General features: G+C 40.8%; 4 protein-coding genes and 1 long non-coding RNA gene across 10 annotated transcripts; 4 read left to right on the forward strand and 1 right to left on the reverse strand.

The window, feature by feature from the left end:
• The first annotated feature begins 21,850 nt into the window (after nt 1-21,850).
• LOC109210789 (17.8 kDa class I heat shock protein-like) lies at nt 21,851-22,765 on the forward strand. Its single transcript, XM_019374256.1, has 2 exons — nt 21,851-22,054; nt 22,254-22,765. Exons 1-2 carry the CDS (start codon nt 21,958-21,960, stop codon nt 22,655-22,657), a joined length of 501 nt encoding a protein of 166 aa, XP_019229801.1. The 5' UTR covers nt 21,851-21,957; the 3' UTR covers nt 22,658-22,765.
• Nucleotides 22,766-24,949: 2,184 nt separating this feature from the next.
• Nucleotides 24,950-29,860, forward strand: LOC109210788 (binding partner of ACD11 1). Its single transcript, XM_019374255.1, has 8 exons — nt 24,950-25,068; nt 25,167-25,273; nt 25,378-25,453; nt 26,681-26,752; nt 26,878-26,940; nt 27,228-27,580; nt 28,617-28,740; nt 29,476-29,860. The coding sequence occupies exons 1-8, from the start codon at nt 25,063-25,065 to the stop codon at nt 29,494-29,496; spliced, it is 822 nt and encodes a 273-aa protein (XP_019229800.1). The 5' UTR covers nt 24,950-25,062; the 3' UTR covers nt 29,497-29,860.
• Nucleotides 29,861-30,386: 526 nt separating this feature from the next.
• On the forward strand, nt 30,387-36,916 carry LOC109210792 (calcium-dependent protein kinase 20-like). 2 transcript variants are annotated; one of them, XM_019374258.1, is made up of 8 exons: nt 30,387-31,508; nt 32,964-33,107; nt 33,194-33,346; nt 34,309-34,424; nt 34,806-34,973; nt 35,814-36,038; nt 36,201-36,311; nt 36,530-36,916. In XM_019374258.1, exons 1-7 carry the CDS (start codon nt 30,695-30,697, stop codon nt 36,279-36,281), a joined length of 1,701 nt encoding a protein of 566 aa, XP_019229803.1. In that variant the 5' UTR covers nt 30,387-30,694; the 3' UTR covers nt 36,282-36,311; nt 36,530-36,916. The 2 variants fall into 2 exon arrangements, with proteins under 2 accessions (XP_019229803.1, XP_019229804.1); XM_019374259.1 differs by having other exon boundaries at nt 36,571-36,916.
• Nucleotides 36,917-37,329: 413 nt separating this feature from the next.
• On the forward strand, nt 37,330-41,483 carry LOC109210791. Of its 5 annotated transcripts, none has more exons than XR_002065609.1 (7): nt 37,330-37,446; nt 37,910-37,984; nt 38,061-38,391; nt 38,500-38,621; nt 38,710-38,892; nt 39,437-39,518; nt 41,396-41,483. It is a non-coding gene; the product is annotated as an uncharacterized LOC109210791 (long non-coding RNA). The 5 variants fall into 5 exon arrangements; XR_002065607.1 differs by having other exon boundaries at nt 38,061-38,151; nt 38,303-38,621; XR_002065605.1 differs by having other exon boundaries at nt 38,061-38,621.
• LOC109210790 (myosin-binding protein 7-like) lies at nt 40,251-43,783 on the reverse strand. Its single transcript, XM_019374257.1, has 6 exons — nt 43,562-43,783; nt 43,145-43,258; nt 41,328-42,723; nt 40,880-40,926; nt 40,687-40,783; nt 40,251-40,446 (listed from the first exon to the last, which is right to left on the reverse strand). Exons 2-6 carry the CDS (start codon nt 43,234-43,236, stop codon nt 40,387-40,389), a joined length of 1,692 nt encoding a protein of 563 aa, XP_019229802.1. The 5' UTR covers nt 43,237-43,258; nt 43,562-43,783; the 3' UTR covers nt 40,251-40,386.
• Nucleotides 43,784-71,585: the final 27,802 nt, after the last annotated feature.

The following is a 71,585-nucleotide window of genomic DNA, read 5'->3' on the forward strand; positions in this document are numbered from 1 at the left end:
CCAGAATCCATCATCACCGACAACGCCGCCAACCTCAACAGTGACTTAATAAAATCTATGTGTGAAACCTTCAATATTAAGCATAAAAACTCCACAGCATATAGGCCTCAAATGAATGGAGCTGTGGAAGCCGCCAACAAAAACATCAAGAAAATACTAAGAAAGATGGTAGACAATCACAAGCAGTGGCACGAGAAATTACCATTCTCCCTATTGGGATATCGTACCACAGTCCGCACATCAACCGGGGCAACCCCCTACTTGCTGGTCTATGGTACTGAAGCTGTAGTTCCCACCGAAGTCAAAATTCCTTCTTTAAGAATTATACAAGAAGCTGAACTCACATAATGGATACGAAGCCGCTATGAAAAATTGTCTCTCATTGACGGGAAAAGAATTAATGCGGTATTCCATGGTCAACTTTACCAGTACAGAATGTCCAGAGCTTTCAACAAAAGGGTCAACCTAGACAGTTCACATCGGGGTAGCTGGTGCTGAAGCGAATCTTCCCACATCAGGATGAAGCCAAAGTGAAGTTTTCACTTAATTGGCAAGGTCCTTACATGGTTAATCGAGTACTAACAGGAGGACCACTCATACTTGCAGAAATGGACGGAGAAATTTGGCCAAAACCTATCAACTCAGACGCAGTTAAGAGATTATGTTTAGGATTGTTTTCATTTCTTCACATGATGTAACTGAACTAGGCTTGACCTGATTCCCGTGTAAGAGGGGATACGTAGGCAGCCCTGTGGGTTCGGTCACATCTTAATAAAATCTTCATTTTGCCATGGTCAGAAACTGGGGCAGAATTTTGAGGAGGACCCTCAAAATTCTAAAGCAAGTTCAGTCGACTTCGTCACACACGGAACAGCAAAAGTATTGCATTTAAATTGGGGCAGAATTTCGAGAGGACGCTCAAAATTCTAAAGCAATGAGGTCGCAATGTCCCCAAAATATGTCACAGTCATCGGTTCATCTAAATTACTTGATATCACATACTACTACATTTTAAACAACTATATTTATCAAATGCATGCATATTTTTTCGAAAACTTTATTTCTATGGCAGCCAGATGTTACTCGGGGTAACTCAAATAGGATCTCAAGACAGGAGCACAGGCAAAGCAAAAGACAAATGCGCGAACCAACCTTCCCCCACAGATTTCACAATTTGTTTTTTAATGCAGGCACAATAAGACAACGATACTCACAAATACGTCAAGACACTGCCTTCAAGACAACAAATTATCTAGCACGAATATCTTCAGCTAAAAAATACTTTACTTTCCCATTTGTCTCATATTCTTTGCATGAGGCTAAGCATTGCCTCCCTAATGGCATAGGGCTTAGCACCGCCTTTCCTTGCATTCAGACTAACCATTGTCTCCCCTTTGCATGAGGCTAAGCATTTCCTCCCCAATTAAGGCTAAGCACTGCGTTTCTCTACATGAGACTAAGCATTGTCTCCTCTTTACATGAGGCTAAACATTGCCTCCCCAGTTGCATAAGGCTAAGCATTGCCTTTCTCTGCATGAGACTAAGCATTGTCTCTTCTTTGCATGAGGCTGAGCATTGCCTCCTCAATTGCATAAGGCTAAGCACTGCCTTTCCTTACATGAGACTAAGCATTGTCTCCTCCTTGCATGAGGCTAAGCATGGCCTCCCTAATTTCATAAGGCTAAGCATTGCCTTTCCTTGCATCGAGACTAAGTATTGTATCTTCCTTGCATGAGGCTAAGCATCGCATCCCTAATTGTATAAGCTAAACACTACCTTTCCTTGCATGAGACTAAGCATTGTCTCCTCCTTGCATGAGGCTAAGCATTGCCTCCCTAAATTGCATAAGGCTAAGCACTGCCTTTCCCTACATGAGACTAAGCATTGTCTCCTCTTTGCATGAGGCTAAGCATGGCCTCCCTAATTGTATAAGGCTAAGCACTGCCTTTCCTTGCATCGATACTAAGCATTGTCTCTTCCTTGCATGAGGCTAAGCATTGCCTCCCTAATTGCATAAGGCTAAGCACTGCCTTTCCCTGCATGAGACTAAGCATTGTTTCCTCTTGCATGAGGTTAAGCATTGCCTCCTTAATTGCATAAGGCTAAGCACTTCCTTTCTTTGCATCGAGACTGAGCATTGACTCTTATTCCCGCATGAGGCTAAGCATTGCCTCCCTAATTGCATAAGGCTAAGCACTACCTTTTCCCGCATAGGATTAAATACTATCTTCATTACATTATCTAAGACTTAGCACTATCCTCTATTCAACTGGGGCTAAGCACTGCCCTCATTTTACACAGGACTAAGCCTTGTCTTGTTTCATTTCGCATATGACCAAGTATCATATCTTTGCATTTCATGGGCTGAAACATTGCCATTTTGTCCAAAGGCGTCATAGTCCGAAGGCATTATCCTCATAGCCGGAAGACACCATCCCATGGCCTGAGGATCTCTTAAAAGTGCACATCATTATTCAAAGGCGTCATAGTCCAGAGCACATGGCCCGAGGACATTATTTCATGGCCTGTGAATCCCTTATCACATGATTCATGGCCTAGGAAGTCATGGTCTAAGGACATCATCCTCGCCGTCCAAAGACAACCTTCATGGTCCAAAGGGAATTTGCATCATGTTTAAATTCTCGCAATAACCCATATATATTTGCATGCATCGTGTTTTAAGTTTTACAGGTAATCCGAGAAGTAACCGTTCTTCAAACGGGAGCAATCTTCGCTCCGGTTTCCGTTCACAACATCCATCAATTGTTTCAAACGTAATCGACCACCATCAATTACCCGCCTTTTACTCTATGACCGTTCAGATATTTGCTCTATGATACAGCCGTAATGCTTCAGATTCACATTGATGATTCCGCATAAGTTCATCCGATACTGTTCTACCCAAAAGAACCCTTTCCGAAATATACGACCATTCTTACAACAACTACGTCAGTTTCGTTCACCGTTGGATCCAGAACTACACACGGCCTGATTCCCATAACACCAGGGATATGTAGGCAACTCAGGAACCAAGGTTCGGCCCCCATTTTTTTTAAATCACATCGTTCCTCACTCAATTCGGCCAAAATTGGTCATCATTTTCTTTACCCGATAACTCTTTCATCATGGGCAGTTGTTGGTACCCAATTTAGCCCTCATATTTTATCAAATAATATATATACTTTCAAAACATCATTTTCGCATAATTATTTAGTTTACAAATCCATACAAGCATTTTCTATAATTTTTAGAGCTTTAAAATTGATTTTTCTGTATTTAAATTACTTGAATAATTATTAATTGCTCCTTTAAATTATTTTGTGATGACTTAATTACCTAAATTATCATTTGCATCCATAATACATGTTTCATATATTTTTTACTTTATTTTATATAATTACATTAGTATTTTTAGGCTATTTGCACAATCTTGCAGTAATAGCCTATATATTTTACAATAGTATTGCATTTGTCATTTTATTCAAGGTCAAATAATATCGTACATTTCTAAAATCTTCTACTGTTGTTTTAAAGTATTAATTTGCATAAATAGCATTTTTATATCTTATTTAACTATTTTTATTTTCCCTTAATTTCCTATTTTAAAATTTGGCCCGAAATTGGGATTAATTTTGGACCATTAAGGTCCAAATAGATCCCTGGCCCAATAACCTCATTAGCCCAAACGACCTAATTTCCCAACCTAGTCAAAAACTAACCCAGCCTGTTTAAATCCCAGTCGTTGATCAATTTTGATCAACGGCTCACAACACTTCCCCTCACTCTCCTTATATCCCCTCACCCAAACCCTAATTCCCATTTTTCTCTTCAGCAACGGCCCTCAAACACTCCTCCCTCCCTCAAGAAAACCCTAGCCGCCCTCTAAATCTTCTCCATTTCCGTCTCAATCATGGATTCCTTCCATGATTTTCTTGCCTTTTATGTGTTACCTCGTTATTATCTACGAGATTATGATGTTATGCGGTACTTGCCCCAATTTTGGCAAGTACCAGTACCCAAACGGGATTCCACCGCCTTCAACCCTTGAAATTTAGATGATATTTTGTCTATATGCACTCTATATGGTCTGATCCAATGAGATCTTCGAGTATTCACGCTTCCTTTTCGAACTAGGGTTTGAAATTTTCCCTTATTTCTTACTGATTCTTGATTGATACTTTTCCTTGTTTGTGTTTAAATAGTCTTTTCCTTATTTCTGTTTTAACTTCTATGTTTCCCTATTTTCTACTTTATTTTGCCCTAAAATCGGACTCTAAATGATTTTTGGTATGATATTTTTCGATTCTCTATTTAATCTTCTGTATTTCTTTATTTTCCGTATTATTTACGTGATAATTGTTATTCCCTTTTGATTTACTGAACCTCTTCGTTTTATGTCCTAAAAAACCGATTCTAATTGATTTTAGTATATCTTTCTTTATTTGTGTTTGAATAGTTTGTTTTCCATTTTTACCTATTCGATTTCTATACTATATAAACCCCTCCCCCATTCCCTTTGGGATAGACTTTAATCGTTAAGTTTCACTAAAAACAAAAGGCTTTCACTCTGTTATTCTCTTATTCTCTTGTTCTACCTTGGCTCTTGGCCGGCTGAAAGCCAAGGCCACTGGAATTCTATTTTCGACCTTCCTTGGTGCGAGCACTGTCCTGGGTTCCTCTGAAGCCTTTGGGAACTTTGACGCATTAAGGTCCTGGGATATACCGCTCTTCGTTGACATCCAGAGTGTTGTGGATTCTGTTCTTTCTTGTTTATCTATTTTTCAATCAGTAACTGGTGAGTTCTTTAGCCTTTGCAATATTCATTCTCCTGTGTTCATGATTTGCATACTCACACCTCTAAGATTTCATAACCTAATGTGTATCTAGACTATCTCTATATGCAACCTTGTTGGCATCAAATGTGTTTTTGTGATCTAGACCTCTTTAGCACTTGGTTATGCCTAAATAGCCCGTTCTGAGATGTCTTTATGCTTAATTCAAACAGTTTAGATTATTTGAACTTCGTTTAGCCTAATATGATTGATACTTTGAATGCTTACATGGGTCACATGGCATCAGTTTATTTACCTGCTTTGTCTTGAGTCTCTATAGTGATTGACTTGTATCTATAATGTGTCCTAATCTATGTAAAGACCTTCTCCCTATATATGATTTGCTCCTCTGATTATTTTCGTCACTCTGTATGTCTTTAGCTGGCCCAATTCTTACTCCCTAGCAGTTAATTTGGACCTTTTAGAATAGCTTTTTAGCTTGTGTTTCCCTATAATGTTTGGCACTGTTTTGCCTTATTGATATGAGTTGTTATGTTTAACTTATGGTGTTCAGCATAATTTGACCCTTAGGATTTGAATCTGTTAAGTTAGTACTCTTTTTGTCTCATTTAGCATAGTGCACCTTTGTATATTAGTCTTGTAATCCCAGAAGTCATAATCCCCCTGTTTCCTACAAAATGTTCTCTGCCCCAATATGCTAAGTGTGAATTTGTGATATCCACCTGTCTTTTGAGTTTTGTTTTGCTGGTATGTTCATTGTGTAATCACCTCTGCAGTGTTTGTTTCTGAAATGCAAATGTACCTTTTCAAACCCTACTATTTGACCATTGTTCTCTCACTCTCAATGATTACCTATATTACTCTGAACCTATAACTCTTGGTCGGCTGAAAGCCAAGGCCACTAAGGCTCTCTCTATTGACCTCCCTGGTATGTGAGTACTGCTCGGGGTCCATTTGAGACCCTTGTAAACTCTGACACACTAGGGCTTACGGTTCTTTGGCATTTTCTTTACTACTGAGATCTAAGTTATCTCTAACACTCAGTTCTGTCCTTCTTTCTATTTGCTGAATGTGCAAATTAACTTGTTTTCAATATTTGGGTCATGTGATCAATCCATGGTTGTTTGGTTTTGTTTGAGTTCTTCTATGGTTTTTGGTCTAATTGGTGGAGAAAAGAGTTTAGTTGAAGGCCTGGTAGTGCTGGGTATCTCTTTGGGCCTACTGTTATTGCTTGTACCACTCTTGTAATTACATTCATTATTGGGCCTGTAATAATTCTATAATAAGCAATTGGGGGTGTTAGTGAAATTGGGAAATGTGTATATCTTAATACTTGCATGAAAGGGGGTAGAAAGCATGTCTATAGGATTTATATGATCTATTTACTATCTGACCTGCTATGTGTATCACTTAAGGCTCTTTGTGCACTATTAGAGATCGTGTCATTAGGGGAATCACACACTCACGTAACTAGTATCCTATCAAAGCATCAGTGCTTTATCTATTCTTGTGTCTACTGCTATGTGTCGCTATATACTATAGGGAATAAATGCTAATAACAACCCTTCAATCTGTACCATGCCCAATAGATATCATGCCTATAGGATTTTAACTACTTAATTCGCTATTGCATCATACTGTCCATCTAGAAAGCCTACCTATAGGAACTAAATATATATGAAATCAGTTCCAATCGCCAATTTTTAGAAATCATGCCTATAGGATATCACTACTCAATCTGAGGTACTAATACTGGACTCTTTAAACGTTGTTTCATTGTTTATCCACGTGATCATTAGGAAGCATAAGTAATTTTGAGCATTTCCAATAAGTTTTATCGTCCCTTACTATGTAACCACTTAGAGATCATGCCTATAGATTTAGTAACTTAAAATCCGTAATAAGCAATATCAGGTAATGACCAATCGGTAACTTAGAAATCATAGGTCTAAAAATGGCCTACACATCTGAACCAGATCATATAGAAGCCATTTCTATAGGTCTTAACGACTTCAATTTCCCTCAATTCTAAAACTGCCTAATGCTTAACGTAGGAATCTATTTGCGTGCATTGTTATCTAATTGTGGAGGCTAACATGAGTCTTTAACTGCCTATATGTGAAGTCCAACATGTTTTGTATGTCGCCTAGTTTTGACATTTTCTGAGCAGCCTAAGTTAAGTCTAGAACCACCAAAAGTAGAGGTCCAATGCCTCCTGGACCATAGGTGTGGGACGGGAAATGCACGCCTAAGGCACGATTTATAATCAACCAGTGCGCTTTAGGTAATAACTTAAAGATAGTAATTGGGTAGCAGGAGATGATAGTCTATGCCCGCTGAATAATACAAGTAACACTCCATCTTGAGGGAGTTGTGAAGTATTATTTATGTTAAACGGGATGATCCTTTAGGCTAAAAAACTTAGGACCCCCCCCCATCTTATTCCTATTTATCTATGAGTCAAGTGTTTGTATTTATTTAAAGTCTTCTCCCAAACTTCTTGCTTTCTCTGTCTTTGTTTATCTGACTAATTCATGTAATTCAAGTTCAGCCGGGACCTAGAGTTGTGGACCTCGAAGATTGCCTAACACATTCTCTTCGCGGTAATTTCAAGCCCTTGCCCGATCTTTGGTGATGCAAACTAGTCAAACCTGAGTCACTTGCAAATAGGTGCCCTAATGCACCTTAAAAATCATTAGGTGGCGACTCTTCTCCTTTACTACCACCTTTAAAAGAGTTGTCACACCTGTCGAAACCCGCTTTTGCGAGAAAAAAGGGGCACGACAGTGGGTGTATGTTGGGAGTGTGCATTCAGTGAATTGAGGACTTCGAGGCGAATCTTGGCACGTTCGAGGATGAACGTTTGTTTAAAAGGGGGAGGATGTAACGACCTGGCCGATCGTTTTGAGATTTTAAGTTCCATTCAGCGGCATAAGGTCTTGAACAGCTTCATATTATGTGTATCGACTTGCGTGCATGGTTGAATTCAATTACCGGATGATTCAGAGTAGAATTGGAAGAAGGAATCTAGTTTTGGAAGCTTAAGCGATGAGAATTTGACCGGAATTTGACTTTTGTGTAAACGGCTCCGAAATGAGTTTTAGATGATGTCAACAGCTTCGTATGGTGATTTTGGACAGCACGCATCCGGATTCGGATTTGGGGATCCGTAGGGTAATTTGGAGCATTTTGGCAAAAGTTGGAATAGTTGAAGTTTGGAAAATGGAGAAGTTTGACCCATAGTTGACTTTTGTGATATCGGGGCTGAAATACAACTCCGAGAGTTGGAACAGCTCCGTCTTGTCATTTGGGACTTGTCTGCAAAATTTGGCGTCGTTCCGGGTTGATTTGATAGGTTTCGATGCGAGTTTTAGAAGTTGGAAGATTTGAAAGTCCAAAAGTTCGATTCATGGCGGGATTTGCATTTTCAGCGTTGTTTGATGTGATTTGAGACCTCGAGCGGTCTGTGTTAAGTTATAGAACTTATTTGTGTGTTTAGACGGGGTCCCGGGAGCCTCGGGTTTGTTTTGGACGAGTTTCGGATGTTTTGCATGGTTTTGAACAGGTATGGTTCTGGTGTCTCGCACCTGTGACTTTGGAGCGCAGGTGCGGCTCCGCTTCTGCGTGAGCCTGATTTCATCTGCGATCTTTGAGGCCTGGAAGCTAGCTCGCTTCTGTGAATGCTAGAATGCAGGTGCAAAACCGCTTCTGCGGTTGATTTATCGCATCTGTGGAGGAGTCCGCTTCTACGCTCCTGTTATCGCTTCTGCGGCGCCGCTGATGTGGCTATATTTTCCGCAGATGCGGACCTAGGCCTGTAATTCAAGTTCGAAAATGCGAACGTCTGCCCGCAAATGCGATATCACAGATGCGCTTATGTGTCCGCAGATGCGGAAGTGCTGGGCAGAACCATTTAAATCGAGGATTTGGCCATTTTCTTCATATTTTGAGTTTTAGACTTCGATTTTGGGAGCTTCTTTTTGGGTTTTTCAAGAAAATCGTATGGGTGAGTGTTCTCACCTAGTATCTAATATATTCCATGATCTTATTTTCATTTTTATCATTTGATTTGTGTTTTGAGTTGAGGAAAATATTGGTTTTTGAAGAAAATTTTCAAAATGAAAAATCATGATTTGAGGGACGAAATGGTATCGGAATTTGATAATTTTTGTATAGTTGAACTCGTATTGGAATGGATGTTCAGGTTTTGTAAAATTTGTCGGGTTCCGAGGTGCGGGCCCGGGGGTCGACTTTTGGACCAATTTTTTTTGATTTTATTAAAGATTGAGACTTTATGATCCGGAGTAGTTTCTTATGAGTTTTATTTGTGCTTTGAAGTTATTTTGGTTAGATTTGAACCGTTTGGAGGTCTTTTCACCCGAGAAGTTCATTTTAGAGTATCGATTTGTCTTATTTGAGGTAAGTATCTTGCTAACCTTGTGTGGGGGATTTTCCCTTAGGATTTGAGTCTTCTATGTTGATTGTAGTTCGTGTACGCGAGGTGGCGAGTGCGTGCTCGGACTTATTTGTGGAAAGCTGGCCTTTAGGCTTCTTAGGTCCTTACATTCACTGAGTATGAAGCTGTTCTTGATACCACTTAGTTTCCTATTTACTAGTTTCACCTTCACGTGCTTAATTGGAATTAATTGCTTTATGTTTCACTCTTATTGCCTATTTGACTCTTATTTGACTTAACTGAAAATTTGTACCTCTCCTATTGTCAAGCTATCTTTTCATAGCTGCCTACCTTTATCTGAAATTATTATTATCTCATCCTATAATTGTTTCGTCTTAATTAAGATTGCTCAACCTTAAAAGAAATTAGATATCCTATATTTCAGCTGACGTAGCATTATTTGGAATTATTTGACTCGTGTTAGTTTCCTTGTTGTTGAATTGTATATTGTGGGATATATCTACATTTTTATTTTCCCTTGTTAAGTTGTTCTCTTTACGCCTAACACTCTTTACTGTGGTTATTCCTTGTGAATAAGTTCTACCATTCTTTGTGATTTAAAGTTCTTGAGTTGATTTACTTGGCGTACTTTGTTTTATTGGCATGGTTGTTGTTGTACTTGTTGTGGTGATGCACGAGGTTTCTGCCGTGCTGTAACTGTTATCTCTGTTGCTTGCGCTGCATATTTACTTTGGGACTACAGAACGGTATTCCGGGAGATCCCCCTGTTCTGCATATTTACTTGGGGACTACAGAATGGTATTCTAGGAGATCCCCCCAATTCTGTATATTTACTTTGGGATTACGGAACGGTATTCCGGGAGATCTCCCTGTTATGCATATTTACTATCGGACTACGGAACGGTATTCCGGGAGATCCCCCTGTTCTGCATATTTACTTTGAGACTACGGAACGGTATTCCGTGAGATCCCCCTGTTCTGCATATTTACTTTGGGACTACGGAACGGTATTCTGGGAGATCCCCCTGTTTTGCAAACATTCTACGTATTGTCCGTCCTTTTCCTTATGCTTACTAGCTGGTATGGACTATGTTAGGACACTTGCTCAAGCATACACGTAGCTAAGCACCCTTATCGAATAAGAGGTTTTTCACCCTTGTTTACTTGCCTTCCATGCGAGAATGACTCTTTTGGGCACGTGAGTCGTCAGTTCGGTTATGAGGTGTGATGAGAGCACAGGATGCCAAGTGTTAGGATTCAGGTATTGAGACCCGTGAGTTGTAATTTATCCGAGGTTTGGTACTTCGTGAAGGTTGTTGACTAAAAAAATCAAATTTGAAAGTTGTCGTAGTTGCTGAGTTATTATTTGTCCTTGCGGTATCTGTGGTTCCAGATTTAGGTGGTGTTTTCGCTCACTCTTCTGCGTCATTATCATGGTATTCCGCTAATACTTGTCGCTTTCCCTTTCTTATTGTAATTACTGTATTGTTAGTCATATTGCGTAGTTTCCCTGTAGAAATGATGCACTGTTAGACTAGTAGGTGTCTTGACTGTTCCTCGTCACTACTCCACCGAGGTTATTCTTGATACTTGCTGGGCACCGCTGTGGAGTGCTCATACTATACTTCTATACATTTTTGTACAGATCCAGGTATTTTGCTTATTAGTAGCTGTGCGGATTGTTGTTGTGGAGACTCAAGGTAAACATGTTGCTGCGTTCGCACGCTTCAGAGTCACCTTCCTATTTTTGTATTCACATTGTTTTACTTTTTTCTAGACAATTGTATTTAGAAGTTGTAGTAAAACTCTGTAGAGCTTATGACTTGTACTACCGGTTTTGGGAAATTGTAAATTCCGTAAAGATTTCTATATCGAGACTGTTAGACTTTCTTTAATATTATTGATATTCAGTAAATGTTAGGCTTACCTAGTCCCTAAGACTAGGTACCATCACGATACCCAACGGAGGGGAAATTGGATCGTGAAAATTTTACATGTTTCAGGACGAGGTATAATACGTGAAATGCGATCAGGGCTAGGATGACTCTCTTTTTGAGGTATATGGTGAGACACCACTCTTATTTCGTGGTAACTATCATGTTGTTTTCTTAATTTATACTAGTCGGGTATTAGCCCAAGTTTTTAATCTATTCTTTTGTATACAAGCTCCATAGATAGTTGTGAAAAGTTATTGTAATGGGGTTGTACACGACATACATGAAAAGATACTTATTTTACTTAGTCTCATTGTTATGATTATGAGAGGCTTCATGTACTATTGAATTGGAAAAATATTCCATTATTTAGCTGAATATATATAATATATATTTTTTCCGAAGAGCTTCCGTAGTTAAATTGATTTTAATGCATATGGTTTGGGTGCATCATATGGGTTGGTTCGCTCGGGTCAGATGGTGTGCCGGGTGCCAGTCATGTAAATTTGGGTCATGACAGAAGGTTTGAAGAAGGCGTAAGAAGATTTGAAGGTTAGAAGTGAAGATATGAATTTTTGGTTTGAAAATCCAAGAAAATATATGAAAGTTCGGTGGTTGAAGATGAAGATAAGAAGGCTCAAGAAGCGAGATATGAAGATTTGAAAAAGTTGAAAGCCTTTGTAAAGTTCGAAGGTAAGAGCTAGGATCAGAAGTGAAAGAAGTGAAGAGGGGCAGAGCTTTTATAGGGGGAGATGTAACTAACACGCGACGTTTCACTTTCGAAGGTAACTAGCCGATGACCGACACGTGTTCGAAGTCAGAACGACGCGATTGATGGGACATTTCGGCTTGTCCTTCATCTCGGTTGTAACGTGCGAAGGAAGGAACCGAGGTTTATCTATCGTTTTCCATCGTTTTGGCAGACCTGCACTCTGGGAAACGAGGGGACTATCTGTATACGGGTAAAACCGGGGGTAATATATACCCCGATTTCTTGGTGGGTCAAAAGAAGCAAAGATATGGTTACACGGGGTCGGAGCCGAAGTTGAAAACTTCTTATACCAAGGCCCTAACAAAATGCCCGCCATCAGACTTGATAAAACGGCGCGCCCTAGACCTAGGATGGGTTCTGAGACTTCGAGAAGCGCATGAACGGTTGCACATGTCTAACAGAGTGCAGATCTCGCCCGATATCGGTAACGGATCAGTAATTAACGAGAAAGAAAGATTTTTACCTTTTTTAGCCTTGTGCTAGGGGTGAAACTCTCCTAGTATATAAAGGGGAAGCTTTTATTTCAATAGGGCATATTGTAACACGCATATCAAGGCAACACAAAATTGTTTCTTTGCTTTCTAGCTACTACAAAGTCTTTAGTTTACTTTTGTTCTTTGTTCTTGAGTGACTTCGAATCCAAAACCCAACCGAGGGCAGAAACTATTGTCCAATCCAAGTTCAAGTTAGGCCATAACGTTACGACTGGTTCGATTATTCATTGAGTCTTTAACTCATTTATCTAACATTCTTGATTATTTGTGCTGAATCAATCCACATATCCTTAAAACCGCATATAAATTCAATTGTTATCCATTTCAAGGGTAAACAACTCTCTTGTTTCAGTTCAAAATAATTAATCTTTTATTTCATGAATTTGCTATAAAATTCAAATATAACTATGAATGATAAATTTGCTGAAAGTATAACTACGAATAGTAAATACAATATAAATGTTTAATACGCCGTGTAATTTTTCCTACACTATACTGGTGGTAATGGGCTTTGAAATTTTTATTTGTGAAACCTCAAGTGCTGAAATTCTTTCCTTTGTTAATTTGAAAACTTGCAAGAAATACTTTAATTGCTTTCCTTAAATTTTTATCTCACATCATGAGATAAGTATTTCTCTGTCGTAACATAAATATACAGTTATTATTGTATTGTCCTAAAATCTCGCTAATTGACTCTTACGGTGCTTTCTCTATCTCTATCAATTAGGCATTTTATTTTTTTCCTATTTTGTTGTCAAAATAAACAAAATGAAAAATTAGTTAAAATATGTTTAAAAGCACTTAAGCTTTAGTTACATCGGTGTTATTTTTGAATTTGGATTAGATGAAATGATTTGTATCCATGAGCAAAAAGGTACATACAATTTCACTCACATAGTTAGATTTATGAGCAGTAGTAATTGATCACTCCTCGAGCTCCACTATATTTGATCTTGGCTTGAATTTATCTGTTCACTGATCAATGTGCTAGTTAAAGTTTTCTAGCAATTAATAGCTATGTCAAGCTTACTTGAGAGAAACACTGAAATAATGAAGATTTTTCATCTAAGATTGGTAGAATCATGTAGACTTCAATATATGAAGAAAGATTTTCAGTAATCAGAAGAGTAATTCTAGTCAGTTCAATATTTGCCTTCTATCAGCTTACAATTGCTTCACTCTTGCTAGTTTGGTACGATAATGAATAATTAATCACGCGATTAAATTTGAGATGAGTTTTATCTCACGTTTGATTGAGATAAAATCATGGTATAACTGGTCCGGGAATTAGATATCCCGGGATTGTAGTGTTATATATTTTTATCTCTATGGGAGGGTGGATAACAATCCGGGATAACTAATCCTGGAATAATTATAAATCATGAGATAACTTGTTTCCCAACCAAACGACCCCCGAAGATGCTAATAAAATGATTTAATACAAATGAAAAACTAGAAACGTTAACCCATGCACACAATTTAGATGCATCAAAGTAATGTCATTGTTTGGCTCAAAAGTTAACAATACTTTGTAAGCTAGAAAACAATCAAAAGTAAGAAAAGGGTAAATCGTAATCAAATATAATAAACCTAGAGATGCAAAGATGATATTATTGTTGTAGATCTAGTATTGCAAAGTGATAATATGAACTCGGTAAGATATGTTCGTTTGAGGTAGAGATAGAGAGAGAAAGCCAGAAAATGAGAGAGTTGTATTAGATCAGAATCCCCCCTTTACAATGTGAAGGTCTCCTTTATATAATAAGAGACCTTCCTCGAAAGAATCAAAAAGTTACAAAGACAGGTAACGTCTCCCTAGTGCAGACACTAAGTCCTAAACGATGTCGCTTTTGTCCCCACGTCCGAGTCGCACCCGCTATGTTAGTCGGCGTACACTCACTGGGCGTACCCACTGGCGTAGAGATGCTGAGGGTCAAATTTGACCCTATACAGTTAGTCCCTCCGCTCGTTGGAGACGCATTCGGTGGGCGTCTTCGATGGGCGGAAATGCGAACCTCGGCTTAGGAGAATTTGACCTCGACCAGGGGCACAATATGAATGGGGTAAAATATATGACGTTGTTGAGCCACTGACGCGCGGCTTCCTTTTTGGAATGACGTCATCGCCTGTATGCATCATTATTATATTTGCCCCCGAGGCGGTTCAGAGGATGATGTGACATTTTGGTTTCCCGCGCACGTTTTGAATCATGACTCTTCGATTTCTGCGCAACTTATCCCTATAAGTAGGAGAGAGGTTCGATTCGATTCAACTTTCAAGCCTTCGAAAAGCATTTTCTGATCTACTCCTTTGTCTTTCTTTCCTGTAACCGTTATTTCGTGAGGGACCCTCCCACTTCTGTCGAAACCACACTTCCTATCGTCAGTGCTTCGTTTCATACGTAGTATAATCATGACAAAACGTGGACATAGTAGTAAAAAGGCCAAAGATAATGCCCCGTCTAGGGTTCCGCCATCTTCCGGTGGTGGAGGGGAAAAGGCGGAGAAGGCCCTTGTTCCTCTCAGTGTAGACAACGTCCTTCCGAAGGAGATGCATGTTCGCAGGAATTTTCCGACTAAAAGCCCAGACCTTCCCTGGGAGCACAGCATTTTATTACAATCCCATTTAGATGATCTTCGAGAGACGCACCATATTCCGGACCACGTGGAAATGGTTCCGGCCAGGAGGACTATGCCAATGTGCACCAGCCTGGATATTGCACATTCTATGAGTACCCGTTCTTGATCGGTTACAATATTCCAATCTGCCCTCTGATGGAGGAGCTTTGCCGTTTTTACAATGTGTGTCCGGCTCAGCTCACTCCTTACACCTTGAAGGTGTGCCGCATCATGACCACTTATGTGGCCAGGGCTAAGTGCAACGTCTCGGTTCACCACCTCTTACAGTTATTCAGCCCTGGTTACCTGAGGGGTACCATGCTGCAGTTAAAAGGTCGTGGCACAAGGGGCTTGGTTGTTAAAGCCGATGATAAGCCCAACCGCCGCTTTTGGCGTAAATATTTCTACATCAGGACGGAGCACCTGGTGTCAAATCCCGAAGGGTTCCCGGAAAGATGGAATCCAGAACGTAAGTATTTCTACTCGTAGAATTCAGGACTGCTTGCGCTTTTGACCATACGACCATTGTGATTTCTTTGCTTTTCTCCCTTTTTTATTCGCAGCAAGGGCTTCTCCACCCCAATTCACTGATGACATTAAATCATGGGTGGAAAAAATAATACCTTATGCGGAGGAATGCCGTACCTGGGCTGCATTTCTTCAACAGTACGGCCCGTCAGGTAATTCTTTGGCTATGGTGTGGGAGTTCCCTACGTTCTTGTTACCTGACTTATTCGCGTTGGCAGGTCGGAGCGCCCCTAAGAAGAAGAAAAAGAGTGTCGTCACCTCACCTGGGGCGGGGACTGATTCTGAAGACGGATACATACCCTGTGGTTCGCCCAGTGATGGCGGTGCGGAGGTTCCTCAACCGCTGCTCGTAGCGGCGTCCACGAGGGGAGCGACTCCTTCAATGCCATCCCCACGGGCTGTGGAGGAGACTTCTAAGAGCGAGGAGCCGCCGGAAAGGAAAAGACGTCGGTTGATAACCGGCAAGGGGATAGCCACAGAAGACGAGGGGGCGAGCGAGCCCCATCGGGAGTCAAGGCCAGTTTTTATGGCAGATGCCATCCGTTCCGGGAGGTCGGCTCCCCAAGGGGGGCGGTTCTTGACGCCAGCCCAACACGCATTCCGGAGAGCGGCTCGTCGGCTGCCGTTGGAGAAGCGGGTGATGATACCGAGAGGGTGGGCCCTAAGGCCACCCAGGCGGATGCAGATGCGTTAACGCGGGGTCCGGCCCGTGTGGGGATGACGGCAGGTAGATTCAACCGCCGAATTCTGATCTTAGGAGGGTACAACCTGTTGCAACACAGCAAGCAGGCCGCAACGGATATGACCCTGCTGTGTGCGGCCGCTGAGCGTGAAATATTAAAAGGGGTTAGCGACGGGGAACTATCCCGGAGGGTTGCCGGCGCGGCCTTGCAGGTATTTTTCGATTTTCTTCATGTACCGTAAAGTAAATTTTGATGCATACTGACTTGACTTTCCTCCTTTTCCTCTTTTTTAGACTCTTATCTTGGAGGTAAAGAGGGGGCGGCGAGCGCAAAGGAAGGTAGCCACCTTTAACAAGGTGGTAAAGAAATATCGGCGGTGCCGCGTCAAGCATCAGGTGCTGGCGGACCTACTCAAGCAGGACCCGGAATTTCGGGTTTTCCGTGAGGGTTTGGAGCAGTCGGAGGCCCAGTTGAAACGGAGGGTGGCCGAGTTGGAGCAGATCGACGAGCAGCTGATGACCGCCCTGGCTCGGAACATTGAGCTGGAGACTCTTCTCCAGTCTAAGGAAGAAGAGTTGGAGGTTGGTCGTGGGGTGCGGCGGAAGCTGCTGATTTGCGGTATCAAGGTTGCCGCTATGACCACCGAACTCGATGCCAAGGCGGCTGAGATTGAAGTCCTCAANATTTTTGTAACCTCTGCGTCCTTGATTTGGTAAGTCCCGGTGACCTGGTTCACCACGAGTTGAGAGTCGCAATGGAGAACGAGTCGTCGAGCTCCATACTTGATGGCTAGTTTCAAACCTGCAATAACAGCCTCGTACTCGGCTTCGTTGTTAGTCATCTCGGGGCATCGTATGGACTGGCGAATTGTTTCGCCCGTGGGGACCTCGAGAACGAGTCCCAGTCCCGATCCCGAGGCGTTAGCGGCGCCATCAGTGTAAAGAGTCCATAGGTCGGCGTTGGAGGGGGCATGGCGTGCCTCTAATTCCGCCTCTGGTAGTATCTCTGCGCTGAAGTCGGCTATGAAGTCGGCAAGTACTTGCGACTTGATGGCGTTTCTTGGATGATACGAGATATCGTGCTCACTGAGCTCTATGGCCCATCTGGCGAGTCTGCCTGATAACTCAGGCTTGTGTAGGATACTTCTTAAGGGGAAGGTCGTCACTACTTTTATGGGGTGGCATTGGAAATAGGGTCGGAGCTTCCGTGAAACTACGACCAATGCGAAAGCTAATTTTTCAAGGTGTGGATACCGTGTTTCGGCGTCCACTAAGGTTTTGCTAATATAGTAAATAGGAGATTGTGTACCTTCGTTTTCACGAACTAGGACTGCGCTGACGGCGACCTCGGATACGACCAAATATACCAGCAGGGGCTCGCCTGGATTTGCTTTGGCCAGCAGTGTTTGTGAGGATAGGCACGCTTTCAATTTTCTTAAGGCCTCAACGCATCCCTCATTCCACTGTAACCCGTTGTCCTTTCTCAGCACATTGAAAAACTTATGGCATCTGTCGGAGGACCGTGAGATGAACCTAGACAAGGCGGCTATTCGCCCCGTCAGCTTTTGCACCTGCTTTTTGCTGTTCAGTATCTCGGGTATTGCGTCTATCGCCTTGATCTGATCTGGATTGACTTCGATACCTCGTTGTGATACGAGAAACCCTAAGAATTTTCCTGATGCCACGCCAAAGGCGCATTTCTCGGGGTTCAGTTTCATCCCGTACCTTCTCAATATCTCGAAGGTTTCTTTCAGATGGTCGATGTGGTCCTCTTTTCTTGTCGACTTTACCAGCATGTCGTCGATATAGACTTCCATAGTCTTACCGAGCTGCTCTTTGAACATTTTGGTGACCAGCCTCTGGTACGTAGCCCCTGCATTTTTGAGCCCGAAGGGCATTACCTTGTAGCAGTAAGTCCCTTGGTGGGTGATGAAAGTTGTCTTCTCTTGGTCCTCCTCGGCCATCATGATCTGATTGTAGCCGGAGTAGGCGTCTAGGAAGCTCAGTAGTTCATGTCCTGCAGTGGCGTCGATCAGTTGGTCGATGTGGGGTAGTGGGAATGAATCCTTTGGGCATGCTTTGTTCAGACCAGTGAAATCCACACACATTCTCCACTTCCTGTTTTTCTTTTTGACCATGACGACATTGGCGACCCACTGGGGGTACTTTGATTCTCTAATGGAGCCGTTGGCCAGTAACTCGTCTACTTCCTTACTGACCGCTTCATTGATAGCGGCGTTGAATTTTCTCCTCATCTGTCGCACGGGCGGATGTAGTGGATCGACATTCAGCTTGTGGGTGGCGATGTCTCGCGGGATTCCCGGCATATCTGAATGGGAAAAGGCGAACAAATCCGCATGGTTAGTTAAGAATTCACAATACTTACTTGGGTTGGCGAGACCGTACCCGATATAGGCTTTCTTCGCAAGATTGGTTTCGTCCAATTGGACTGGGTTGAGTTCTTCGACCGTTGCTTTACAGGCCTCCACGACGTCGGGGTCTTTGATGGCGTCTGTTGTCGGGTTGACCTTAGTCCCCGACACGGCTAATTGCTATGCCTCCGCGCTCGCCCCCTTTAGCTGTTGGGTGTGGGCGCAGTCTTGGGCTATTTTGTAGCATTCTTGTGTGGTGCGTGGCTCGTCTCGAATACTGAATACTCCCCATGGGGTAGAGAATTTGATCACTTGGTAGAGGCTTGAAGGGATCGCTCGCATGGCGTGTATCCACGGGCGTCCTATGATGACGTTGTACGCCGTTTCTTGGTTCATCACGTGGAAAGTTGTTTCCAGCGTGACTCCTCCCGCTAAGACGGGCAGAGCTATTTCTCCAGATGTCCGTTCCACTGCATTGTTAAAACCGGTTAGTGTTATGCAGCGCGGTATTACCCTATCCTCGAGTCCCATTTGTACGAGGACCCTTGGGTGGATAATACAGGCTCCGCTTCCGTCATCGATGATGACTCTTTTAACATCCGTATCAGCGATACGTAAAGTGATAACTAAAGCATCATAATGAGGGAAAGACAAACCGTCGGCATCAGACTTATCGAAGGTGATACTATCTTCGAAGTCGTCATACCGTTCATGGGCGATGGTCCGCTTTAGCCTGTGTGTGGTGGCGAACTTGACGTGATTGATCACTGACTCGTTGCCGCCTCCGACGATCATGTTTATCGTGCGCGCTGGGGAAGGTGGCTTCGGCGGCCCGTGGGGTTGTTCTCGTGTCACTGAGTAACTCCCTCAGGTATCCCTGGTTCAGCATCCTGACCACCTCTTGCCGTAGGCCTATGCAGTCTTCGGTTTTGTGTCCCTGTTCCTGATGGAACTCATATAGGGCGTTTGATTTCCTTGTGGCAGGGTCTGATTTCATCTTCTGCGGCCACTGCACCTTGGTGCCCAGCTTCTCCAGTGCGTACACTATTTCTGAGGGAGATACACAAAAGTTATGGGCGGTTAATAAAGGGGGCGTACCTCTTTCGTTTCGGAGTGGGGCGACGTGTCGCTGTAGCGCGTCTGTGTGCCTTGGTGGCGGATGGGAGAATCTGGTGTATGGCTGATGTCGATCTCTGTTGGAGCGGGGAAGTTGTTCTCGTCGTCCTTCGTTCCGTCGATCTCTCCTCGTTTCTGAGTGTATCGCTGTTAGCCGTTGGGTCGGCCCATTAAGATCGTCCTCGTCCGCTCGTATAGGCGTTGTGGATTTCCTCCCATGTGGTAGGGGGATATTTCATGAGGCGGCTCAGCAGCTTCTTGGTTGCCCTCGAACCATCCCTGCTTAGCCCGTTCTGGAAAGCGGCGACTGCCATACCTTCCGATACGTTTGGTAGACTCATCCTTACCCTGTTAAACCTTGCCAGGAAGTCCCTGAGTCCCTCTCCTGTGGTTTGCCTGACGGCGAAGATGTCGTTGACCCTGGCCTCCGCTTTCTTCGCGCCTGCATGGGCTGTGACGAACTTATCCGCCATTTCCTCGAACGTTGATATTGCCTTAGCCGGTAGCTGAGAGTACCATGTTAAGGCCCCTCCTGTCAACGTCTCGCCAAACTTTTTCAGCAGTACCGACGGTACCTGTTCTTTCGGTAGGTCGTTGCCCTTCACAGCGGTGACGTGGTGGATCAGATGATCCTCGGGATCTGTGGTTCCGTCATATACCCTCAAGTAGGGTGGCATCTTGAAGGTTTTTGGGGTGGAGTGAGGGGAAGCTTCTTCAGTGTATGGTTGTCCAACGAACCTTCCCACGTCGCGTTTTGGTAGCAACTTGGGAGCACCGGGGATCTTGTCGACCCTCTCCTGATGTTCCTTCATCTGACCGCGGAGCGCCTTGTTTTCATTTTCCATTTCTTCCATCTTCTTTAGGATGGCTGTTAGCGTGCTAACGTTGTTCTGTGTCTCGATGGGTTTGTTATTCGCTAGTGCAACTTCCGGTTCACCCACGGCAGCAGTGGTACCTACCGTTGGTGTACACCCGATGTTACTTTGTGGTGACCTCTCAACCAAGCCACTTAGAGTGCTTGTTAGCCATCTTTCCAGTAGCTCCTTGACCGCTGAGGGTGCTTCCGTAGCCGCATATGTGGAAGCTCCTTTTTCGTGCAAGATCGTCAGACCTTCGGATGGGGAAGGTGAGATCTCTGCACCCGGTGTGATGCTAGGGGTTGCATTCAGGATGCCATTGTCACTGGCCTCGTTGAGAGGGCCAAGGAGATTGGTAGTGACACCCAATATAGCTTTCGATCTGGTGTTATTTTCGGCCATTTTCTATTTTTGGGTGGTGTAGAGAGTGGTAGTTGGTTGATCTCTAGGTGGATACTATGGTTTTGATTCTCGAAATCCCCACAGACGGCGCCAAATTGTTTGGCTCAAAAGTTAACAATACTTTGTAAGCTAGAAAATAATCAAAAGTAAGAAAAGGGTAAATCGTAATCAAATATAATAAACCTAGAGATGCAAAGATGATATTATTGTTGTAGATCTAGTATTGCAAAGTGATAATATGAACTCAGTAAGATATGTTCGTTTGAGGTAGAGATAGAGAGAGAAAGCCAGAAAATGAGAGAGTTGTATTAGATCAGAATCCCCCCTTTACAATGTGAAGGTCTCCTTTATATAATAAGAGACCTTCCTCGAAAGAATCAAAAAGTTACAAAGACAGGTAACGTCTCCCTAGTGCAGACACTGAGTCCTAAACGATGTCGCTTTTGTCCCCACGTCCGAGTCGCACCCGCTACGTTAGTCGGCGTACACTCATTGGGCGTACCCACTGGCGTAGAGATGCTGAGGGTCAAATTTGACCCTATACAGTCATATATGTAGGTTTATCACTTAACTATTGTTGTAAAATATATATGACATTTACCTCTATTTATCATTTAATTATGTACAGTATAAGTCAATATAAATAGAAGTCAGTAACTAAATTTCTATACATTGTGAGAAATAAATAATTTTTTAAGATTAAAGCAAGTAACATAGGAAGTAAATATGGAACTTTTCATTGCTTTGGAACTCATCATGTGTTATGAGCAAGAATCTAGGGAAACGGCAAAGTAACTCAAAACGAAAACCATCAGAAACAAAAATGGAATACATTCCCTTCCCATTTTGCTTCATATCTTGTACCATCTTTGCCCTATATATATATGTATAAGAGAATGGGAGAGTAGCATCTTAAAGCCATTGATTGGAAGCATTAATTTAAGATATAAAATCAGAAGAAATATTGCCTTAATGGAAACAGAAGATGGAGCATTAGAAGGTCATTTTGAGCCATCATGTGAGTGGCAACATGAAGAAGGATTTGATGTTCTCTTGGTCCATCTCCCAAGTAAGGAATAATGTTTTAATATCTAGAACTACTGAAAAATAGAAATAAAATACTTGAGAAACTTGGGGTATAAAATTAAATCATGATATGCAATGCTGTATAAATCTTTTAATGTCATTGGCATTCCCCTCTTTTGATAAACTTTTATTTAGTATGACGATGTGACTGCACACTTATTTATTTTTACTTTGCATTCAAGAATTCAAGGATAAAGAAGGTTTGAAGGTACAAATTAGCAATTTTGGAGTTTTAAAAATCTCAGGAGATCGCCGAGTACAGAACCGAACCAGGATAAAGTTTTTCAAAGAAATTCCAGTATCGAAGGACCATAACACAGATGAGATAAAAGCAAACTTTGAAAAAAGTGTTCTCAAAATTACATTGCCAAAGAAAGTTACAGCTGCTTCAACTAATGGAAGTTTTAAGGAAGAATATAAAGCAACAAAATCCATGGAAATGGAAGTAGGGAAGCAAATATCAAAGAATTCAAGATTCAGGAAATTCAAAAAGGTGGCCATTAGTATTGCAGCTATCGTGGTTGTAGTTTCTGCTCTCTCTGGATTTGCTTACTATATTTATAGGTCTACAATTGTTGAAGACTAATTAACTTTAATTTGTTGTATTATAACCTAAACAAGAATGTAAGAGTATACAATTAAGGACAAACACAAAGAGGTCCACAGCGAATTAATTAAGTTTATAACTTTTCCATTTGATTTTCTTATTATTACGTAAGGCCTTTTGTTCCAATAAGATAACTCAATTATTTTTACATACAAGAGCAGAATTAACTTATTTCTTATCTTATATGCGAACATAATTTTAACTTGTCTTTGAAAACATAATTTATATATTTTCTAGACTACATAAAAGAAAACACCACTTGGTAAAAAAATGTAAAACACAAAATTTATTTCAGAAAATTACGCCAAAAATAATTATTTACAAAGAGTAATTATGTTATTTAGGATGGAGAGAGTAGAGTTGAAACCTGAAAACAAGATGCTATCTACTACTCTCTCCGTGCCACTTAATTTAGCATTATTTCCTATTAGTTCGTTCTAAAAAATTTGATACTTTCACATATTTTTTTTATTGAGAAGCTTTTATAGTTATATAAATATTATGACTTGTTCAAATCATAAATTTTAGAGATTGTATAACCATATATAAATATTATGATATATTTAATATTATAAAATTTTAATATATAAGGGGAAGACGAAATTTTGGCCAGTCTGAAAGAGAAATTAGTGCCCACTCATGGCGGATAAGGGAAGGGGGACAAAAAGAGGCCCCATAGTCCAACTCAAGTCCTGTCATGTCGGCGCACCCAAAGTTATTTTTGAGGGCAATAGACGTTTGACAAAATTCAAAAACAAGAAAAGAATAAAGAATCAGCACTCCTACTTTGGAAAATTGAGAGAAGATTTAGGCCTGCTAATGCCAGCTTTATCATCTCATTAAAGTGTAAAACAAATACTCTCCTTTGTCTTATCTTATAGACATGTTTTGGCAATGATTGTTTTTGTCCAAATAGCCCCGTAAAGTTTTCAACACTTGCTATTTTGAGACATCAACTAAGATTGTTACCCATTAGACACATAAGGTATATCTAAAATGTTCCACTTGAATACGAGAAGATAAGTGTGTGAGGTTCAAAGCTCGACTAATGTAGCTATGTAACTAACGGAAAAAGCCATATCAGTTAAAACAAAGCAACTTGAATTTAATAATAATCATCACCTCCGATCTGTCTTTTCTTACCTCCGGCCTCCTCACCTTCGTAACCATATTGATGGAGCCACCTCCGCTTCTTCTGCCTCATTGGCTCTTCAACAAACATGACACCCATCATATCATCACTGTTAGAGCATATGTAATAACAATGAATACTGGTCAACAGAGGAAAATGGCAATTTTCTCCTTTTTTTTTTAAAGTTGTTATAAGGTTTCAGCGGTCATAGAAAATAAAGGGATATCGTATCAAGTGAAAAGAAAATGGTGGGTCATATAGAGCTTGAATTGCTGCAACAATGCGATTTGAGTTCTTTCTTTCTATGATATTTGCTTTGTTATATCTAATGGATACTCTTCTGCTACCCGTAACCTTAAAGTTGCCATCTTTTTAAAGCTATTCTTCATGTTAGTCTCGAGGCTTAGATTGTATCTTCTGATCATATTTTCGGTCATACCTACGGTTTTTTCTAATAATAATAATTCGCGCTAGTTAGAAGTTGGAAGTTGTTTGTGTGGATGATTCTTCTGGCGAATGAATTTGAGGGAAGAAGTGAGGCTATATATTGATTTCAGGGCAGTTTGTATTGTCCAACAAATGGTGGAGAGGTAGTGACGACGCAGATGAGATAAAGAAGAAGATTAAGAAAAAAAGGAAAAAAAATACTATATTTAAATATTTACACGTTCAACTTCCGGTGAAAGTAACTTTTTGTGTCACATCTTGGATACATGATGCTTAATAGACACATATTGGATGTACCAAAGGTGTTTAGTGGTTAGCAGTCCTAATTGAGATGTCAAATAAAAAGTAATCACAACTTTAAAGGTTATTTCGATAATCTTGTCTTTATCCCCTCAAAAAGCAAATACCTTGAGTGGATTAAGAGAGGGAGAAAGTGTACAACTCGTGAACCAAACAGGTAAATGTGGATTGAAAGCAAAAGAGGGGAACTCAATTGTAATTTGTTCCTAAATCCTACGTAAACAAGACTTTCGGAATACGTATTCTAATACACTCAACTTTGACCATCAAAACAACATTAGACGGAATCTTCAATAATTAGCAAAGTAAATGTCAAAACCGATATTTTAGGCAAAAATCAGGGCAGTTTAATTAATCATCTTGGAACTCCAACTATAACAGTTACATTCTCCGCTGTCACATTCCTGTTCAGCTCATCACATTTATTATATCTTCTCTTCCCACTTGCACATTAAGCAAACACAACGAAAAGCTGAGAGAGAGAGAGAGAGAGATTTTAAAGACAATGCAGGTAAGTTTTCCATTTTCATGGCGGGACTTGAATTTTCTTCTTTTTTCACTGTAAACTGAATTATTTAACTTTTTCCTGGTTAATTTATGTACTTTTAGGAGGTAAGAACAGTACGGGTAGGTAATGTATCAGATCTGGCGACCGAAAGAGAAGTTCGCGAGTTCTTCTCGTTTTCCGGCGAGATTGAGCGCATTGAGATTCAGCGGTGAGTAGCTTCACCTTTTCTGCAATATTTCGTGAGGTTTAAACACTTTAAACAGTATATTGTTCAAGTGTTCCTTTTTTGACTAATTTTGGTGTGGAGTGCAGAGAACAAGGACAATCGAAGACTGCGTTTGTTACGTTTAAAGATCCGAAAGCGCTTGAAATTGCCTTGTTGTTGTCGGTAATTTTCATTTTCTTAACTTATAGTCTATATTTGCTGAACCGTGTATGTTTTTATCTTTCAAGCTATTCGTACATGAGTTTTTTATAACCACTGCGGTGTACAATTACTCTACCATGTACATGTAACTCTTTATAATAAGCATTTTATTGGTAAAAAGAGGGCAACCAGGTGCACTAAGCTCCCTCTATGTGCTGCGTCCGGAGAAGGGCCGGACCGTATTGGCTCTTACCTTGCGGTTTCTGCAAGAGGCTATTTCCGCGGCTTGAACTGGTGACCTCCTTGTCACACGGCTGACAGTTTTTACCATGGTGCCAAGGCGCCCCTTCAATAAGCATTTATTGGTAGCTTGAATAAAATGGTAACAAACTTGCTATAACCTGTTAAACTAAATCGAGAGTGTAATTTTCTTTTAAACTGTTAAATCCTTTCTATGTTGGTGCAATAAATGATTTAGCAGCACTACAGGGACAGTTGATTAGAGTCGAATAATGTGTGCAGATTATGACAGATAGATCTTTATGCGAAGTATGACCTTGTGTAGCATCATTAACCCATGGAAATTTAAGGAGGTGTAGATAATAAATCTGATTCTGTTTTCTTTTGCTAATCTTTTGTCTGATGGAGAAAGTACAGGTAGGTTTCGCCACTAAACATGGAATGTAGGCTCAACTATACATCAGTGTGTTTTTCAGCATTTCTTTGGAAATTCAACAGTTTACAAATTTTCCAACTGTTACCTATATTTGTATTTGGGTTTTAAATAACTTGACAATGTAATTAATTCTTGTATATAAAATCTTTATGAAATATATCAACTTGGCCTATGTAAATGATGTTGACTCTTTGTTAGATAGGATTGGGGAGTTGCACAATATGTAAATTTAGACGCACTTTCTTAGTGCTGTCCTTTCCATTTATAAAATTTACCTTACTTATCAAGAGGAAACAATCTTTGTGAAATATGATGAGTATATGACAACCTCCCCTAATCTGCTTGTTACTTTTGTCCAGTGATTAATGATGCCTACTCTACAATGTTCTGAAGTTGCTTGATTTCAATATAGAGAACAAATGCTATAGTACATCAAAAATTTGATATGCCATTATTCTTCGGAAGCTAATACAGCACATGGAAATTCGTTTTATGTATATTCACTGCTACTGATTTGTTAGAATTGCTTGTTTGCAGGATTGAGTACCCTTACAGTTCTACTCATTTTGCAGGGAGCAACCATAGTGGATCAGATTGTAAATATTACTCGGGCAGAAAACTATGTTCCACCATCCGAGACTCGGGTAACTACATAGACAAGTGTGGAAGTGTTATCTCTCAACATATAATTGCAAAAATCAGTTACGGACATATAATAATTTAGAAATACCTATATTGGAAATTTATGTAGTCTACTCATTGCTCACAGGAAGTCAGGATAGTTGATAATGCAGTGAATGTGGCCGGAGAAAGTTCCTCTCCACTTGCTGAGGTAACAAAGTAAATAAAGCTGGGTAATTCTTCTTTTGAGTTATTAAAATGTTGGGCATATTTTGCCCACAAGATCATAAAAGTTGCTGTCTCTAAGAGAGCTTTTAGATATGGAAGAACCATATGCAAGTATTTTGTGGTGTAGGATTCATGTATTATGATTTGTCCTTCGATGCACTTTGCAGGCATATATTTGTTTTTGCCTCTGTATTTATTGTTGGCTCTTTTCGGCTTTATAATATTCTGCGTTACTTGTATCATCTCTTGATCACTTGTCTCTGTTAGCAGGCCAAACCTACTTCTCCTAGCAATGCAAGGGTGAATGGGAAAGTATATATCAGCAAAGCACAAGATGTTGTCTCAAATATGTTGGCAAAAGGTTTAGCTATCAGACAAGATGCGGTGAATAAAGCCAAGGCATTTGATGAGAGACACCAATTAAGAGCCACTGCATCTGCCAGAGTCGTTTCCTTTGACCGAAGAGTTGGTCTAACAGAAAAGCTTACGGTTGGAATTTCAGTTGTAAATGAGAAAGTTAAATCTGTTGATCAAAGGCTTCAAGTGTCAGATAAAACGATGGCTGCAGTTATGGCAGCAGAACGGAAATTGAATGACACAGGATCAGCGGTCAAATCAAGCAGGTCTGGATTCTTTAAAGTGTTTATGTGATTCAAATCAGTTATTTTAACAATGCCAATTTTTTCTGTAGTTGTTGCCACAGTTAGTTCTTAGTGTTTCTACATTATTACTTGCTGTCTTTTGTTTCTTTGTTTGCTTCTATTTACTGAGATATTCTCCTGAGAGAATCGTGCATGCTGTTAGTGGCTATATCAGCTGAATTACCCTACATTTTGAACTAGAGAAAGGAATAGGAAAGTTTACAATTCTCTACTCTTGTTTATTTGTTAAAAGAGGAGGAATAGCGCAAGAGGGCTACCAGTTTTCCCCCTTGGGGCCACTTACTTAAATTGAGTGAAGGGAACAGCATATATTTTCCTTTCCTCGCAACATTCTGATAAAAGCAAAGAAAAAAAAAATAGTTTTCTTATACATTCCATGATTTGCCAATTATCATTTCCCTTCTGTAGTCAGGTTTACATCTTATCTCATTGAACAGCAGAGTTTGGATTGCTTTGTCAGCAGATTTCTTGATTTGACATCTGAGAGAGCATTGGGCATTGAACCATTGCTTTGAATATTACTGCTACATTTTATGCATTATCTAGTAGGGGGCCTCGTAACATCTCCTTAAAGAATTTCAAACTCTTGTTAAATTGCGAGTCCTGCTACCATTATTAGTAGCTTTCCCTATTAAAATGAATTCTTCAACTTTTAGGTTTTGCATAGCTTACTGATCATACACCGTTGAAGTTGAAAATTAGGCATGTTACTCTTACTTGCTGAAGAAGGATCAGAGTTCAAAAACTTCAGTTGGTTGAGGAGGCAAAGATCATCTTGATTTGATCTTCTGTGATAAACATCTTATAAAAATGTGTATGGCCAGTCACTTTGCCTATCGTCGTGCATTTCCTAAAAAAAAGGGATAGACTAAATATAATGCATCTCCCAAATAGAAGATCGGTTTAACCATTTGTACTCTAGTGGAAAGCATAAAAGCGTTGTTATTATTATAATATTACTAAAGCTCCACATTTCCATTATTTTGTTGCTGATCAGGTATGTTAATGCTGGAGCTGCCTGGTTGAATGGTGCTTTTACTAAAGTAGCTAAAGTTGGGCAAGTTGCTAGTACAAAAACAAGAGAAAAATGGAGTTTTGCATTGTCAAATTTGACAGCAAAGGTATGGTTTTCCTCGTTTCTCTCCTCTCCTGTAAATTTTTAAGTCTACCTTTTGTCTATCAATTCATTTTCATTATCCTGATCGTTTAGATCACAAACAACAATAGTAAAACATATGAAATGAAATATTCTGATAGGTGGGATAATATTGAGTACCTTCATCAAGAGTCATGTTATAACGAGGACATATGCTTTTTGCTCTTTTAGTTTACTCTTATTTTGTCTTATTCTTGGATGTCTATCACTATCTGATGTTGCTTCTGCTTCGGTTTGGTTACTATCTCGCTGTTTTTACTGCTGTTTCCATGACTTTTTCATTACCATATTTCTTTTGCTTTATTGCTGCGTCTATGCTGGCCTGAGCTGAGGGTCTATAACAGCCTTTGTAAGGTCTGCGTACTCCCCAGACCCCACTTTTGGGATTCCACTAGGTTTTTTGTTGCTGTTGTAGTTATTGCCAAAATATCACGTCTAAGATACACAATATTTTCTTCTGGAGACTCATTACTGTTTGGCAAAGGGGAATTGGAAATTAGATGCCTTGAGGTTACCTCAAAGCTCCATCATCACTGAGGTCATTGCCATCTTCCCACTTGTTCTATGGGAATTGGAAATTAGATGCCTCCCCCCTCCATTTGCCATTTCGTTCTTTTTCTGCATTCTTGCTTGTTTGTATTCAGGATCCAAATTGAGTGTACTATTACTGGTATACTGAAACTGAAGTTCCGTCTTGCAGGATCCTTCTATTGTTGCCTAGATCATATATATGAATTTGTGTTGGAGTTGCTAAGTCGTCTCTGTCAAATAGCTTGGTATTCCAATAACTATTTCCTTACATCGCGAAATAGGGATCCGGTATGCAGATTGCTGATCGTCAATGCCAAATTCAAGCTAGTTTTCATTTGTGATGTAATTCTTTTCATTGGTTTATTTCTTCCCATCTTATTGTGGAGTGGTGTGGTGAATACGAGGTTGTGTAATTCTTTTTAGTTTGTAAGCCTTTCAAGTCACGATAGGTTAGGAGCTTGTATTGGCATCATATCTTTCTTGGTGAGGTGAGGCCGAATTTTAGTATAAGAAAACAAAAACCAAGTATCATATTATTATTATTATTATTATTATTATTATTATTTTTTTTTTAATTTCCTTACCAGAATTCCGGACTCGGCCATTGCTTCCAAGTCCCCTATTTAATTGGCAAGAAAAAACCCTTAAATATTATTAACAATAAAAAAGAGGTAGCAATAATAGATCATTGATGGTTAATTACAAGCAATAACAAAAAGCGAAAAGTAATAATGTAGAGGATATACTTACAATGTACGTAACAGAGCACCCCTCCATAATTTTTCAACTCTCTTCTAACTAAAATTAAAAGATATCCTTGTGTCAATGTTATGCGACCTACATTTCGTCACTTAGTAATACAATTTAACTTTATTGTTCATATCAGTTTCGTTATAAATTAAAGAGAAAATACCCTCCGAGCGGTAGAATATTTTGAACCGTAATGCACTATTACACATAACACATGCATGCATGCACAAAGGCACACTGCAAATCATCAACGAAATTAACGAATTTCATCAAAACCACTCAAATTGATCCACCCCCCCCTCCACCCCCCCAACCCCCCAAAAGGAAAGAGAACAATATTTCCCTCATTTCTCTACAGATTTCTATAATCATTTTCTGGTTTGATTTTTCTTGGAGCTTCTTGTGACAGCTCCAAGATAAGGTCAATCTCTTTGCTTTCTTCTCGCATGTTAAACCGACTTTTGGTCGAATTCTTGAGTTTCAAGGAAAATTGAAGATTGATAAATTATAATATTTTTCTTTGAGTGCATTTATTTATGTTGATCATGGTATCAATAAAAGCAAGTTTGGATAATATTGGGATTCGACAAAGGTTGAGATTTTAATTCTGAGCAATATCTTACGTTTATTAATTTTTGATGGGGAATACATGCTCGGGACCCACTTTGAACAAAGATTCAGCAGATTCATCAAAGACAGAAGCAAAAGGTTCTGATTCTGTTAGCTCTAATGTCCAGAGCACCCCTCCTCCCCATCTTCAGATACCTGGGGATCAGCCTCAGGATGACAAATCAAGAAATTCCCAAAAGGGTGTCAAAGTGGAAGACACTAATAAAAACAGCAGTGCAAATGGCAATGATACCGTTACCAATAAGCCAGTGGAGGATGTGAAAAGAAACAAGTCTAGTAATCTTAAGCGAGTATTGAGTGCAGGGCTTCAAGTTGAATCTGTTTTGGGACGAAAAACAGGCAATTTGAAAGAAATTTATACTTTAGGAAGGAAACTAGGACAAGGGCAATTTGGAACAACGTTTTTTTGCGTGGACAAAGCTCAAGGAAAGGAATTTGCATGCAAGTCAATTGCTAAAAGGAAGTTGACAACTGATGAGGATATAGAGGATGTAAGGAGAGAGATTCAGATAATGCACCACTTGGCAGGGCACCCTAGTGTTGTACAGATTGTTGGGGCTTATGAGGATGCTGTTGCTGTTCATGTCGTAATGGAGCTTTGTGCTGGTGGGGAGCTTTTCGATAGGATTATTAAAAGGGGGCATTATTCAGAGAAGAAGGCTGCTGAACTTGCAAGAGTAATAGTAGGTGTTGTAGAAGCATGCCATTCATTGGGAGTTATGCATAGGGACCTCAAACCTGAGAACTTCCTTTTTGTCAACGAGCAAGAGGAGTCGCCGTTAAAGACCATTGACTTTGGGTTATCTATGTTCTTTAGACCAGGTATCTATTCTGCTTAAACAAAGTTCCCTAAGTACTTGTGCTAATCTTGTCCCTTGATCAGTCATCTATCAGGAACTTACTGGAAATTGTTGAACTCAAATTCATCCGTGCAATAATAGATTAACTTGCATATCATTTGTTAGTTGTGTTATATGGACTAAACACACACTTAAAGCTTTAGTTAAGGATGTTTTTCAATCATCTTTTTCCACCGTTTATGAATGTGATAGTTTGTTGAGGACCTTCCTTTGTTATTTTTCTTTCCACAAGTTTCTGTTGACCTTTCGGCAATGTATGTTAAGACTTTATCAGAAACCCTTTCTTAGGCATCCTTTGGATGACAATACATAAGTTTTGGAACTGGTTTCTCAAGATAGCAAAGACGCCTTTTGTACTTTTAAACCTCTATTATGCAAAATATAACATAATTTTTAAATCCTTTTAATGAGGTTGCAATTTGAAAGTTACTCCTGTGAGCTTTTAGTAGTCTTATACTGATTTTACAAGGTCTCAAATCTCAATGCCAAATCAGGGCAAAGGAAGAAGTAGATGCAACTACATTTGATCAACACCCCAAAAATCCTCATTTCCTCACTCATGCTTCTAACATCATAAATTCAGTTTTTACCTGTAATAGCGTAGTTACTCATCATGGACTTGCAGACTGGATCTCCTGAATTACTCCAGATAGATGGGATCCTGTACATTGACAAATCTGTTGCTATTTAATGGCACTAAAGCCTGTAATTTCCTGTTACTATGATGTTAAAATAACTGAGAAATCATCTTCATATGTTCCCTACATTTCTGCTGCCTATTCTAGAAAGTGAACTTCTCAATTCTGGGGCATACGGTTTGGAATCTTATTAAAATATCACAAGCTATATGCAATATAAAATTGATTTATACAGACAAGTATATCATATTCTTAAGTTGGACTAGTTACTTGGAGCATTTTTCTTATAATTACAACACCTGCATAAATTTCAGATTGGGAATATTTTTCTTCACTCATAGGAGCACAAAACTTGGTATTGTGCCCTGTAGCTATCAATTTTGTGAAGCTATGGATGTGAGAAATTTGCTGCTTGAAGAATTTTTGCACGTGCAGCTTCTGTTTACTGTAAAACCAGCAGAGCCCATTTCCTTCCAAACTAGTAGAAAACTCTGAGTATCGAAAAAAATCAACCCATGAAATCTTACTTCCCACTCCCTGTGGGATCCTAGTTATCTAATGCTGATATAGTAGTCATTAAATCCCTGTATGTATCTACTTTGTTTAGTAGGGTCAATAGTTGCAGAAAAGTATCCAATTTTCCTTGGAGTAGTATAGTTATCATTCATTTATGATTAAATGTAATTGCAGGATCTTATTGTTGCTGTCATCTGTTTCTTCTAGCTGTTGTAACTTGCTTTCTGACGACTGACCAAGAATTAAAATCTTTTTGCATCCAGGTGAAACCTTCACCGATGTCGTTGGAAGCCCTTACTATGTGGCCCCAGAAGTCTTGCGGAAGCGTTATGGTCCAGAATGTGATATTTGGAGTGCTGGAGTCATTATTTATATACTTCTTAGTGGTGTGCCTCCATTTTGGGATGGTGAGATTTTCTTTCTTCACAATTTGTTTCTATAATTTTAAGCTAACGTGATATATTGATCATGTTGCCTAATGCATCTCTATCAGAAACGGAGCAAGGAATATTTGAACAGATTGTGAAAGGGGAACTTGACTTAGTATCAGAACCTTGGCCAGCTATATCAGAAAGTGCAAAAGATCTGGTCAGAAGAATGCTTGCGAGAGACCCCAAAAAGCGGTTGACAGCTCATGAAGTTCTCTGTAAGATGCAGTATTAACTAGTTCAATCCTTTAATCTCTTGCATCCTTTTGTATTTTTGTATTTGGTGGTGAAATTTCTCATCCTTTATTCTCGGCGTTACATGGTCGTGCAGTCTGTATACTTGTCTGCTGAAACAGATTTTGACCTACTTCCTAGGTCATTCTTAGGGTAGAAGTTAGAACATGGTTAAAATGGTTATTCTATTTGTTGCAGAAATATTGGTTGTTCCTGTTATCCTCTTTTGTTTTTCTTTTTTCCAATGTGTTTTGAAGAAATACGGGCAAAGTTTAAGTGAGAGAAACTGGAAATGCCAAAAGAAAAATATATTAAACACTGGATCTTGGTAGCAGTCGCGCGCTCGCGGCTTATTAGCTTTTTCTCATTGCAGCATCCGCTGTACTGTAAACCAGATGTAGAAAATTCAACGGTTTGGACATTCTTTCTGGCTATACATCAGGTGACTTTCATGAGATAGAAAACAATGTTAATTTTGAACATCAATATTTACTTCTACACTTCAAAGCATAAGATCATTTAAAGGAAGGAAATGATGGACAGAAGCTGCAATTCGTCTAAAGCTAATGTTTGAGCAACTTTGTTTTCGGTGTAGCGTTTTGCTAAAGTGTGGTCAGGTTGGACACATGATTAGAAGGCCTACGCGCCTAGCAACCATATTGGTTTAACAAAATTGTGAAAGATGAGGAAGATAGGCCTTGTACTTTGAGCTTCTGTGATGGATAGGATAATAGAGATTCTGACCTTTTACTTGACCTTCTTTGATGGATCGATTAATAGAGACTATGGCATAGTAATTGAAAAAGCATTCATAAATTGATAGAAACTCAACAGTTTCTTAACTTATCAGTGGCCTGAAGAAGTCCATTTATCTGTCTGTATATTTGGTTAAGTTCATTTGGATGCTCTTTGAATTGAATGAAAGACTGTTTATTATCTATTTCAGGTCACCCGTGGGTCCGTGTAGGTGGGGTTGCTCCAGATAAGCCTCTTGATTCTGCTGTTCTTACTCGTCTCAATCAATTTTCTGCAATGAATAAATTAAAGAAGATAGCAATCAGAGTAAGTTCCAATTCCTGGCACCTTTGATCACTGGTCTTATATTTGTTATTTCTCATTTTGACGATAAATAATCTTTAGTAGAAACAAACGTTAGAACTATATCTGTTCTAAAAAGAAAATGGTTTATGTTTAATTGTTTCCAATATATGTCTCACAATATTTTACTTCTAGCACTTCACATTTTTATTTGTATAATTTTGCCTTGAGATGAATTTAAACGGGGAACATGATTAGTGGTGATTCATGTAGCCGACCGTAACTTGTTTGAGATTGAGGCGCAGTTGTTGTTTGACCAGAAACAGAATATCCTTTCATATTACTGTTACCAACTAATAATAGGCTTTTATTATTGTGATTGACCAGTTCAGCTGTTTTGTTTAGGTTATTGCTGAAAATCTGTCTGGAGAGGAAATTGCAGGACTGAAGCAAATGTTCAAAATGATAGACGCAGATAACAGTGGACATATTACGCTAGAGGAACTGAAAAAGGGTCTGGAAAAAGTGGGTGCCAATCTTAAGGATTCAGAAATTAATAGTTTAATGCAAGCGGTACGCAAAAGTTCCTTTTTCATTTTTGGTTTTGTTTTTATTTTTTGTGTTCAATAACCTTACTCTTGTTCAAAGGACAACACCTTATACCTATTATTTGTTGTGCCCTTGTATTATCCAAGGGCAGTGTAGTATCAGAAATATTGATCTCTTAGTTGCATTCCCTAATGAAATTATGAAAGATATAATACATCAGCATTGAGTCTGCCAAACTTTTGATTAGAGGTCCAACCGCATAAATATTCCTATCTGTTGGGTGTGCGAACAAAGTCCCACATTGGTAGCTGAAAAGATTGGGAGTCTACATATAAGGTGTAGGGATCTCTTAATGGTGTGAGGCCTTTTGGGGAAAACCGTGTGGGCTTGGCCCAAAGCGGACAATATCACACCATATTAAGAGTGTATTTGGGCTAGTTTAGCCCAACACTATCCTTATGCAAAACCAGAGGAGCAGTACAAAGGCCAAAATAGAGAAAGGCTCAATTTTGTTTCTTAAGATAAGTAACTGTTCAGTAAACTTCCCCCAGTGAGCAATAAAATTTTTTGCCTGCTTCAACCACACATATCACAACAATCAAGAATGTAATTGTTAGAGAAATTTATAAGTTATTTGAAGTGACCAACCACTGATATTGTCTACCTGAAGTTTGAAGTAACGAATTGAATTTCAGAGGTAATCTTTTTTTGCTGATATATAGATTTTATCTTGAATAGAATAAAATGGTTAGCAAAATGTTGAACATCATTGCATCTGCAGGCATTTATATCTTTCGAACAATAAACCATTAAGTCTGATCCTTGTTTAGCAATTTTATCTCATTTCTCCGTGGAAAAATGCAGGCAGATATGGATAATAGTGGTACCATTGACTATGGCGAGTTTATCGCTGCTATGCTCCATCTAAACAAAGTTCAGAAGGAGGATCACATGTATGCCGCCTTTTCATATTTTGATCAAGATGGTAGTGGATATATTACACAGGAAGAGCTCCAACAGGCTTGTGAGAAGTTTGGTTTGAGCAATATTCCCATGGAAGAACTTATGTGTGAAGTCGATCAAGATAATGTATACTCGTGATCTTATCATTCTGATCAGAGTTTTATTTCTAATACCATTCAGATACACAATATGCATGATTAACATAGAAAAGAACGTGATTATAGTACTGAGAATGAAGAATGCTCAAACTTCAAACTAATTAGTTTCCTACGCTTATTTTCTCTTCAGGATGGGCGCATTGATTACAATGAATTTGTAGCAATGATGCAAGACACAGGTTTTGGTAAGAATGGTAACAAAAGAGTGTGAGCATTGGCATTGTGGAGGCCTTAGAATCCGGTAAAACTTGATATTGACCTTAACTCATTGGTTATTTTTGTATTATCATTACATGGCGACAGAAGCTTTGATTGCATTATATATACTTGCTTTAAAGATTAGCCAGGCATTGGAGACTGAAGGCTAAATCTTTTATTCCATCTTAGCATTCCCATTTTATATCTTTGTTAATTTATCTATTTTCTTCAATTTATTCTGCATGCCCATTCTAATTTCAGGCTTGCTAGGCCCTTTATTTGATCACAAAGTACTACTGCAGATACCGTGGAAGCAGATATGAACTTTGAGTTTCTGGTGTTTCGCTGAGTCTCCAGTTTTATTGCTTTGGATCAAATTTGCATTTTCAGCACAAGTAATGCATGATAGTCCTACGTCCAAACCCAATGCTTTTCTGTCCTTACCTTTAGGCGTAGACATAATATCAGCCTTGTTTCACTCACTTAGATGAATTTTCATGTGTATTACATTCTTTCTTTGTATAGTACTAATGAATTACATTTTGGAGAGTCTTTAACTTCTTCTCTTGTTAAAACTGCTTGTTATAGTAACGAGTAGTGGCTTCTCTCTTTTGAGACACAATATTATTTCTTCCCCTTTCTCCTCAACTCCTTACTATTTCTCTTTTGAGCTACCTTTATTGAACATTTATTATTGAATTTTGCATATTGCGTGAAACATACTTCTTCTGTTTCAATATATGTGACACAGTTTGACTGAAGTTTAAGAAAAAATAAAAATTTTTGAAATTTGTGACATTTAAACAACTCAAAAGCGCTAAAAATAGACAAAAAAAAAATAGCAGAAACTACAAATATCATACTTGAGTTCCCGTCAATCAGACAGAGTTTGTTAAATATTTGACAAAGACCAAAAGTGTTAACTTTTGACAAACTTAAAGGACCAAAGCTGCTTAGTGAGTACTTAAGGAATTACTTTAAATCTACCCTCAAACATAAGGGACCATTTTATCATTTTCTTATATGTACCTCGCATTTATTTATGCGTTCAAGTCGATACGAAACAAAAGGCCTCTGAAACTCCCTCCCCCTATCTCTCTCTATCTCTCTCTCTCTCTGATCGCCGACCGGAGCTCTCTCCCCGTCTTCAATTTATCCTAACGCACTCCTCTGGGCAAGTATAACGTTCACTCGATTCAGCAAATTTTAGTATTTGTGATTTTCGAGATTGATAGATTAAACTTCACGTAAAACTAGAGATAATAATTTCAATAAGTTTATAGGTTAATGTCGTTGCACTACAATCCCACGAACTAAAAGCTTTATAAACTAACAATATAAAGATTTTTCATGCTAATTTAGCCAATTACCAATTTTTTTCTCTACTCATGCTTTGCTATAAACAACTACATGCAGTTGACTTAGGTACATATGACCTGATAGTGTAAAAAATCTCCACATTTGTCCGGATTTTGTAGATGTGGGAATTTTTACTATATTTTCAAATAGGATGTCGTTTGCATCTGATACATTAAACTGAGTGGAACCAGTGATACAGGAATAGGAAATTAACCAAATAATTGATGAGAGCAAGCTGATGTAGAGGATATCTTATTAGCGGTGTACTGCGTAAATTTGCAGGTAGAACAACTGAAGAGGAAAAAACAATTGTGGAACTTGTGGATGAATCGCCAGCCCCAGCAGTAGTTCTATGAGGTAAATTTGTCCCCAGTTAATGTATATTTTGATGGTAGTGCAACTTAGTGAGGCTTGTCACATGTTGGAATTACAGCGGGGTCTTCCCGGAGACTAAGAATTCTGACCTATTAAAGAACCCAAAGTACATTAGGTTAAAGTTACTTCCCGGAAAAGACAATGTCAAGGTGTGGCGTACTTCCTCTTAAATATACAAGTCTTTGTCATTTGGGATCTAATTTCATTAAGCAAATACTTTGGTCAATAGTTTCTCTTTCTCCCAAGAATTTCATGTAACCGTCTATCCAATTCAAAATTGTTGTTTTGTATTGCTCGCAGCAAAATTTTCTGGCAGAGAATAGTGCTAGTATTACAAAGTCCTCTGTTCCTTCAGCATTTCCTACTGAGAGTCAACATCATAAGTAATGGTAAATATGTAGAATTGTAGTTTCTTTGAAGGTATGTGCTGTCTGATGCATCTTTCTGCTTTTCTTCTTATTGCCATTAAAAGCCCAGAGACTCTCTTATGTCAACAGTTAAGGGAAAAAATCACAAAGCTCAAACTTGTGGCCCAAGTGAAAACTGCAACGCAAATACCTTCCGTAGTGTCACAGATAGTGATAAGTCACATGGCTTGTCATTGTCAACTGTTGATATGGTACTTATTCTTGCCAGTGTTTATCCTCTTGAACTGCTCTTTTTACTCTGTCAAAACCAAAGGACTTAACTTTTACAATTTTTGTTAGGATAAAGCTTTAAGAGGTCTGGCTTCCCATGCATCTAGTTGTTTCAGCTAAAATTGCTGAATCATCTGAAAGAATTGGTAGTTCAAAATCCAAAGGTTTCTGCTCAAAGTTCCATGTCCCATGCAAGATGACACCAGTGGATTTGACTAACATATGAGTCGTGTCCTCATCTTCAGTCAATTGGTAAAAAATCAATCTTTTAATGTTGTTCTTGTAATGCGTGATTATGGTATTGGTGCCATGTGCATTTATTTGTCAAAAGACTGAATACTCTTTAACCCATAAGGGTGTGATGACATATAAGGAATGCGTTTTCTCTTAGTTTAAAACAGAATAACATGTTGATCTCTTGCAATCAGGAACTTTATTAACCATTAAAAAGGCCAGATATTTTGAAATCCTGTCATTATCTCGATGTGGTGCTGATACACAATGTATCCTAGCTAGAAGTGTTTGTCGGAGCGTAATGTAGTAACTGGCGTCTATACTTACTTTTCATCGGAGTTCATAGTTATTTGTAACCGCAGAACTTGAAGGAATATTTGGCTGTTACTTTAACCTTAAAGATGCCATGTGGAATAGCAGTATAACAAATGAGAGATGTACATCTCTTTTTTCTCATCAGTTTCAGAAATGTGTCCCAAGAAAGTATAGGTGTATCAGCTTTGTAATTGTGTTTTTGTTCATTCTGTTTTTAATGTTAATTTTGACTTGTGTGATTCTTTAGGTTTCATAGGCTGATGAGTTGTGGCACCAGGAATGGCTTGGCAAGGTTCACATTCTCAGTTAGTTACTCCATGAGTCAAGACGTGAGTCACTCATTTGAAATGTCTTCTTCTGATCAAACTATCAATGATGTAAAGTTTGACTCTGTGCAAATTAGTTTCTTGGAATTTTATTAACTATATCATCATATGTGGGAGCTCTCTCTCTCTCTCTCTCTCTCTCTCTCTCTCTCTCTCTCTCTCTCTCTCTCTCTCTCTCTCTCTCTCTCTCTCCACGCTTCTTTTGCTCACGTGCTACTCCATCGTCACCACATACTTTTTCTAGCACGTATAAAGCATTGACAATAGTTGGAATGTGCTCTTGTAACTCTGTTGTGCATTTTTTGAGGTGGTGTCTATTGCTACTAAACATGACAGCTTAGTGGTGCCGGTTACAATGATTCTTTGTTTATACTTCGTATAACCACCATATGTTTGCTTTGCGTCCATGGTTAACTGAGTTTGGTAAGGATGTCCACCTTTTAGTTGTAGATGGAGTTGCACAATTGATATTTTTCCTCCTAGAAGTTCAAAATGAATTCATGATAGTTTCCTCTAAGAGTATGTCTTTGTGCATGCTATGCTTCATAATTCAGTAAGATCATTCTTAATTTGAGGTTATCAGTAATTGTCTGAGTTAAATTGAGTTTGATGAGATCAATAGGGGTAATGAGAACATAGTAAGTTCTACGCATTGACAATGTAAAAAGTATATACAACTTAAATCCATAAAAGTTAGGGGTAATGAAACTTTAGAATAAAAAGAATACGGGTAAATAACACAAAGGAGTTTCTGATTTCTAAGAGGCCGAAACAAAATTACATTCCTTGGTAGGGAACAAATATTGCAAGGCCCAGAAAGCCCCTAAGCAATTGTAAAAGTTCAATGTCATCCATTAGATGTGACTTCATACTACAAGTCCTTCAAGTTCTCTATCCCAAGCCATCGGTCCTTGTACATGGGAGATGGCACCTGCCACAATTAAAATTTAGAAGTATCATGAAAGATGTATCTGAATACTTATACTTATCTAAAATAGACAACTAGAATGACCTCCCTAGTATCACAACAGGCCCTCTTGATCATCTAAGATGCAATAATATCCATCATATAGATTTGGGTTTTGGACTTGTCAAAATGCAAGAGTAAACAGATAGTAACTCTTCTATAGAGTAAGAACACATTGCTGTTTTGAAAACTGGTTTTTTTCACCTGTGTACTGGAGATACATCTCCAACGCCCCACACGCGGTCCCTTGTCTAAGAGCATTCTCAACCCTGTATTCTTGGCTGACATTCCAAACATGTACCTATACAAGTTTCATCATAAGTTAGGAGTATTTGAGTGCTGCCAATTTGATCAACTAGCTAATACTAGAAACTAGCTTGGGCGAAAATCAACTCACTTGCATCGCCGTGCTTTTCTTCTCCATAGAACAAGGGATATAATCCACTGAATAGAAATAAATAGACAAATATGTCATCTGTAGTAAACCAGAAAACATGACAGGGACCAAAAAAGAAACCAGCAGGGGGGAATCAGATGGGGTGGAGCAAGGGTGGCAAGTTTTCATATCAGAAGACAAGAAGTAGCTTTTGCTAATTCTTAACAAAAAAAAAGGTAATTCAAATGTCCTGTACAAGAACATTATTTTAGACTAATCTAGTCATCGATTAAGGAAAAAATCAAGTGAAATTGACAAAATTGAGTCACAAAGCCAAGATTGAGTAACCTTGTTTCTGTTATCTTTGCAATATCTTGGACAAAGATCTTATGCACCATATATTGTGAACTGAAATGACAATTTACTGGGAAACAGGATATATTGATCATAGTTATTCTAGTTATCGTACCTTGAAAGCTGACAGGAGTGAAAAGCCCCCAATTACCAATGGCTTCCTAACTCGTGTCTTCGCTGCAGGTGACATCTCTTTGCACAACTGCTGAGCAATTTCCTTGAGCAATAGCATCTGTGCATTATCAGTCCGCATAGAAATAATAGCCTGCCTCATTGACTCGCGATCAGCCTCAAGTGCCTGAAGCCTAAGGTACAGTTTAGTGACCTCAGGATCTCCAAAATCTGTATGATTTAATGAACCCCTTGGGGTAACTGTATAATCATCACCTACTCCAACCGTTGCCTTGGGCTCGACGTTATATCTAGCCTCCTGGTGTATAGAATCAATTGTGTACACTCTGTCACTCATGTCATCTCCAACTTGTGATGAATTATCCACCTTTGGATACTCCTCTGTTTGTGACTGTTCTTTCCTAGTGAAATCTGAGCTTATTTCTTTAATTTTTGCAAAAGGAGAAGCTAAACTATCAGTTGAGTATTTCCTTAAATGTCTCAGCCTCCTAGGGGAGTGACCAACTATAACCTTTTCAAGGACATTGTTCTTAAATATCTCTCCATCGGCAGTGCTTCTTGGTGTCTTCTCCAGCTGATTGATCCTATCCTCCAAATCACGCAATTGATCATGCGAACGTGGGGTCTCTCCAAATGCATATTTCTCGATATCCACCACCTCATTATCAACCTCTGAGTATATTTGATTCTCATTTATATAGCATTTCAATGGAGGGTAATCATATGTAGGAATTTGATCAAATTGCTCATCAATTATAGTGTCATCAGCCACAGTACTATTGTTTCGGCTAAAATGGCCGCCCCCATTCTCTTTCTCACTCTCATGACCCTCCACCTCAGCTTCAGTGAGCCCATAACTCATCATTCTGTGCTTATACATTTGTACCTCACAAGTCAAGGACTGAATTGTTTGCTCCCTCTTGTACAACAAATCCTCCATTGCCATTATCTCCTGCTGGTCATGTGCCTTTTCCTCTTCAGCCAACCTCTTGTATTGTTTTAATTCCATTTGAGCTTCTGCCTTTTCTCTTTGCACTCTCAATATCATTGACATTGTCTCCTTGGCTGCTGAGGAGGATGCATTTCTTTCTTCCTCTAAATCACTGCTTAAATCCTTAATCGTCTGTTGTTGGCTGCTCACCATTTCCCGAAGTGCTGCACATTCGTTTTCGAATTCAACACGAGCTGTTTGAGGTAAGATGAACCCTGGAATGAAAAGCTTTTTCTCATCATCACTTTCAGCATATTCATCATACTTTCGCTTCACTGACCGAAACCAAGTCCCTGAAAAGGATCTTTTCATCATACAACAACTGCACTCGCGGTCACAACATTTGGCCGGGCTGGTTGACAAGGGCAAATTTTCAGAATCCATTATCCTACCAAAAACCAGTAAATCCTTCAGCCCCAAATTGGAAATCAGTTCTAGTAAAACAAATGAGAAAAAAAGAAGAGACCAAGCTTATAGTCTATGTGGTATCATAGGGGGGTCTCCCACACAATAGGTGTGATTCGGTTCCCAGTCTCTCTTTCCCCTTCCCTGACCCGGATTCCCTTACTTAACAAACCTTTTTAAAAAAGAAAACACCAAAGGAGGGATCAAATCCTCTTCAAAAACCTCCCAAACCAGAGGCAAATCTAACCCTTTGCAGTGGATTCAATTGAACCTTTGCTTTCTGTTCAGACAATGTGTACATAGGTAAAAACAAGGAGTTTTAAAAATGTATACACATATATAATAGATCACATCCACTGACTCTAATCCTGGAATATTTACTTGGACTCTAATCTTGGATTCACCTCTGTCCCGAATTCCTCCCTCTTCCAATGGATGTGGCCATATATTCACGTGTCCCTCGACTTACACATGATTGGATTTGCCCTTTCCTCATTCACAGTAGGCTAAACATACTTCTGCAAAACACCAAAATTCATCTATAAATTCAGAGCCCCGAATAAATATATTGAAAATATCCAGCACAAACACAAAACCACAAAATACACATAAAATTATACATTTGAACCATGGACAGAGGCGAATCCAGTATTGAAAGCATGTCACCAATTCATATTTATAAATAAATAACTCTAATGTTATTTTTTAATAATTGTTATATATACATAACATGCATGCATGAACAGACAGTAGCTAATAGATACACGTGCATCCTCATGCATGCATATAAAGAGAAGGAAAGAAGATGATCATTCGGGTACCTGGAAATAGGACACCGGAAACTGAGTTGATGCTCAGAAATGGAGGGGAAACTTTCCAGGGAAAATGGAATGTTGCACTTAATTATCTTTGGGCAGAAAAAGATGTTCTACACCTCTACGATATTTAATCCAGGAAAAAGATGAATACAGAAGGAGAGAGATTCCTAATTGAGAAGGAAAATCAAACGAGGTAGAGGGAGAGAAAGAGGGTGGGAGAGGGGTATTTGGATACCTCCTGTTTGGAAAATAAAACATGGGAAAATAATGACCGTTAGTGTTGGTTATCATAGTTGGATGATAATCCTGTATTCAGGACAAGAAGTACGTTTGTACTACGTGTTGACACACCTAAGCAACTAGTAAGTCAATACAGGGTTCAAGGGAACCTGTAATTAAGTTGCCTTCTAAATCCGCTCTCAAAGTACCATTTCGGATAAAAACTTAGCTTCTTTGGTGAAGCGCACACCCAAAAATAGGACTCGACGTGCATGTGGGTGACATTATATATACATATCGAGCTTTGAACATACGTTAGTTTTGAAGAGTCCGGAACCAAAATATTGCTTTTTTGCACACAAAGCACAAAAATAGGTGAAAAAAACAACGGATGACCAAAGTATATATACCGTATTTGTTACATGCGCTATATGTAAACTTTACTGACCCCATATGAACTTTACTGAGCCACCAATAATTGAGGGTATAGCGCATGCATAATTGACGCTACATATATAGCGCATCTTATATATGCGCTATACCCTAATGATTCTTTAGGGTACAAGTGGGTGCAGCTTTTCAGATCGACAGCTTTTTCAGGTCGACATGCAGAGGTGAATCTAGGATTTTAATTTTATGGGTTCAACATTTGAAGTTTTTAGCATTGAACCCATTATATTTTAAAGTTATGCGTTCATATCTACTGTTCATTATAAATTATATATATACTGGGTTCAGTTGAACCCGGTAGATGTATGTTGCATCCATCCCTGTCGACATGATATACACATAACGGATATTGGTGATGCGCTACGTTTAATATACAAGTTCGTGTAGTTTAGTTCTTCTTAAGTTGAACCAAGAGATCAGTATTCAAAGACCATTTCAAGAACCATTACAATATCCATTTCAGAAATGCCACTATACTGGTTTAAGAAGAGGCAAAAAGGTGAAGGTAGTTCAATAGATCCACATGGAACATATCATAACACAATCGATACCTACCTTGAAAATAAGATGCTAGGTTGCTATACTGATTTGGTTGATGACAAGTGGTATGGTGTTCTACGTCCCTTGAAAAATAAGCCTATCAATATACACACTGATCTCAAAGTTGCAGAGCACATTATTGAGGACGAAGCGCATTCTACAAAGCCTGATGGTATGCGAATTTGGGGCGAAAAACTACAATAGGTTCCTCTTTACTCAAAATGGTGTGATTATGATACTATGCCACTGGCATGGGCTAGTTGTACCGCAAGCATTGTCTGCAACCTTCCAAACAAACACACACAAAGATGAACCTAAAGTGATTCGACATTTGATGAAGGAGATTTTAGAGATGAAAAAGGCACTAGCCGTTCATTATGCAGTGGATGATCTTAACTACCTCAAGAAACGGATGATCAGTATTGGGATTTATTAGAAAATGAAAAATTGCATAGAGACATTGATTATCATGTTTTCCCAACAGTTGTCGAGTGGGAGAGACTACTTAAGTCTCTACCACACACGTTGGACATAGGAGTCCCATATTGTTGTAGAAATCAAGCAAGTGGTCTTATTGATGATAGCGATGAAATACGAGAAATATGGGCAACTGGGGCCTAGATTACGATGCCCTCGGTTCGGAAGGGTGCGTACAAGATGTTGACGAAGAAGATGAAGACAACGACAATGAAATAGCGCCAGACAGTGACAATAATGGCGAATGAAAATTATTTATTTCTTGGGGAATATTTTAGATTGTTGTATTGAATATTTAATGCTAGATATCAATTAGATTTAACCTTATTGGAAAACATAATTTTATATCAGAAATTTTGCAAACTGAACCTTTACAAACATTTAGTACAACCAAAATACTGCAACAAAACACTAAGTTTATCCTTCGTAATTGGCCACATTAGATGAACTGCCACCTGCAGCTGAATTACCACCGCTTCCCAAACCAGCTGAAGGACATTTACAACGATCGTGTCCTATTTGGGAACATATGCCACATTTACGCGCATAAACGGTATCATCAACATCTATTTGGTTTTGTATCCGCGTTCTTTTTTGCACTTGCCGTTGACTCACAAAATCCTTGTTGCACACCATTTTAAATGGTTCCGACGATCAATAATGCTCAGAACCTACTGGCTGCAACTGTCCACTATAGGTGTTTACGTATGCAGCAACACTATATTCTTTATCAACGTACCTCATTGCCGCGAAACATGTATGTTGAAAGCACTTCATGGCATGTGAACATGGCAAGTGATAGATTGACCATTTTCCACACAAGCATAATCTTCTGGATTCATTAACGGTGTGTGTATTATTCCCGTGGTTTTAATGCAGACCAATGCGAACTTCAAAAATATTTCCCTCGCTGTAATACTGCAAAATTGTATGCTATTGTGCTCACTTCCTAAATTTCTCAAATCGTTTCATTGGTTGTGGTATAAATTCAACACCCATTCCATCAATGACGGTGCACCACTAGATCTTTCAACAAACCTCTCCGCCATATGCTTGAATGACTTCCGCACCATGACAGTGACAAGCAATCCACGTGCAGTCTTCAACAACCCGTTGAAAGACTCTGACACATTTGTAGTCAAAATTCTCCATTTTCTACCACCATCCTTATGCAAAGTCCACTTGTCAAGTCATGTCGCATCAACCAAGGATAGGCTTCTGGGTCTTCCTGACTAATCAATTCCATTCGCCTCCTGAATTTACACTCTTGGTGATCTGTTGCTGTCACGACCCAAAACTACCCTGTCGTGATGGCGCCTATCGTAGAACTAGGCAAGCTGACTCTTTACCAAAATCAACGCGATATTTCATTTTCAAAGATACATTCACGCTATTTAATAATAAAACTTTCATAAAGAACATCTGAATGACAAAGTGCGGAAATAAAAGCCTAACATCGGGGTGTCACTAGTCATGAGCATCTATTAAGACTGTCCGATAATACTAAGACTAATACAGTTTGCAAAACAACTAATAACATCTATAGGAAGATAGGAGGGAGAAGAGCAGGGCTGCGATCACCATGCAGCTACCTTGCTAACTCCAACAGATCCGCGACGGATGAAATCAACACCTACTAGCACGTCCAGCAACCTCTGGATCTACACACAAGGTGCAGAGAGTAATGTGAGTATGCCAACTCAGTAAGTAATAAAAGTAAATAAAGACTGAGCAGTAGTGACAAGTAGTAAAGACATAAAGTCCACATCATGAAACTTCAGTAAATACAACGTGCTTTCAATTCAGTGTGTGAGTCAAATCATCTCGTTCAAAATCAGTTTTCAGTAAAAATCATTTGAAGATATTTTTCAACAGTTTCAATAGAGGCTCAATTCAAATGAGAGTGAAAGTGATGAAAATCATAAACAGCCCCTCAGGCAAACCTTATTCGTACACAGCCCCTCGGGCAACATAAATCACAAAGAGCCCCTCGGGCAAACATCACTCGTATACAGCCCCTCGGGCAAACATGAATCATAAACAGCCCCATCGGGTAAATCTCACCATCACTCATATACAGCCCCTCGGGCAAAACATCACTCACAACCAGGGTACCCGCGCTCACTGGGGGTGTGCAGACTCCGGAAGGGCTCCTTCAGCCCAAGCGCTATAACAAGCCACCTCGTGGTATAAATCAATCAGGCCCTCGGCCTCACTACATCATGAATCAGTAACAACATGCTGCGGCGTGCAGCCCGATCCCATTAATATCCTCAGAAATCAGGCCCTCGGCCTCACTCAATCATAAACCTCTCAAACCACTCGGGCATGTCAGTAAAACAGGAAACTCAGCCCGAAAAAATATTATATGCCTCAAAACATAGTAATAAAACTTAGATATGTAGTAAAACAGGTATAACCATGACTGAGTATAGATTTTCGATCAAAAACAGTGAGATGATAAGAAGAAAAGGTCCCTAAGGGTCCAAATAGTACTGGCCCCAGGCCCAAAACATGGCATTCAGCCCAATTTACAGAAACACTTTCTAAAACACATGATATCATATAGTTTCAACAAAATACGCAACTTTACAGCTGCTACGGGATGGACCAAGTCACAATCCCCAACGGTGCACGCCCACACGCCCATCACCTAGCATATGCGTCACCTCAAAATAGTAAAAACGATACAAAATCCGGGGTTACATACCCTCAGGACTAGATTTACAATCATTAATTACCTCAAATCGGTCAAATTCCTATTTCGCGATGCCCTTGCCTCTCGAACCGGCCTCCAAACGCCTCGAATCTAGCCACAAATATTTCGATACAATCAACACGAGTCAAAGGAATCAATCCCATAAGAAAATGCTAAGCTTTAGGTCAAAAGTCAAAAAGTCAACTCAAAAGTCGGGCCCCGGGCCCACGTCTCGAAATCCGATAAAAGTTGCAAAATCCAACAACCCATTCGATTATAAGACTAACCATACTACTTTCACTCAAATCCGACCTCAAATAGTCTTTCAATTCCCAAAAATTTATTTTATGAAACTCTACCAATTTTTCCCAAATTCCATCTCAAGTCACGATCAATTGATGAATTTAATGATATATTCATGAATATTAGCCAAAACCGAGTTAGAATTACTTACCCAGATGATTTCCTTGAAAAACTCCCGAAAATTCGCCTCAAACCGAGCTCCCAAAGTCCAAGATGTGAAATAAAACCCTAAACCTCGCTTATATAGTGCCCTCTGAACCTTCACTTCGCGGTCTGCATAAATCCATCGTGGCCGCACACTCCTCACCGCGGTCCGCGTAAATCCTGCAGCGGTCGTCGACCTTGAGCCTTACCTTCCGCGGTCCGCATAAAATACACCGCGGTCGAATTTCCTCTTCCGCGGCCCGCGAAATTTCCAATACGGCCGCATAATGCCTCCGTGGTCCGCACCAATTTTGTGCAGTCCGCACTTCGTACGCCAGACACAGCTGATACCAGAAACCTGCCAACTTTTAAAGCCAAGAATTGATCCGTTAACCACCCGAAACTCGCCCAAGGCCCTCGGGACCTCAACCAAACATACCAACACATCCCATAATATCATTCAAACTTGGTCGGACCTTCGAATCACTCAGAACAACATCAAAACACCAAATTACCCTCGGATTCAAGCCTAAGAACATCTAAATTTTCCAAATTTCACAAACGACGCTGAAACCTATCAAATCACGTCCAAATGACCCCAAATTTTGCACACACGTCACAAATTACACTACGAACCTACTCCAACTTCCGGAATTCATTCCCACCCCGATATTAAAATTTTCCACTGTCGATCAAAATTGCCAAATTTCCAATTTTCACCAATTCCAGCCTAATTCTACCACAGACCTCCCAATCACATTTCGGACGCGCTCCTAAGTCTAAAATCACCTAAGGAAGCTAACGGAACCATCAAAATTCAAATCCGAGGCCGTTTACACATAAGTCAACATCCGGTCAACTTTCCCAACTTAAGCCTTCATAAAAGAAACCAACTGTCTCAATTCACTCCAAAACCACTCCGAACCCGAACCAACCAACGCGATACGATCAAATATAGCTGAGGAACACAAAAGGAAGCAGAAATGAGGGAAACGGGGGTATAACTCATGAAACGACCGGTCGGGTCGTTACATCCTGCCCTTTTAAATAAACGTTCGTCCTCGAACGAGCCTAGAAACATACTTGAAGCCTCAAATAGGTGTGGATTTCTGCTCCACATCTCACGCTTGGTCTCCCAAGTAGCCTCCTCCACGGGCCGACCTCTCCACTGCACTTTCACTAAAGCTATATCCTTTGATCTCAACTTTTGGACCTGTCGCTCCATAATAGCCGCTAGCTCCACATCATAAGTCAAATCACCATCTAACTAAACCGTGCTGAAATCCAAAACATGAGACGGATCACCGATATACTTCCGGAGCGTAGAAACATGAAATATCGGATGCACACCCGACAAGCCAGGTGGCAAAGCAAGCTCATAAGCCACCTCCTCAATCCTGCGAAGCACCTCAAAAGTCCCAATGAACCGAGGGCTCAACTTGCCCTTCTTCCCAAATCTCATGACACCCTTCATGGGTGAAACCTTCAGTAGAACCTTCTCCCCAACCATATAAGACACGTCACGAACCTTTCTGTCAGCATAACTCTTTTGTCTTGACTGAGCTGTACGAAGCCACTCCTGAATCACTTTCACCTTGTCCAAAGCCAGTACCAAGTCTGTACCCAAAAGCCTAGCCTCGCCCTGCTCAAACCAACCTACTGGAGATCTACACCGTCTCCCATATAAAGCCTCAAACGAAGCCATCTGAATACTCGGCTGATAACTGTTGTTTTAAGCAAACTCCGCGAGTGGCAGAAACAAGTCCCATGAACCCCTAAAATCAATGACACAAGCACGCAACATGTCCTCCTCTATCTAAATAGTGCGCTCGGATTGTCCGTCTACCTGAGGGTGAAAAGCAGTGCTCAACTCAACCTGAGTACCCAACTCTCGCTGCACGGCCCTCAAAAACTGCGATGTAGCTTGAGTACCTCCTGAAATGATGGAAACTGGGACACCATGCTGGCGAAGAATCTCTCGGATATAAATCTCAGATAGGTAGTACACACAGTAATGAAGTGCGCGGACTTGGTCAGCCGATCCACAATCGCCCAAATAGCATCGAACTTCCTCAAAGTCCGTGGGAGTCCAACTACGAAATCCATGGTGATCCGCTCCCACTTTTACTCTGGAATATCTGTCTACTGAAGCAAGCCACCCGGCCTCTGATGCTCATATTTCACCTGCTGACAATTGAGACACCGAGCTACAAACCTGTCGTGACCCAAACCGAAGGGCCGCGACGGGCACCCGATGCCTTACTTAACCGAGTACCAACGTAACATATGTTTCTTATCATACTATCACGGGTAAATGAGCTAGAAAACCCTTCATGAGATAACAAGAATAAAACATAAGGGAATACTTAACGTATGATGGCCCAGCATGATATACAAACTTATACATGTGACATACGGGCCTATAAGGCCGACATGACCATTTGTAAACTCAAAACATAGGCCGACAAGGCCATACAAGTATCCATACACCTGACATCTGTCTACAAGCCTCTAAGAGTACATAAAATCATAAAGGTCGGGACAGGGCCCCGCCATACCAATCAATACATATCCAAAGCATACTGACCAAATAGGCAACTCCGGAGCAAGTGGAGTACACCAACACCTTCGCTGAGCTGATAGCGTACTAGGAGGAATGTCAACCTATCTATCGGGACCTGCGGGCATGAAACGCAGCGTCCCCAGGCAAAAGGGACATCAGTACGAATAAAGTACCGAGTATGTAAGGCAGGAAAGCATAAATAAGAACAGTAATGTAAAGAGAGATAGAGGAGATACAACCTGTAACATCTGAGTGCCTCTGGGGGCTACTGACATGAAATGCATAATACATATATATACATAAACTTTTAAAAACATACGCCTCTATGGGCATCATCATCATCATATCATACCCGGCCTCAAAGAGGACTCCGTAAAAACGTACCCGGCCACGTGGAGCTCGGTAAATCCAACTGATCAGTGGTTGCACAATAGGTGGCATACCCGGCAGACTATAGCGCGGCTCGGTAGAGTAAAATAGATACATATATAATGCATGCTGGACTCATGGAGTCACGTTCAAAACCTTTTGGAGTGACATAAGGTCATTGCACCATCGATTAACATCATGGACATCATACCATCAATATGAACTTCACTAGGACTCAAGGATCATACATACTTTCTTGGAATAACTTTGTAAGGAAAGAACAACATGGACAACCTTAGTTGCTAGGAGTAGATTCATTATGAAATAGCGTATCTTTTACGTTCGTTTCACTATAGATCATGCCAAATGAATGAAGGGAGAGCCTTAACATACCTTGTAGATTCTTCCCAACCTCAAGCTATGCAATTTCATGGCTCCTTAGTCTACAATAAGAGAAATGACACTCTCGTTATCGTTTAAGCGTCGTAACTATTATGTATCGACCACAACCTATTTTACAATAAAACGGACAGCACCTCCCCTATATATATGACTTCACACTAGTCAAAACAATCACAAACAGCCCAACATACCCCTATCACTTCATATACAACACGACAACCATAATAGTGTCAAACAATCCGAAAATGTTATGACGAACGACCAACAAACAACCTTGCCATTATGTGGTGTTTCTCCACACCCTTCCTCCTCTCAACTCCATAAAAAGAGTAGTAAAAGAGACAACCCAATACCAACACGAAACAACCCAAAAACAGTCTCACAAGTTCATCAACTCAAACATAATTTTTTCGGTTTACTTAAACACGTTTCGACTTGTCTTTTCTTTCAAATTGAGAAATACAACCAAAAGTACATCATTACACCTCTTGTCCAATAAACCAGCCATGAATATAACTTAAAAATAAGTTCACAACCAGCCAACCATTGCACAAGATCAAACAACATACCATTCTTCCGAAACTAGCTAGGTCTATTCTTTACGATCGAGTTACAACTCGCAAACGCATAGATAATGGAAGGAGAAGCATAAACTTACCTTGTACTGAGTATCACCCACGAAACCCGGTCCTTTTTCATCAAAAATAAGTTCCTCAATGCGGATACAAGAAGGAGAAAGAGAAACTAGCATGCTGTCCGGACTTTTCAGCACTAGAATCGCGTCGTAACACCCGGACTACCCTAGGGTTTGTGTGGGATTTTGGGGGAGGAGTTGCGGGGGTTCAATTAGGTTTTCTTGGTCTGAAATACAGATGAAATAACTCAGTTTGTATTCCCTTAAAAGACCCCTCTTGGCCGACTTTGGGGCTTTTAATTAAGTCCTCTCATTTTGTCAAGTAGGTGATGCATCTACTTGTCACCTACCAGTCTGCGCTGTCTCGCGAAAATGCAAATATCTCTCTACTCCAATATCGTATCGACAAACGATTTAATGCGTTGGAAACTAGACTCGTAGATCTTTAATTTGCTATGTAGATCATCCATTGATTCCAAGTATATTGGGAGAAAAGTGCATCTACATTTGACCTAAATTTCAGCATATTATAAATGGAACTTGTGATGACCTTTTCCAACTTTTGTTCCACAACTCGCTTGACTTCAAAACATAACACCAACTATCGTACGACTAAAATAACTCATAATATAATCTCCTTATAATGTTAATAACCCTAGTATCACCCCAAAAGTACATGGTAAAATATTCCAACTTGTCGACTTTCGACGAAACTTATTTTCTTCAATTCATTTAGCTTCTAAGCCTTCAAACCCTCTTGCTACTTGGTACTAATGATCTTAAATATTTGTAACCTCCACATTAACATGATGAACTAACTTTGTAAACTTTTAAAAGATGATTCCCTTTCTGAGCTCACATTAGTTGACTTATGATGTACTCTTACATACGAAAACACGGGGTGTAACAAAACCCCACTATATCTTTCTTCATTCTCCTCCACCAATAGTGTTGCCTAAAATCCTGGCACATCTTCACGGCACCCGGATGGATGGAATACCGCGAGCTATAGGCCTCCTCTAGAATCAACTCCCGAAACCCATCTACATTGGGCACACATACCCGGCCATGCATCCTCAATACCCCGTCATCACCAATAGCCACATTTCTGGCATCACCGCGCTGAACTCTGTCCTTGAGGACTAACAAATGAGGATCATCATACTGACGCTCTCTGATACGATCAAACAAGGAGAATCGAGAAACCACACAAGCTAGGACTCGACTGGGCTCCGAGATATCCAACCTCACAAACCGATTGGCCAAAGCCTAAACATAAACCGCAAGAGGTCTCTCCCCAACAGGGATAAATGCAAGACTGCCCATACTCACCGCCTTCCTACTCAAGGCATCGGCGACCGCATTGGCCTTTCCCGGATGATACAAAATAGTGATATCATAGTCCTTTTGCAGCTCCAACCATCTCCGCTGCCTCAAATTAGGATCCTTTTGCTTGAACAAGTGTTGGAGGCTACGATGATCAATAAACACCTCACAAGACACACCATAGAGATAATGCCTCCAAATCTTCAACGTGTGAACAATGGAAGCCAACTCCAAATCATGAATAGGGTAGTTCTTCTCATGGGGCTTCAACTGACGAGAAGCATAAGCTATCACTCTACCCTCCTGCATCAACACTCACCCAATACCAACCCGAGAAGCATCACAATATATCGTATAAGAACCTGAAGCTGATGGCAAAACTAACACCTGAGCTGTGGTCAAGGCAGTCTTGAGCTTCTGAAAGCTCACCTCACACTCATCCGACCACATGAAAGGAGCACCCTTTTGGGTCAATTTGGTCAAGGGTGATGCAATAGATGAAAATCCCTAAACGAACCGACGGTAATAACCCACCAAACCAAGAAAACTACGAATCTCTGTGGGTGAGGACGGCTTGGGCCAACTCTGGACTGCCTCTATCTTCTTCGGATCAACCTGATACCCTCACTGGACACCACGTGTCCCAAGAACGCCACTAAACCGAGCCAGAACTCACACTTGGAGAACTTTGCATAATGCTTCTCCTCCCTCAACCGCTACAATTCAACTCTCAAATGCTCAATGTGTTGTTCTTGGCTACGCCAGTACACCAGGATATCATCAATGAATACAATAACAAATGAGTCGAGATAAGGCCGAAACACGTTGTTCATCAAATGCATGAAGGCTGCTGGGGCATTGGTTAGCCCAAAAAACATCACAAGGAACTCATAATGACCATATCGGGTCCTGAAAGCTGTCTTAAGAATGTCCGAGTCCCTAATCTTCAACTGGTGGTATCCTAACCTGAGATCAATCTTGGAGAACACCCTCGCTCCCTAAAGCTGGTCAAATAAATCATCAATACGAGGCAAAGGATACTTGTTCTTGATCGTGACTTTGTTAAACTACCTGTAGCCAATGCACATTCTCATAGTGCCATCCTTCTTCTTTACAAATAGAACAGGCGCACCCCAAGGTGACACACTAGGCCGAATAAACCCCTTATCAAGGAGTTCCTGAAGTTGCTCCTTCAATTCCTTTAACTCCGTCGGTGCCATACGATACAGTGGAATAGAAATGGGGTGAATGCCCGGCACCAAATCAATACCGAAGTCAATATCCCTATTCGGTGGCATGCCCGGCAAGTCTGCAGGAAACATATCCCTTACCACCGGAACTGATTCAATGGTAGGAATCTCTGCACCGGCATCCCTCACAAAGGCCAAATAAGAAAGACAACCCTTCCCAACCATCCACTGGGCCTTCAAAAATGAAATCACTCTACTGGGAGTATAATCCGATAAACCTCGCAACTCAATCTGTGGCACCCCCGGCATAGCCAACGTCACCGTGTTAGCGTGACAGTCCAGAATAGCATGACACAGAGACAACCAATCCATGCCCAATATCACATCAAAATCGACCATACTAAGCAGCAGAGGGTCCACTCGGGTCTCCAAACCCCCAATGGTCACCACACATGACCGATATACACGGTGCACAATAACAGTATCGCCCACCGGAGTAGATACACGAACAGATGAAACAAGAGACTCGCGGGGCGTATCCAAATAATGAGCAAAATATGATGATACATATGAAAAAGTGGAACCATGATCAAATAATACAGAGGCATCCCTGTGACAAACTGAGACAATACCTGTGATCACAACATCTGGTCTGGCTGGGAATGCATAGAAACGGGCCTGACCACCACCTAATCGACCTTCCCCTCTAAGGCGACCCCTAGCTGACTTTCCTCTACCCCTAGCTAACTGGGTGGGTGGCGAAGTAACTGGTGCTGAAGTCGATGGCTGACTCCTCTGCTGAGGCGGACCCCCACAACGACGAGGACACTGCCTCCACATATGCCCCAACTCCCCACACTCATAACAACCCTCTGGTGCTGGTGACATGGACTGAAGGGAACCCCTAGCACCGGGATGACTGGTAGAAGAACCTGGCATGGAGGAGCCCTGAACTGATGGGGCACAGGACAAACTCTGAGCTGGGAGAGCACTAAGTGGTGAATGGCCGTGATGAGAACTGTGAGAACCATGGCCCGATGATGCCCCACGGTGAACTGGGTGAGCTGACTGAGCATGTCTGAATGGACGGCCTCTGCCGTGCTGAAACTGACCCCCATGAGGAGCACCACCAAAACTACCAGATCCACGAGGCTTCTTGGCCTCCCTCTCCACTCGCTCCTGACGGTGAATCGACTCTATGTCCCGAGCAATGTCAACAACCTCCTCAAAAGAAGCACCCCACACCCTCTCTCTAGTCATAAGAATTCGTAGCTGATATGAGAGGCCATCAACGAACCTTCTGATCCTGTCCCTGTCCGTGGGAACCAACCAGATAACATGATGGGCTAGCTTAGAGAACCCCATCTCATACTGCATCACAGTCATATCATCCTGACGCAACTGCTCGAACTGCCTGCGCAGCTCCTCACTGCGAGGCTGCAGCACATACATCTCCAGAAAGAGAACGGAGAACTGCTGCTAGGTAAGGGGCGCTGCACCAACAGGCCTACGCCTCTCATAAGCCTCCCACCAAGTAAAGTCAGCTCCAGAGAACTGAAAGGTAGTGAATGAGACCCCACTGGTCTGTAGAATACCCACCGTACGAAGAATCCTCTGACACTTGTCCAAGAAACCCTGGGCATCCTCGCCCTCTGTGCCACTGAAAGTCGGAGGCTGAAGTCTACCAAACCTCTCCAACCTACGCTGCTCGTCATCAGGCATGACCGGTACCACATAATCCTGAGCATGTGCAACCGGCTGGGCTGGTGGTGCCTCCGGTGTCTGTAGTCCCTAAACAACTTGCTCAGGTGTGCGGTCGGCGGGAGTCTGATTGCCTCCCCCGGCCTGGGAAGTAGCTGATGTAGTAGAAACAGTAACCGCCTGAGCAAGACTGGTGCACACGGTCAGAATTTGAGCTAAGGTCTCCTAAAAACCTGGGATAACAATAGGCACTGCCGGTGTCGGAGCTGGTCCCGCTGGAGCATCCATAACTGGGACTTGATCATGAACTGGGGCGGCTGGTGGATCTGTAGGTGTTTCCCTAGCTGTTGTGCGAGCTATACTCCTGCCCCTACCACGGCCTCGACTGCAACCTCGGCCTCTCACGGCCCCAACTAGTGGTACTGGTGGCCGTCCGTCCTGACTGATAACACGTGTCCTCACCATCTGTGAGAGAATAGAATAACAAAAGTTTAGTTACTAGAATCAACAGATTCACATGACAAGAATTCAAGAATGTGAAATTTTCCTAAAGGTTCTGCAGCCTCTCGAAGATAAGTACAGACGTCTCCGTACCGATCCGCAAGACTCTACTAAACCTGCTCATGACTCGTGAGACCTATGTAACCTAGTATCTGATACCAACTTGTCATGACCCAAAACAACCCTGTCGTGATAGCGCCTATCTTGGAACTAGGCAAGCCGACTCTTTACCAAAATCAATGCGATGTTTCATTTTCAAAGATACATTAATGCTATTTAATAATAAAACTTTCATAAAGAACATCTGAATGACAAAGTGCGGAAAGAAAATCCCGACATAGGGGTGTCACTAGTCATGAGCATCTACTAAGACGGTCCGATAATATTAAGACTAATACAGTATGGAAAAAAACTAACAACATCTATAGGAAGATAGGAGGGAGAAGAGCAGGGTGGCGATCGCCATGCAGCTACCTTGCTAACTCTAACAGATCCGCAACAGATGAAATCAACACCCACTAGCACGTCCAGCAACCCCTGGATCTGCACACAAGGTGCAGGGAGTAATGTGAGTACGCCAACTCAGTAAGTAATAAAAGTAAATAATGACTGAGCAGTAGTGACGAGAAGTAGAACACATAAAGTCCACATCATGAAACTTCAGTAAATACAACATGCTTTCAATTCATTGTGTGAGTCAAATCATCTCGTTCAAAATCTAGTTTTCAGTAAAAATTATTTGAAGATATTTTTCAACAGTTTCAACAGAGGCTCAATGCATATTAGAGTGAAAGTGATGAAAATCACAAACAGCCCCTCGGGCAAAACTCACTCGTACACAACCCCTCCGGCAAACATCACTCGTATACAGCCCCTCGGGCAAACATGAATCATAAACAGCCCGTCGGGTAAACCTCACCATCACTCATATACAGCCCATCGGGTAAAATATCACTCACAACCAGGGTACCCGCGCTCACTGGGGGTGTGCAAACTCCGGAGAGGCTCCTTCAGTCCAAGCGCTATAACAAGCCACCTCGTGGCATAAATCAATCAGGCCCTAGGCGTTACTACATCATGAATCAGTAACAACATGCTGCGGCGTGCAGCCTGATCCCATAAATATCCTCACAAATCAGGCCTCCGGCCTCACTCTGTCGTAAACCTCTCAAGCCACTCGGGCATTTCATTAAAACAGGGAACTCAGCCCGAAACAATATTTATATGCCTCAAAACCGAGTAATAAAATTGAGATATGTAGTAAAACAAGTATAACCATGACTAAGTATAGATTTTCGATCAAAAACAGTGAGATGATAAGAAGAAAAGGCCCCTAAGGGTCCAAATAGTACTGGGACCAGGCCCAAAATCCGACAACCATTCGATTATAAGACTAACCATACTAGTTTCACTCAAATCCGACCTCAAATAGGCTTTCGATTCCCAAAAATTCATTTTATGAAACTCTACCAATTTTCCCCAAATTCCAACCCAAGTCACGAATCAATTGATGAATTCAATGATATATTCATGAATATTAGCCAAAACCGAGTTAGAATTACTTACCCAGATGACTTCCTTGAAAAACTCCCAAAAATTCGCCTCAATCCGAGCTCCCAAAGTCCAAGATGTGAAATAAAACCCTAAACCTCGCTTATATCCATCGCGGCCGCACACTCCTTGTTGCACCCCCTTTTTCTAGCGAAATCGGGTTTCGACATTTCTCGGACAACTCCCTTTTGAGAGGGTAGGGAATTGGAAGAGTCGCCACCTAACGAATTAAGGCTCGTTAGGGCACCTAGAGCAGATAACTCATGTTACCAGTTTACATCACCAGAGATCGGGTAAGGGCTCGAAATTACCTCGAGGGGAAGGTGTTAGGCACCCCCCAAGGTCCACAATGGTGGATCCCGGCTGAACTTAATTTATGAACTAGTCTGATAAAGAAGCTAGAGAATTACTTAATAGGGGGTCCTAAATTTTTCAGCCTAAAGGATCACCCCGTGCAACATAAATAATACTTCGTAACTCCCTCGAGATGGGGTGTTATTCATATTATTCAGCGGGCACAAACTATCATCTCTTGCTACCCAATTACTATCTTTAAGTTGTTACTTAAAGCGCTCTAGTTGATTCTAGTGCGTTTCCTATGCGTGCACTACCCGTCCCTTACCTATGGTCGTGGAGGCATTAAGACTTCTATTTGTGGTGGTTCTGGACTAAGTCTGGGTTGCTCAAAATTGTGAAATACTAGGCGACAAACAAAACAGTTAGGACTTTTCACATAAAAACAGATATGGGCTCACATTGACCTCCACACATAAACAACAAATGCACGCAACTGACTAGCAGGTTTTATTGATCGCAGAATCCTATAGACAGGATATCTATGTGAGAAGAAAAGCGAGCTGTGATATACAAAAACAGTTTCATTAAGGCGGGTATTAGGACCTATTATTTGCCTACTGATTTTAATGAATATTATCTGGGCACTTCAAGCCATAATGAATCACAGTTACAAATCCAAAATTGTTATTAAGTCCTATAGGAATATTGTCTAAGTGATGACAATGGCGATTATGTTCAGAACCGATTAGTAGAATCCTATAGGCATGATATTTAATGTCGAACTGATTTAAATCCTATAGACATGATATCTATTACTAAATTGATTTAAATCCTATAGGCATGATTTCTAGATTTGAAACCAGTTTTAGTCCTATAGACATGGTATCCATTGAGCAGTAATACGGGCAGAAATTGTGCAGATTGCCAGAAAATCGATCGAATCAAACATCGAGGTCCTATAGGCATGATTTCTAATGCACATTTGTTGGATTGATAGATCCTATGAGCAGGATTTCTAATATGTAATTTAATTCCAACCCTATAGGCAGAACTTCTAATATGCAAACACAGAATTAACACCATCAATGAAAACCATATAGGCAGGATTTCTACGCACAGTATAGAACTCATACAGTTCTTACCAAATGAACAGAATTGACAGCATAACTAAATCCTATAGGCAGGATTTCTACCCAGTTTAGCAAAAGAAAATAAGAAAACCCCCCCAGCTTTACTAAATATCCCCAAATCTGTTATTACAAAGTTATTACAGACCAGAATAGCAAATGAATTACATAATAGTAATGAGACACTATAGGGAACCTTTATTAGGCCCAAATAAACCTGGGAACCAGGCCTTCCAACCATAACAACTTTGAGGCACAGCATAGTGATTCATCCATAGCACATTAGAACCAGGTTTCTAGTGTGTCAAAGTTCCCAAGGGCCTCAGGGACCCAGGGCAATGCTCACACCAGAACCATACATTTAGAAGATAGCTCATAAGATATTGGAAAAGCAGTCTCTGATGTGTCAGAGTTCACATGAGTCTTATGTGGACCCTGAGTAGTGCTCACACTGAAGTGGTTGAGAACCTAAGGGACTAAGAGTGGGGTTTTTAAAATCAGTACATAAAAAGAGGTAGGGGCAGGTTTTAAAACAGTTTGATTTCAGAAGAAACAAAGTTTAGAACACAGAGTTGCATGAAAAACTGCACCAAACAAGGTTATGCTCAAACACATAGTTCAAGTAAGTTAAAGTCTGGTTAAGCTAAATATTCATGCTAGTACCTAGGACAATCACAGAAGCAATTAGGCACAACATTTAAGTTGGCCAAACACATGAATTAAGTAATCATACGAAAATCTGTAGAGTTAGGATTAATGAACCAATTTCATGCTAATAGTATTATAGAGATACTAAGTTCAGAACAAATGTAAGATTAACAAGTAGTGCATGAAACAAATTTAGACATTAGGCTAACTTATAAGAGGATTCGTATTATTCAAAATAGCTTAATCCTAGTTAACAGTGTCACTCATAGGACTAGATGAGATCATAGAATCACATAAAAATGATAGAATCATACTTGGAATTAAAACATGCTAGTCGAGCAAAGCATAGAGAATAGAATTTCAAAGGATTAGGGCATACCAGCTAAGTAAGAAAGCAAGTAAATATGCCACAACAGTTAGGTTCCAGAATAACTTGGCCTTGGCTTTCAGCCGGCCAAAACCAGAGACAATTAGCACAGAATCAAAATAAGAGAGCTTAAGTTCTTTTGAGAGTATGACAGTTCGAGTCTGTCCTAAGGGGAAGAGGGGAAAGGGTTTAAATAGTGTGTGACGACCCCAGTTCACCCTCCATGAACATGTCGTGATGGCACCTAGTTCCTACAACTAGGTAAGCCTAACAGTGCGGAATAACAAGTTAACATTTGCGGAATAATAAATTAAAATTTGAACATACGGAACTAACAACTGTATATAAGGCCACTCAGCCTATACAACTCAAAATATGCGGAAGTCTGCAACTAAATCCCAAAACCCGGAAACTCACGGGAAACACAGGCTAATAGAATGTAGTAAACTGCTCTACACCAGAATGTCTAATCAACATGAAAGGAAAGAAAAGGAACTATCTGCTAAAGCCGGAATAGAGTAGAGACTCCTGGTCTGCGAACGTAGCAGATATACCTCAAGTCTCAGCTAGGACTCTCCACCACGAGGATGATACGTCTGGGAGGAAGTACCTGGATCTGCACATGAAAAACATGCGCACGAAGGGCATGGGTACACCACAGCGGTACTCAGTAAGTGCCAAGCCTAACCTCGATAGGGTAGTGACGAGGAAGGTCAAGGCCCTACTGAGATAACATAATAAATAATGAGATAACAGAAATAGTTTAAATAAAGTCTACAACGAGAATCTAAACCAGGTAAATAAGGAAGAACAGTAATAGAAAGCAAAGATAACAATACACGGAAAACTGCCCTCACAAGGAATAGTAGCCGGGGGATCTCTTGGTATCCCGAGGATCTCTTGGTATCCTCATCATCAACACTAGGGATCTCTCGGTATCCCGAGGATCTCTTAGTATCCTCAATAAGTAAGTCGGGGATCTCTTGGTATCCCAATATATATAGAATCACATGTGCCAGGGGTCTCTTGGTATCCCGCACCCTCAGTCCAGAATATCTCAAGTACAGGGGATCTCCCGGGAAGCCGTCCCGTAGTCCCAAATTAAACACACAACAACAACGATTCCTAAATCTCGGAACAATGCTAAAATCAGGACACGAAGTAGTAAATTATAGCCTAACATGCTTCACAGAGTACAAATAGCATAGTTAAAGAAAATAAGCAGGTAAGTCAGCTAAACATGAGTCTCTAAGCTAGCACAGGTACAAACTTACAGTTAAAAGGAACAAGTAAACAAGAAAGCTCAATTTAAATACTTCAAGTAGAAACGGATTTATAATAATTAGCTCAAGTACGCGCTCGTCACCTCACGTACGGGTCATTCAAATATTCAAGATCATATCCTAAGGGAAAAGGTCCCCCACACAAGGTTAGACAAGCCACTTACCTCGAACTGGCTCAAAATCAACTAGAAACCATGCCTTTGCCACGAGTCTCCGCTCCAAATGGCCCAAATCTATTCAATACATTTACATATCATAAATAACATCGCAAACAACTGGTTTTGCTATTTAATTCAAAGCTACGACGTGAAATTAGGTAAAATAACCAAAATGCCCTTCAGGCCAACGTCTCGGAATCGAATAACTTTTACATTTTCAGAACCCTCGTGCATCACAGTAGCAACAACGGCACGACAGAAACCTCGTGCATCACAATATCAACAACCGCACGGCAGAACCTCGTGCATCACAATCTCAAGTACAACACAACAAATGACAATATATACAGGAACAAAGCAAGAGAATCAACTCAAGAAAATTCCGTTCACCAAAAGACGGTACAACTAACTCACAAGGAATAACCGTAACAGGGAAATACTAAGCGCAATAAGAACAACTCAACAAGGGAGAAATAATACGAAATAACGATTCCATAATACTCAGTTCAACAACAAGGAAGTTAACATGAATCGAATAATTACAATTAAGGAAAATATCAACTAAACATAGGATATCTAACTTCTTTCCAATTAAGACCAATTATTTACACGAGAGATAGAAATAACGCTTTCCAAATAAAGACAAGCAGTTAGGAATGATAATGTGACTATAGAAGGGTAAGTGTCTACAGTTAAACAAGTAAAATTCAATTAGGCAACGAGAATAAACCAAAAAGGGAAAATAAATTCCAAGTAAGACATGTAGAGGTGAAACTACTAACAGGGAGCTCAATCGTACCAAGAACAACTTCATATTTGGTGATTACAAGGATCTAAGAGCCTAAAAGGGGAAATTTTCCACAAATAAATCCGAGCACACACTCGTCACCTCGCGTGCAAGGAATAAAATCAACAAAGAAGACTCAAATCCTAAGGGGAAGTCCCCCACACAAGGTTAGGCAAGATACTTACCTCGAACCGGCTCAATTCAACTAGAAACCACGTTCTTGCCACGAGCACTCGACTCCAAATGGTCCAAATCTATTCAATTCAATCACACATTGTAAATAACATCTCAAGCAACTGATTCTACTATTTAATTCAAAGCTAAAGCGCGAAATTACGTAAAATGACCAAAATGCCCCTCAGGCCAATGTCTCGGAACCGGATGAATTTAATATTTTCAGAACCCTCGTACTCTCACGAGTCTAACCATGTAAAAATCTCTCAAATCGGAGGTCAAACACCCCCTCAAAACTCAATAATTTGGTCTATGAAGTTCTACCCATTTTTCATTAAAAATCTGAAATTAAAGGATGAAATTAAGAGGAGATTCATGGAAATTGGTCTAAGTCAAGTGAGAATCGCTTACCCAAGTTGCCCAGGTGAAAATCCCTTTAAAAATCGCCAAGAACCGAGCTCTAGAAGTCAAAATGTGATAAAATGGTGAAACCCTCAAATTTGGGATTAAATTCTGTCTGCCCAGATAATTGGCCATCGCGAACGCGGAAGAAGTCTCGCGTTCACGAAGAAGAAAAAATAAAGGCTGCCCATATTACACAACGCAAACGCGACAGTGCGTCCGCGAACGCGAAGAAGGAAAATTGAATGGCCCAAGGACTGCTCTTCGCGAACGCGTGAACTGCTACGCGAACGCGATTAGGGGAACGCGAACACGATGAAGGGAGAGACAGAGCTTCACGAACGCGAGGATCTAAACGCGAACGCGAAGAAGGAATTCCAGCTAGTCATCAACAAAGCTTCGCGAACGCGAAGGTATGTTCGCGAACGCGAAAGAGGATACCAGAAGCAGCAGTTACAACAGTTCAAAATAGGAGGAAAATGATCCGTAGCCCATCCGAAACACACCCGAGGCCCCCAGGACCCCGTCTAATCACACACAAGTCATATAACCTAACACGGACTCGCTCAAAGTTTCAAATCACATCAAACAACATCGAAACGACGAATCAAACCAAAAATCAAGCTTATGAACTTCCAAATCTTCAAAATACGCTTTCGATCAAAAACCTAACCAAACCACGTCCGAATGACCTGAAATTTTGCACACACATCCCAAATGACATGACAGAGCTACTGCAGCTTCCGGAATTCCATTCCGACCCTCGGATCAAAAACTCACTATCGGACCAGAAACTTCAAAAATTCAAACTTCGGCATTTCAAGCCTAAATTAGCTACGGACCCCCAAAATACATTCTGAACACGCTCCCAATCCCGAAATAACCTAACGAAGCTAACGGAACCATCGGATTTCCATTCCGAGGCCGTATTCACAGTGCTCCGACTGCGGGCGACTTTCCAACACTTAAGCTCTCATTTAGGGACTAAGTGTCCCAAAACTCTCCGAAACTCAAAAACCGAACGTCTCGGCAAACCAAAATAGCAGAAAAGAACTTAGGGGAAGCAGTTACTAGAGGATCGGAGCGTAAATTCTAAATACGACCGGTCGGGTCGTTACATCCTCCCCCTCTTAAAACCAACGTTCGTCCTCAAACGTGCTAAGATTTGCCTCGAAGTCCTCAAGCCACTGAGTGCGCACTTGCAACATACACCCGCGGGTGATCCCACGTCCAATAGGCCTTCAAGCCAGAATTCTCACCTTCCATCTGTTTCCAAAAGGCCCCATCCTAAATCCATATCTGGTATCAGTCTCAACCAGCTACTTCAATACAAGCCAACATACACAGGGTATAACCACATTACATGACACCTCACACAAAGGCCCACAATAACATTTCTGATAGCAATACTTGCTTGAGATCAAATCTGTGCCGGCCATAAGCCTCATATTCAATAGGAACTCTTTTCAAACCTCCACAACACTGGCGATGATACAATAACCACGAAAACCGCATAACAAAACACCCGAATAACTGTGACGACCCGACCCGTCGTCACGAGAGTTACCGCCCCGTTTTCCCCCATTCTATGCCTCTTCATGTTTAATTATCGGTATTTGATGTGTTAGAGTTGGTTTGGAATGGTTTTGATAAGAAATGAGACACTTAGTCTCTTTTAAGAAGGCTTAAGTTGGAAAAGTCAACCGGATGTTGACTTTTGTGTTAGAGGGATCGGATTTGAATTCCGATGATTTGGTCAGCTTCGGGGGATGATTTGTGACTTAGGAGTGTAATCAAAAGTGATTTTGGAGGTCCGGAGTAGAATTAGACTTGAATTGGCGAAGTTAGTATTTTGGCGAATTCCGGTTGACAGGTGAGATTTTGATCCGAGGGTTGGAATGGAATTCCGAGAGTTGTAGTAGCTTCGTTAGGTGATTTGGGATGTGTGTGCAAAATTTCAGGTCATTCGGAGGTGATTTGGTTGGATTTTGATCGAATGCGTATTTCGAAAGTTTTTTAAAACCTTAGGCTTGAATTCAATGAGAAATGATGGTTTTAGTGTTGTTAGAAGTGTTTTGATGATTGGAGCAAGTTTGGATAAGGTAATTGATCATGTTTGTATTCGTAGTTGAGGTCCCGAGGGCCTCGGGGTGATTTCGGATGGCTAACGGGAAGTTTTAAACTTAAAGAGATTTCAGAACTTTGCTGCTTCTGGTATTTTCGCTTCTGCGGAAATGGGACCGCAGAAGCGGTACCGCAGAAGCGATTCAAGAACCGCAGAAGCGACAGCAGTCGCAGGTGCGAAGATGCCAACCGCATCTGCGGAGTCGCAGATGCGACAAAAGGACCGCAGATGCGGAATTTTGGACAATAAGTGAGATTCCGCAGAAGCGGAAAATGACCGCAGATGCGGTAGTCGCAGAAGCGACAAAGGACCGCAGAAGCGGAAACAACTGATCAGAAGTGGGTTTTAATCCCTTCGCGAAATTTTACAGAAAACATATTTTTAACTTCGGACTTGGGGTGTTCTTGAGCGATTTTGAAGAGGAAATTCAAGGACTTCGATCAGGTAAGCATTCTTGGACTTAGAACACAATTTTATCATGCAAATACATGGAATTACACTGAAAACTCAAGGAATTAAGGTCAAAAATGGTGGTTTAGGGCTTGAAACCTAAGAGAACAAAAAAGGGGAATTTGAGGGGTCATTTGGACTCCGATTTTGGTGTTCTTTATATGTATAGACTCGTGGCGAGATAAGGAATCCGGTGATGTAAAATTTATAATTTTTCGAGAAGTGGGCCCGGGGCTCGGGTTTTGCCAACTTCGTGATTTTCGCTATTTTTCGAGTCTTTTCGATTGGGTTATATTCCCTTAGCATATTGTGACGTATTCGTTGTGGTTTTGGTCAGATTCGACGCACGAAGAGGTGAATTCGAAAGGCAAGGGCATAGCAAGCTAGGACCTTAGCCGGCTTGAGGTTAGTAATAAATGTAAATGCTGTGTTGAGGGTTTGAAACCCCGAATTTGCACAATGTAGTGCTAAGTGAGGTGACTTGCACGCCGGATAACGGGCGTGGGGTAGAGCACCGTCGGGGATTGTGACTTGGTCCGTCCCGCTTAATAAAATTACTACCTAATTGATTGTAGTTTTGTGATATCCTTATAAAAATGGATTAATTGTCATATTTGGGCTTCGTGCCAACTACTTGAATCCTTTCAGGGATTATTTTAATGGTTTCTTACCATATTTATAAATATTAAACTCAGTCCTGGTATTTAATACTGTGTTTGAAATCTCAGCCATTTTCTTAAATTAGAAATTAAGTTAATATTTTTAAAAATGAAGTTTGGGTTGAATATTTTTATACTATTGTGTGATTTTGGACTGAGTATGGGATCGGGCTGCACGCCGCAGCAGAATTATAATGATATTGATATGAGGCCAAGGGCCTGTTTGATGCCACGAGATGGCTTATTATTGCGCTTGGGCCGTAAGGGGCCCCTCCCGGAGTCTGCACACCCCCAGTGAGCTCTGTCGACGTTAAATAAATGGAGCGGGCTGCACGGCCGCAGCGGGGTACTGGAGGTACCGATTTATGTGTTGCATTGCATATTTAATTGTTATTTATTTCTTCATCTGTTGTGATGTTTATTCTAACTGTATTGTTGTTTAATGGTATTATTAGCTTTACTTTGTGTTTATTTAGGATTTCTTATCCTCAGACCTTATTTATATTTATTACTTTCTGAGTTGGAAATACTCACAATACTCCCTGCACCTTGTGTGCAGATCCAGGTACACCAAAGGGTGAGTGAGGGCTTGTTAGCTGAGCAGCAATTATCTGGGAGTGTCGAGGTAGCTGCATGGCGTTCGCAGCCTTGATCTCTCCCTTCTATCTTTTATTATTTTATTCGTATTATTTTCCTTGTCGGACTTGTAATAGGTGAATAATCTGCTTCTAGAGGCTCATGTTCGTGACACCAGATTCTGTGGGCTATTTAGTATTTTATTTTGGGGTTTTCGAATGTTAGAGATTATATCAGAATTTTCGCACTAAATTGGTATTATAGTAGTGAACATTTATTTATTTATTTAGATTATTTGGCTAAGGTTGCGTAAATGGTCGGGCTTGCCTAGCAATGTGTTGGGCGCCATCACGATCGGGGTTTGGGTCGTGACACAACCCTAGAGTGTGAACTTATGGGTATTTAATTTAATGCTTGTTTATGATTGGGTGTTGATTATTTAGCCTTGCTTATGCTTTAATTTTAGAATTAATGGTTATAAATATTGATTCCTACCTTTATGACTTGGTCTCTACTTGAGAAAGAGGGACCTAGTCTAGGAAAACTTGAGTAACAAGGAATCGTGCTAATTGAGGATTTGATTAGCCTAATTAAAGGGTGAACTAGAGATAGGAAAAACTCCACTTGAGCTCATATCAAATATTTAGCTTGATACCCATTTGGGCTTGAGAAACCAAAATTGGGCAAAATCACTCTATGATCGAGAAGTATTGAGTGTGTAACTTGGAGTTGAGAGCTATAATAGACCCCGATCAGCAAAACAAATGTTAACGTACTTAACCCATTAGTGAAACACCTAGGTGAAGGTCACATCCCTAGGATTTTTAACCATTTGGTAAAAACAACAAAAACAATCATTCGCTTTCTAGTTTCTTCTCTTTAGTTAATAATTGTTGGTGATAAATTAGAAGTAGAAACCAAAAATCCTTTGTTTGGAAGCACAATTTATTTATTTCATTTGACCTCATCGAGTGTATACTCTATCACCCATATTCAACTCCCTGTGGAAATCGACCACAACTCTTGTTGGGTACTATTATTCCAACGACCGTTTCCACTCACTATTGAATGCGAATTGGACGTGGATCAATTTTTGGCGTCATTTTCGGGGAGCTAAAAATGGTTTTAGCTATATATTTGAGTGTGTTTTTGAAATATCTTCTTTTCCTTCCGAGTTACTAACTTGTTTAAGAAATTACAGGTAAAAACATGGCGAATAATGATCTCGGAAATTTACCTTTGGGGAATTGGACGGCGAGGATGAACAAGTAGAGGAGGTACCTCTTGATCCACAATCCAATCAGAGAGGCGGAGTACCTCATGACCATGTGCTCGCTCCACCTACGCCTCCACCACGAGTGACTCCACACCGGGTATTACCCGATGAAGGTTATGCTAGTGCAATAGTCCCTCCTGTATTAGGGCGGGCAACTTCTAAATCACCATTGTGATGCTCACTTTGCTTGAGGAACGGGGTTTCTTTACCAGTGCTCCAACTTAAAATGCTTATAAACATTTGAAGGGCTTTGTGGCTATATGTTGGGGGAGCAAGCAAACTAATGTTTCTGAGGATGCATTGAGGCTAAGGCCTTTTCCCTTTTCTCTATAGGGGAAAGCTTTAGATTGGTTGGAAGGATTGCCGAACCATTCTATACATACTTGGGATGAGTTGGCGGAAAAGTTCATTGCTAAGTTTTTCTCTCCAAGGAACATGGCTACACTTCGAGATGAGATCTTGGGATTCAAGCAAGAGCTGAATGAACCACTACACGAGATATTTGAGAGCTATAAAACAATGGTTAAGGAGTGTCCCAACAACGATATGACGGAAAACATGATTCAACAAACCTTGTTATGTTCCATGATCCTCTTATGACTCTCCTCCAACCGGGCATACATCTCCTCAGCAGCAACAATTTCTTCAGTTTTGGAGTGTAAGGCTGCCTCTAAGTTATTCAATCATTATGTGGAAGCAGCCTCACGATCGGATGCAGCAAGAATGGAATTTTGAACCTCAACCCATTTGGCTTTAGCTTCTTCAAATTGCACCCTCAACTGGGCGGTCTCTTGGCCAAGGATCACTACATCTTGCTTACTTTGCTACAATCAAGCCTCTAACTCCACGGCTTTGGTAGCCCATGCTTCCAGTTCTGAGAAACGAGCAACGGTCTGATCTCAGCGGTTTGGCACTTCCTTAGCTCAACAGACTGCTCGATCTGTTGAGTTAGTTACACCAACTGAGGACGATACCTCGGCGTCTAGGGGAGACGAGCTCGGCCAATAGTTGATCCTGCTCGGAGATAAGTTCCTTCTTATCACGGATCAGCCTCTGAAGACCCTCAGAAGCAAGAAAGTTGGCCTGTAAAACAAAAATGCAAACTAAAAACCAGCCATAGCAAAGATAGAAGAAACAATCGAGAAAATGAGGTTTATACTGCCACCGCATTATACATGGGATTATTCAGCAAACACTCCCGAGAGAGTTTGCACTTTATTTTTATCTTTTCGTGAGGCCAAAGGCCTCAGAATAGTTAGCAAATTCCACCATCCGGGATAACAAATGGCATCAAGTGGAAACCGAGAGAGTAACGCTCCTCCTCCTTTGAGGATCTTATGAAGGGACAACATAATTTTGCCCCAGGTTCCCATGAACTGGGGACTGGGGGAGAGGAATATCCTCTTCTCATACAGATGCGGCTGGTGGAGATAGTGTAGCAGTTGCTGGTGGTAGAGGAAGAGTTGGTGAAGAAGGAGATGAAGCTGATGGCATTGAAGGATGAGAAGTGGCTGCGCCGGGCGCAGTGCTGGTTGTCGGTTGCTCGTCAACCAAAGACGGTAGGGACCAGGTACTCATCCTCACGGTACCGGGTGCAGCTACTGGGATCCAAAAATGAGAGTTGGCATTTCCACCATCTCAAACTCCCCCCTAGACGCCGAGGTATCATCCTCAGTTGGTGTAACTAACTCTACAGATTGAGCAGTCTGTTGAGTTGAGGAAGGTCGTCGTCTTCTATGTAGAGTAGCCCCCTCCTCGCTGGCTTCCCCATCATCATTAATCATCACGGTGTCTATGGCCGGCCCAGGCGGGGGGATAGTCACCACAACTTTCGAAGACGAAGCAGGGGCGGCATTCCTCGCCCTCTTATTCTTTCCCCCAACCGTGGAGGAACGTCTTCTTTTTGGTTGTTTGTTCCCCGGCGGGGGACTCCGAAAAGAAAAACTTGCACTAGAAGCAGGCTCGGAGATGCTTGTTCGAGTAAACACCTCTTGAAGCAGCCTCGCTGCATCAACAGGATTAGCCAAACATCCTCCTCGGGGACGACAACCGAGCCCTGGGGTAGACCTGAATTTAACAAGGAAAAGGGGGTTAATCGGCTTCTTTATACGAGAGGAAAAATAGCAAAGTTGAGTTTAATCTACCATGGTTTTTGGACTTTCACCCGTATTTGATGTCCAGTTCTTTCCATGTGCGGATTTCGGGCATAGTAACATCCAAAATCGTTTGGATCCACTGGTCCAAATCTTCAACCCGCGGTGGAACCCACCGAGTCGTTTAAACAAGTGGAAGAAGAAGAGTCAATAACAATATGGGACGATCTTTAATGAAAGAAAAGAGAAATGGTGAACTTACGAGTGCGGTTCTATGATTCTGAAAAAGATGAATCAGTTGTCGGATTGATGTTACTAGGGGCAACTACAACGAACCGTTCCATCCATCCACGGTCGTTGTCATCATCCATGCTAGATAGCAGATCATGATGGCCACACTTGCTGAAATTTACCATTCCCCTGCGGAAGATCTTGGGGGAATAGAGGTTCATCAACCGAGCTAGGGTTAGCTCCTCTCCCGTCTCCCAGCATAGGCATCGAAGATAAGCGATTATGCTCCATACAGAAGGACTTAGT

Source organism: Nicotiana attenuata, unplaced genomic scaffold (genome assembly GCF_001879085.1).
Source record: "Nicotiana attenuata strain UT unplaced genomic scaffold, NIATTr2, whole genome shotgun sequence".
Classification (NCBI taxonomy): Eukaryota; Viridiplantae; Streptophyta; class Magnoliopsida; order Solanales; family Solanaceae; genus Nicotiana; species Nicotiana attenuata.

Excerpts from the sequence above, each read along its gene's own strand:
- LOC109210788 (XM_019374255.1), top strand. Across the intron at positions 25,274-25,377 it reads GAGCGCATTGAGATTCAGCG|AGAACAAGGACAATCGAAGA; the intron begins GTGAGTAGCTTC and ends TGTGGAGTGCAG. Across the intron at positions 25,454-26,680 it reads AAATTGCCTTGTTGTTGTCG|GGAGCAACCATAGTGGATCA; the intron begins GTAATTTTCATT and ends CTCATTTTGCAG.
- LOC109210792 (XM_019374258.1), top strand. The coding sequence starts at position 30,695 with ATGGGGAATACATGCTCGGGACCCACTTTGAACAAAGATTCAGCAGAT. Across the intron at positions 31,509-32,963 it reads ATCTATGTTCTTTAGACCAG|GTGAAACCTTCACCGATGTC; the intron begins GTATCTATTCTG and ends TTTTGCATCCAG. Across the intron at positions 36,039-36,200 it reads GTGAAGTCGATCAAGATAAT|GATGGGCGCATTGATTACAA; the intron begins GTATACTCGTGA and ends TTTTCTCTTCAG.
- LOC109210789 (XM_019374256.1), top strand. The coding sequence starts at position 21,958 with ATGGAAACAGAAGATGGAGCATTAGAAGGTCATTTTGAGCCATCATGT. Across the intron at positions 22,055-22,253 it reads TCTCTTGGTCCATCTCCCAA|AATTCAAGGATAAAGAAGGT; the intron begins GTAAGGAATAAT and ends TTTGCATTCAAG.
- LOC109210790 (XM_019374257.1), bottom strand. The coding sequence starts at position 43,236 with ATGAGGAAAGGGCAAATCCAATCATGTGTAAGTCGAGGGACACGTGAA. Across the intron at positions 40,784-40,879 it reads AGAAAAGCACGGCGATGCAA|GTACATGTTTGGAATGTCAG; the intron begins GTGAGTTGATTT and ends AAACTTGTATAG. Across the intron at positions 40,447-40,686 it reads GATGTATCTCCAGTACACAG|GTGCCATCTCCCATGTACAA; the intron begins GTGAAAAAAACC and ends TAATTGTGGCAG.